A 51,146-nucleotide genomic window follows, 5' to 3' on the forward strand; every position below is an offset into this window, starting at 1 on the left:
CGCCGGCTTCCGGCGCTCCCACGCGTCGCGTCCAGCCCCGGCTCGGGCCGCCGCGGCCATGACCACGGAGGACGAGATCATCCGCATCGCCAAGAAGATGGACAAGATGGTGCAGAAGAAGAACGCGGTGAGCTGGGGCGGGACGGGAGGCGGCTCGGGGCCCGGAGTCTTCCTCCTTCCCGCCGCTCAGCGCCCAGGGCCCTCCTGCAGCCTCCGGTGTCTCTCCCAGGCCGGGCCTTCGGTGCAGAGGAGCTTCCTGCCCGGGCACCGACCTAATTCTGCTCTAAACGGCGTTTGCCGTCACTTTCCGTTCATTAAAACCCGCGATATTGGCCTCGCTTGGCAGTGGGGTGCGAAGCGATGGGGGACCCCTGTCGGGGGGGAGGGAGATGCCTGCAGAGGGGCCCTCCTTTGGGTGGGTGTTGTTGCCTTCAAGCTGGAGTTTTCTGTGGGGTGGGCCAGAGTTGCGTGGGTAAACTTCTGAAGCAGATGGAGGATGTGCACTTCTTTTCGTTTGTTTTTAACTGGAAATTAAGACTGAATATCACTTTAACTGCGTTTGTTAATTCATGGAATCAGTTCTGCCTCACAATGGGGGCAGTATATAGGTAGATAGAACTCACTTGGTAGTTGAGGTGTTGTTCTCGTGTATACCTTTGATATAGAACTTACTTGGACAACATACAACACTTCTACTATCTCTAGAAAAACATTAAAATAAGTAAAATTAGTGTGCAGCAACAGCCCAACATCTGATAATAGTTACACGTCAAATTGCCTACAAGTAAATCGTAACTCTCTTTACTACTTTTGTGTGAGGTGAGCACATTGTTATTTTGTTGTCATTTGTGATTGCTGCTCTTCCTGCAAGCTACTCTTTTAACAGGTAGATTTAAGGGGGTTTTGTATATGTTATGATGGTGCATTAGATGCTTAATATTGGTGATAGTTCACAACTGAGCGATATGGGATTTCAACTTGTGGAAGTCTTTTTTTAACTGTAGGATAACAGAAGTTCTAAATAACATCTTAAAATATTATTTGACTTTTCGTAGAAATACCAATTGCATGAATGAAATTTGTTTAATTTAGAATCCAGACAAATTCATTGCAAGTACACACAGGCCGTGCTTTGTTGGCTTTCAGAATCCTTCGTGTTTCATAATATCATATGGTTTAGTTCTGATTCAGTGTGGAGACAGGAGCCTTGGCTCATGGAAAGAATTTTTTAGAACCAGTGTTTATTCTTTTGATTATTTTTTTCCTTTTTGTCACTTCCTTCTCTTAATTTCTATTCCCCATGTTTTTCAGCAAAAATTCACTGTCTCAGTTAACTGACTTTAAAATTGAAGTAGTGGCTCTTTCCAATGAGGTTGGTTTAGTCCTGATTCAATGTGGAGACAGCCTTGGCTCATGGAAAGAATTTTTTAGAACCAGTGTTTATTCTTTTGATTATTTTTTTCCTTTTTGTCACTTCCTTCTCTTAATTTCTATTCCCCATGTTTTTCAGCAAAAATTCACTGTCTCAGTTAAGTGACTTTAAAATTGAAGTTGTGGCCCTTTCCAATGAGGTGTAGAAAGGGTGAGAAGGTGTCGACTGTGAGATATTTAAATGTCGTGGTAATGAGGATGATTAAATGCAGTCAATTCAATTTCATGAAAACTCCTGGCAATAGAAAGAAAATGGCAACTCCCAGGTAACACAGGGATGAATGCTGATGCTGGGGAGCAGCACTGCAGCAATACCAAGATGCTCCTGGTGACCGTGGTGTGTTTCTCTGATCTGGGAGGGTCAGGAGCCTGGATGTGATTCGTAGCAAGAGCTGGGGACATTTATTCACCCTCTACTGTGTGTAAACTAATTAAATTAACTTCAGAGCTCTGGGTTGGTATGTGGTGTTTTCACTGGGGTCAGTGTGGGTCTGATGTGGCTGGGCCAGGCTGGAGGGTGGTGGCTGGGTCTTCATCTTCACCCCTGTCCAGGAGCAAGGGCAGCACCACAAGCAGTTGTGCTTTTGTACTTTGGTGGAACAGAGCTTGTTCATTCTGGTTCATTGTTAGTTGGACACTGTCTCAAGAACCTTCTAAGGGTGAGGGCTTGAGCTGCCTCTGTGTCTGATAGCAGAGATCTGACAGTTTATCCAAAGCCTTGTGTGTGGAGCTTGATAAAAACCCTGTGCTGTGTGACAGAAGAGAAAGTACATCAGTATTTAACCCAGGAGATGTCTCTGTGTTTTCTTGCTAGTCTTTGTCATTTGTAGTGTTTCTTCTTCAATTGCACAATATGATCTCCTGCCTAATTCTGCCTTGCAGTTAAAATGCAGGTTTAACTTCAAATTCAACTTTAGCAAAACTAGTAAGATAATTTCTGTGAAGAGGTTCTTAGTTGCCTCAGAAAAATGTTCCTGACAACCTCTTGTATTCCTTTCTCCATTTTTACTCAACAAGAGGAGGTATTTGGTGAATTGCAGTGATTCAGTGAAACCCATTAATAAAAGGAGATCTTAGAGGTCTTTTCCAGCCTTAATGGCTCTATGATTCTTTTCTCTTTGAAGTTGTCAAGACTCAGATGGCAAGAGATGCTTCCTCTCTCCTACAAAAGGTGACTCTGTGGCCTGTAGCAAAGTGCTGTTTGGTGTCTCTTTTGGTGAGCTGAAAAGGCAGCTGGTGCAAACACCCTTCCTGAGTCAGGCTCTTGCTGATTTGTGTTGACTAAGGATTTAATTGTAGCTGTGTGGCTGTCATAACTATTTTAGCAGAGTGGTGTATGCAGTTCTTTTATTTTGAAGGACAAAATAATAATGCAGTACTGTGTTTAATATTGCGATATGTGTGTTTCTGCTGTTACTTCAAATATTGGCTGCGTGCTTGAAGTAGATATTACTCCTCCTTCAGAAGAACTGTGATTGGATTAAAACAAAGGTGGTGAAGGATTGAAAGCACAAGTCTTGTGAGAAGCAGCTGAGGGAACTGGGGTTGTTTAGCTTGGAGGCTCAGGGGTGACCTTCTCACTCTCTGCAGCTCCCTGGCTGGAGCCAGGTGAGGGTTGGTCTCTTCTCCTAAGGAACAAGCAACAGAACAAGAGGAAACAGCCTCAAGTTGCACTATGGGAGGTTTAGGTTGTATATTAGGAAAAATTTCTTCCCCAAAAAGGTTGTCAAGGCCTGGGCCAGGCTGCCCAGGGCAATGACAGAGTCCCCATCGGTAGAGGTATTTAAAAGCTATGTAGATGAGGTGCTGAGGGATGTATTTCAGTGGTGGGCTTGGCAGGGTTAGGTTAATGGCTGGACTCCATGGTCTTAAAGATCTTTTCCGACCAAAACATGGTAGTGCCTTAGAGCTTTTGTTGTACATCAGTACACTTTTCCTTCATTAAGCTGCTGTAATGAATAGGTATGAAAAATAAGGTTACACCCATGGATTTAAAAAAAAAATCAACAACAGTTGAGTAAGTTTACAGAAGAAAATGTAAAATTTCCATGTTGTAAACAGGATTATTACTTGGTAGCTCTGCTGTCTTCAGAAACATCATTTTGTATTGTATGAAGCACAGCTTTAAAATAAGTATATAGAACACCGTTCTGGTATTATGATCTGATCGATTGAGAGGAGTAATGTACTAAATTTGTATAAAGCTGAGTTCTGTTATTTCAAGTAACAAAGCAAACTGGAAGCCGATCAGCCTGGTGGAATGAGGCATTTCCTTTCATATTCTGTAAAATTATAGAAATGCCTTTAAAAGAGGACTCATAGTAATATTTGTAATGGTGGGTATGTTTGTGTGTTTGCCTTTTTTTTTTTATTTAGACAGAAAAGTCTTACGTTAGGCAGGAATAATTAGGAAATAAGGGACAATAGGAATTTGAAGTTTTACTGTGCAACTTTCACTCTGCTTTTGAGGAAAAGAAAGCATTTGACTTTTTGCTCAGGAAAGTGGTTGTGAAAAACTGTTTAGCTGTTGTGAGTTAAAATGAAATTTAAATTTCATTTTAAAGCATCTAGTTCTTGGAACACTTACTGTAACTGATTAGAGAAGAATGAAGGCTTAGAAAGGATTAGTGCTTTAGAAATTTTGGTGATTTGGTACAGAGAACACCATGAAATGTAGGTAATTTCTGTATAGACCATACCTGGGTGTTTTTCCTTGTTGCATGGTTTGTTAGTCTGTGTCAAGTTGCTGGTGTTAGAAAACATTTAGAATGGGAATAATAAAGTCATTTTGACAGGTACAAATGGAAAGGGATTTTGCAAAAGGTATTTTGACTGGACTGTGTTTCTAAGGTGAGGAGAGCGCTACTTTGCATGACAGTGTCATTGTTACACTGGAATTGCAGACTGCAACATCCTGTGTTTATTTTGAAATCACATAGTGTGTACAATTTGATAATAACTGAGTTGGTTTTGAGGTGTTACTGGATCCTGTTTTTGAAAATGGTACATTGACTTTGATCATTGGTTTTGTTTTGGCTAAGAAAATTTTCTTGCTTTGGTTTTGAAGCAGTGAAAATAAACTTATTTTACTTGGCTCCGTTTGCAGAGAAGAAACCACAGATGTCTCTGTTTGAAGAACTGCTTTAATCTACTGCTTGATTTTGCACCTGGAAACAGCATGATGTTTCTTGGTCTTGCATCACTGCTGCTAAAATTCTGTGGTTAAAACTGGAGTTTTGTATATTGTGAATGAAAGCTAAATAAGACTTTTTGCTGTGATGGCGATATCATACAACTTCAGTTTTACAAGTGAATTGGCTTTGTGTAAGGTAAAACATAATGAAATGTTTGTTCTTTAGAGGCTTTTTTGCTGTCAGATGTTTTAAAAAATCACCCAGAGGTTGCAGCAGACTTTTGAAAGCATCCAAAGCTATGCCTTTTTGGATGTGACACAGAAGTTCCACTTTCATCTTTCTCTGCCTCTTGGTGGGTTTTTTTTGCATGCTGTCTTTAGTGGTTAAATTGTAAAACCTGCAGATGCAGCAGGAGGTTACAAGAACTCCCTTGTAACAGGTCTCATATTAGAAATTGGTTCAGGAGAATTTAAAAGTAATGGCAAGCAAAATATGAACAAAATAGGATGACTTGAGAGAGAGGTAAAGAAAGGAGTCAAATTCCAAAGATCTCCAAGGTAAAAATTCTGTGGGGTTTGTTTTCAGGCTTCCAGATGTTTTTGTTGTTTGTTTGTTTGTTTTTTAAAAAAGGGCAGAAAAGCTTATCCTGTGTTGAATGGCCTCTTATGTGCAAAGGCAGTTGCCTTCTTACTGTTCGTAGCTCACAGGTTCAGAACTACATGTACTTGAATAACAGCAAAATCATCTCAACCTTCAGGAGGCTGCTGTAGTCTGACAACCTGTGTGCATAGTCAGAAGTGGATGGTGCAAAGCTTTACTTAGGTAGCTGTGTATTGAGTTTATTAATACCTAACAGTACAACCTCTGAAACGAACTCATCTGTCTAGAAAGTTGCTGCTTACACAGTATTAGTTTGTACCTTTCCTTATGGTCTTAGCAAGGGCAAAGGAAGAAAAAAACACCACATCTGGAAAATAAACAAGTACATTAGTTCAGATGTCCCAGCACTTTAGGATGGTCTCTGGCTTCTACTTTGGGACATTTGATGCTTGGCCAATCTGGTGTACACTGAATAGTGCTGTCTGCAGCCTATCTATGTATGTCATTGGATTAATATTTAAATGTAGTAGTTGAAAATGAGACTTGAAAGCAAGTCTTGCTCAACTTTTTATTTGGACCTTTGTTGGTAGACACACTCACAAAATTGTCTTTTTATATGGGGGAAACTATAGCTGTTTCTATTCAAATAGTGTAATCTGATCACAGTTTTTAAACCACTAAACTTTGCTGCCTTTACCACACTACTGCAACTATGGATAAGAATGTTGGCTGTATAAGTTTTATAGAAACATTTATATGTCTATGTTTTCATTATTAATGGAGTGTGCAGAGCTTCTCAACCTGAAGTTCTTGTGCTAAAACAGGTGAAGTTGTTCTGAACTGAAAATTTGCTGTCTCCCTCTTTTCTGATGCTGTTAAGTGAAGTACCCTTCAGGCTGTTTTCTTGAGGATGTGTGTTGGTTAAGTAGTAATTGATAGAATGCTTTAACTGGCATTTGAATTATATAGGATGTAACTTTGAGTCTTTGAGTGAATACTTCGATTTCTGAGTTAAGGCCTGTTAATATTTTGAGTTTCTGAAGCAGAACATTCCTAGAGTTGGGTAAATAGGGAACTGATGGTTTGAATCCCACCTGGGACCTTGAAGGTAGATAAGAGCATGTTGATATCATATTTAAAGTACCTGATTGCTACTAAACTGACTTTTTTTTTACCTTTTTTTTCCCCCCCCCCCTTTCTTTTGCAGTCTGGAGCTCTTGATTTATTGAAGGAGCTAAAGAATATTCCCATGACCCTTGAGTTGTTACAGGTATGATTTTCTTATTGCTATGTTGCAAATATGAACTGGGTAATAATGAAGACAGAGCCAACAAACTTGGAAGAAGGTTGCACTATTAAAGTAGATGGCAATATGAAAGTCCCTGGAAGAATTAGTGTTGTTATAGGGTAACTAGTGTTTATTTCACTGTGATTTAAGGCACTTACCTTAATTGTTTTCTTCCGGTAGCAAGCTCTTAAAGCTTATCTTGCTAAGCTGACAGTAGCAATTTTGCCCTGGACAAAGGGGAAGAACTGCTTGTAAACTTACTTTACATGTAACCTGATCTTCTTACCAACACAAATGTGATGTGTTCCCTTCCTTCTGAAGGAGAAGGCACCTGATTACAGCTGATAGCTTATTTTATTCTGTTGTTAGTTCTGGGTTTGGGTTTTAAGTGAGAAGAAGCATAGTTCATATCTTCAGGCAAGTTGTATTTAACCATTTCCTTTTTGTTTCCCCCTCAAGTAACTCTGAGTAGTGTGTTTTTAAGGAAATTATACTACAGCTGTCTTGGGCAGTATTGATAGTGTGGTACAATATTTATCACTTGCGTTCATATGTGCTCTAATTTTGCTTGTATCCACAGCTCTAACATAACATTTTATATATTATTTATTAATTCTTTCCAAAAGTAACTCAGTGAACTTTATTTGGGCATCAAGGTATCTGATGTGACCATGGTCACAGATACAGAATTAGCTACAAAGTTCAAATTTTAAGTATCAGTAGCAATGTCATTCTTGGCATGCATCTTATATATTTGCAGAGTGTACTAAGTACATTATTACTAATTCTATTTGTGCCAGAAAATAGGAATTTGAAAGTGCCATCTTTGTGCATGGCTGATGTGATGCTGCAGCCTTGTCCCCTCTGTCCAACTTCCTTAAAGAAAAAACCAAACTCCAAACAAAACCCCACACAAAACCCCAAACCCTCAAGCCCCACACAAAACAACAGCAAAATCCCTCTGTTAACTCAATTATTTTGAGTTTCTTTGTTCAGGTCTTAATAGAAGGAATTTGTGTAATGATGTTTTTTGCCTTTTGGAACACAGAATCTCTTTGCAAGTGCTCCAGAAATTGTCAGTGCTGCTATGCAAACCTCTTCTGCTTAGTGTGAAGAATGAGACTAGAAGAAGCTTTACACAGAACAGCCCAACAATTTTACCCTTGAACCATGAGAATCAGAAGAATGTACAAGTAGATAACATCCTTTCTTAATTGCAGTGAAAACCTTAGTAATGTTATCAACAGAGGAGGGCTTCTAGTCATGCTAAGTACAAACTCAACTGTCTGTTTTTTAGGGCAATCGTGAGACCCTGACTTAATTTATATAGGGTTGCATATTCTGTCCTTTTTATGTATCGTACTTGAAAGAAGTGTATTATTTTCCTATCCATATGATAGGTACCTTGTTTTAGAGTGAAATATGTGCAGTAAAAGATTGTTTTTAATCTGTATTGGCACCATATAAGTGTGTAAAGAAGATTTCTCTGTTACGGTAGGTCTAAACGAGTCGGGTGGTGTAGTATCCACTGCTGTATTTGAATATTTCTTTCACACAGGATGGCATTTAGTAATGTTTAGACTCATAATTTTTTTTTTTAAGAGTTTTATAAATATCTAAACTCTGCCTTACATTTTCTATGTTAGTCTCCCAGATGTCCAAGTCCTTCACTGCTTAAGAACAACAGCTGAAATGCAAAATAACCGCACACATCGCTCCGGTAGCAATGGTCGTTACTGTGCTGATGTCAGGAAAGGTGATCCTCATGAGAAAGTGAAGGCACTAACTTCCTTTGTGTAGCTTGAGATACCTAACGATGTTTTTGAAGTGATGAAATACAGGACACCAAGTCAAAATCATCCTTTCACACCCATTTTTAGGCAGTTTTGAAAGCTGGCTACATTGAGTAAAGTGTTGCTTGCTGGTCTGATAGTTTCATTATTCCTGTGCAATAAAAGAAGTGATGAGTTTTCCTGTAATGTGACTGTTGCTTCAGTCTGAGCTGTTGAGGCCCTCTGAATGATTTACAGGTATGTGGAATAGGAAGGTGCACATCAGTAGTCTGGGTGTGTGCTTGTGTCCTGTGTCTTTCTCATCTGATTTTTGTCACAGAAAGCTCAAGTGGTTATGGACAATAATACAACTGTGTCTCATCTAATGGGTTTTGTGTAAGCAAAATGATTCTTGCTCAGCTAGGCAGGGAGCCAGCAGCCTTCCTCACCCACGTGATTTATCTGCTGGTCAGAACTGCAAATCTGGTTAGCAGCCACTCAGCATTAAAGGCATCGTGTTCCTGGTGTGAAGTGTGGGTAGTGAGCAGCCAAACGGGGAGTGAGACAGATGGTTCTTATTGTAGCAAACAGGCTTTACTGGAAGTTACACACACATATGCAGAGCTGGGTTTTGATATATGCTCCTTTTAATGACTTCTTGCTACTTCATTAGCGAGCAAGGGAGACCTGGGAGCCTGAAGGTGGTTATTTTTCAGGGTTACTTTGGCTCTGCTTTGGTCCAGGTGCTCACCTATTCACTGTCCTCATACTCTCTTACAAGTTGGCAACACTTCTGCTTCCTTCAGTGATTACTTTTCCTCCTTACATTTTGTCATTTGGTCTGGTTTGGAGAAGATCAGCAGTTGCTGTATGCTTTGGTTTGGGTTCAGTCATAGGCTACTTAGGTTAACTGTTGCTCATACCGACTAAAGGCTGCTTCACCTGCAGCTTGAATGCTTCAGGAGTGAAAACAGCTGGCTTAGGCTGTCCCTAGGGCTCTTTACTCTCACAAACCAGATGAAAAGTGCTCTAGAATTTGCAGTGGGGAAGAATGAGATATTAAAAATGCATTTTGGGCAGGGTAAGGATAGTTTTCATTTACCTGCATACTTAGAAACTGGCACAGAGATAAAGCAATTCCACAGGATACATGGGACGAGGCAAAATCACCAGAGTTTGCACCTAAAACGGCTCTCACAGGAACAGCTCTGTAGGCTGAAAGATTGAGGAGGTTTCAAATGCTGACATCTGTTTTGTGACTGAAACACAGTTGTTTTGAGCATGGCAGTGGTCTTCTGTGATTCCAGGGGAGACCTTATAGTGGCCTTCCAGTACTGTAGGGGGGCCTACAGGAAAGATGAGGAGGGGCAAAAAATGAGTGGTGATAGGACGAGGAGTTTCAAACAGAGAGAGAGTAGATCTGAGATTGGATGTGACCGTGAATTCTTTATTATGAGTGTGATGAGACACTGGAACAGCTTGCCTGGGGAAGTTGTGGATGCTCCGTCACTGGAAATGTTCAACACCAGGTTGGATGTGGCTTTGAGCAGCTTGATCTGCTGGGAAGTGTCCTTGTCATGGCATGAGGATTGGAACTAGATGATCTTGAAGGTCTCTTCCAACACAAACCCTTCTGTGATTCTACCTGTGTCAGCTTGAAGACGCATAGATGGATAGATCTGTCCTTCCCCTCTCTTTAGGCAGAGGCCAGATGAAGCGCTCTATGAAAGCAAACAAATTAACTATGTTTATTTACTGCCTTAAGAAAACTGGAAGCTTAGACAGCTGCCATAATCTATCTCCCTTGTGTGGTAAGAAGAAGAAATTAGTTTATTCAATTAATTTTGAGTTTTACTTTAACCGAGTAAGTCTGTTAGTTGGTGTCTTTTCTTTTTGCTGATGAGAGTGGGCTGTGATTGTGGAGTTTGTAGATATATTTTTCTCATTCAGGTGTGGTGACTATTTTATGGAGTTCCAAGCACGTTATTCTTTATTTTATGACCACAATGTCGAGAGTATGTGTTTAAAATGTCAAGAGAATTGGCCAGTACTGTTAGTCTGTGTGAGCGGAGTCCATCTTGAAACACTTTAGTTACTGGTGAGTAACCATCCGTTCTCTTTAAATACATGTTTAGAGCTGATGCTCAGACATGATGTGTTTCCTTTGCTGAAATAGCTCCTGAATATTTCGGTACATTTCCAGTCACTTAGCACATCAGTGGTGCCCCAAAAAGTGTTGTGTGGGTTGTAAGGAGAAATTTACAGGAACAAATAATTTTGATTTGTAATGAGCCACAAAGATCTAAATTTTCCTTTAAAGGAGAAGGAAATTTATGAATAACTACTGCAAAGGTAAGTAGAATAATTTATATTTAGCTAGTCCCATAAATGGTAAATGCAAAAAGCCTGAGTATCTTAAGAACAATTAAAAAACTAGTTATCAATCAAAATATGAAATGATAATTAAATACTTTTATTGTTAAATGCTTCTCTTCTGAAAGTAAAGTGGAAATGTTCTATTCAGCAGAAGAACACGTTAGTCAGAAGTTGTCAAGAGTTAGGGTTGGGCTGGCCATGAGGTGGGTGCCAGATGCGCTCTATTAACCCCTTTCCGTTCCCAAAGCAGGAGAGGAAGGGAATAAGGGAGAGAGACTTATGGACTGGAGAACTAAAACAGCTTTAATGGAAATAATAACAACAGAATGACATATATATAAATATACCCAAATCCCCTGGTGGCAGTTAGGTCACTATCACCACTGATGCTGTGGAGCAGGCCCTTGGGTGAGTCCCAGACTGGACTCCGCAGCATATAGGAACTGGATTCAGGAGCTGGATTCTAGAATTGGAGTTGGGGACACATGGATTGGGATTGAAGGCAGAACAGACATGGTCCTCCTCAGACAGCAGCCATTGAAGAAGGGAATTTGACCCTGTTGATCCCTCAGCTTTATACTGAATGTGGTGTACCTGGGATGGAATTCCTTGTTCCATTTAGGGTCACCTGTCCTGTCCACTACTCCCCACCAGTGCTGTCTCTTTCTTACTTCATCCCCAACATGGTACACAGGACTTAGCAGTGACCTTGGGCTGCACAGGAGCAAGTCTAAGCAAGAGTCTTTCTGCACACCCCAATCCTTGGCAGTGACTCTAACCACAGAGCGTTATCAGTGCTAGAAGCAGACACTGTTAGTGAAAATGTGCCCTTAACTTCAGAAAGTGCAGTTACTTCTGAGACACTGAGCTGAAAAGTTAAATCACTGAACAGAGTTAGTTCTGTTCTAGCTCAAACCAGGATAGAAGTCTTCTAAAATAAAACTTTTGTTGCTGTTGGTAAATTTATGTCCTTGTCTTATGAGTCTTAGAAGGTGTGGATTGTAAACAAATCTCCTTTTCACTCTACAGATGGCAGTAATGCCAAAGGTTTAAAGCCTGCCACTATCTTGGCGTTTTCAGAGAGGCAGGGTAGTCAGACTGTTTCCCTCTAAAAGCAGAACCCTGTGTGCTTAAGATCTTAAAAAATCTCAGTGTTGCTGATATTATTAGGAAGCTAAGTCGTGGTTCCTCCCATCTGATATTGCAACTTCTTCCACAACCACTACATGGGAATTCTGAGAGTATGAAGTCACTGAAACAGCTGGCAAACTTCTGATCATGCCAAAATATAAATGCAGTCATCACTACACAGAAAAAAAAGGTTCTGAGGCTAAAAAAAGATAACTTTGTTATATATACGATTTTCACGTTGTTAGGTATTTTTAATGTTGTACTTAGTTTAGGTAAGTAGTTCTGCAGAGCTTTCTGAAATGGTTTGGGAGCAAAACTGTTCTGATTGATGTCCCTTTACCCTCGTGCCTATCCTACCCCCCGCTACAAATTTCTGTGATGGGACAAATGGTATTACTGTTGTGGTTTTGTGTTTGTTTGTTTGTTTTTTTTAATGTCCATGTTGTTAAAATGAGTTTTGTAAAGGCCTTTAGCATTTCATCCTGATACTCTTAAAAATAAACCAACAGAAGCATACAAAAAAAACCCAACAAGACACCAAAGAAAAAAAGTTAAAAAAACTGTCAAAGTACAACGTCATATATATTTACTTGTTAAATTGTCTCTATGTCATCTTTTATAGAGCATATTTTGATTTCTGTTGCAGTCTACCAGAATTGGAATGTCAGTGAATGCGATACGCAAGCAAAGCACAGATGAAGAAGTGACATCTTTAGCAAAGTCTCTAATCAAGTCTTGGAAGAAACTGTTAGGTATGGTGACACAAACTCTTTTTTCCTTGCTTCTGCATGTTTTAACTGTATGCAGTCTTGATGCAAATCCTTGACGCTGCCTTGCTTTAGATACACTTGTGTAAGTATTGAAACTTTCTGCAGTGCTGTGGTTGTTCTTTACTCTTTGGCTGTCACCAGTGCATCACTGTGAAAGTATATTCAGAGAAAAAGTTAATGCATCTTTTTTGGAGCTGGCAGGCAGTAGGAAGTCACCTTCTGTGACATGACTCATTTCTGAAGTCTTGTAGCCTGCTGTTGGGCCAGAGTAATTGTGCTACAGTACTAAGCACTAACGAACCTGTTCTTGACTATTTCCTTTGTCAAATATAACAGGTATTCTGAAGAAACTTGTGCAAAATCTCATATGAAAGTGTGGAGGCTTTGAAGTTTGCTTTTAAAGTCATTTGTGAAGGGGAGGGGGGAAACAAAACACAAACCACCACCAAACCCAGAACAGTAAAAAATTTATGTTAAAAATCCAAAATTTACACTTAGGGAAAAAGTTTACACTTAGGGAAAACAAGATTTACAACTATGAATGTTTTAGAAGGTGTAGAAAACTTATTAATTAATTACTTAATACTTTAAAAAGTAAGTTTAATTGCCCTTAAAGCAGTAAATGCAGTTAATGTAAACTTTCTGTTAGGAGCATTTTATTCCAAGGGTTTCTTATAGTATTTAATGTATTTGAAAACACTCAAATGTTAGACTGTGTCCAGGTATGTTTGTTCATCCATTCTGCTGTACTCCAATTCTTTCTATCTAATTTTAGTTAAACTAAGATTTACTGACAAAGTTCAATATTTTGAAATAGGAAAGAGTTCACATTGTCTACTGATTTCAATATTTGCCCTCATGTCTTGAGAAATCTGCTACATACCAGGAGTTAAGAGACCCCTGCCACTTGAAGTTGGCCTCACTTTTTTATCAGTAATTAAGTATTTCATTAGATACTTTATTACTCTCTTGTAAATGGTGTAGAAGTGACTTTGAGTCCATCCGACAGTGTATTTAGGTAGAAATGGATGGTTTCTCACAGCATTCCACTCTAGTATTCTAGTAAAAAAGCAACAACCTCAATAGCAGACATTTTTTTTTAACCTATTTTTAAAAACTTGGATAATACTCTTTAGGTAGGTTTTAGAAATTAAATTTAGATAATACAAGATACAATAATAAAATACTTTTTAAATAATGCTAATTACTTGTATTATAAATTAAATGCATACTTTATAAAGGATCTGACTGCTAAGTAGAGAAAACCATGTACTTATTTTCCCTTTCCCCAGAGCTCTCAACTTTTTGAGTGCCCTTGGATACTTTTTTTTTTTGGGCAGAGGGGATAAACCTTCTGGCTATTGCTGTCCTTTGAACAAAGGAATTGCTCTTTGTTTATTCAGTCAGTAAAAATAGTCTTCAGCCTCTTTTTTTAACACAATATCTTAAGTCAGTCAAGCTTCTTACTTATAGCTGACTGATCTTTAAGTGTTCAAACATTGTGAAACACAGGGAGAGTTATTCCTACCTGAGGATCAGAGGGTGTTCATGCTGTAGAAGTCTGGAATAAGAGTGTGGTGCCTGATGGTCACAGCAGGTCAGTCTGGGTTTAGGCTGCAGCTGAAATGGGTGGCCCTGCTTCCCTTCTGCACAGGTGCCTCCTTGCTACCTCCTGTGCTTCAACTGGTGCTCAGGAGCCCAGAGGTGGGAACTGACCAGGAGGAAACAACTTCTTTTGTTCATTTCTTCTGGCATAAATTGCAACTGTATCAGTGTTTTGGTCCAGCCCCTTTGCAGTTTCTGTTGCCTGAGCAGGGCTTGCAGCAGTAACATAGAGCTGGGGTAAGGTGGACCCTCCCCTTTTGATGGCTTGCTACATTCAGATTCTTCTAAGACAGTTGGGAGGCTTTTACCTAAGGCTGCTTGCATCAGGTGAAGTTGAATATGTGAGGAGCTGAACAGCAAATAGCAAATATTTGACATTAATCATAATTTAAGATTTTTTTCCCTCCAGGCAGTGGATGTGTGACTTTTGTTCATGCTCTAGAAGATATTACTCCATGTACGTTACTGTGCCAGGTCTAGTATAGCTGTGTTTGTGCACTTGTTATGTAAAATCAAATTATTCCTGAAAATATCACACGGCTTATATTCAAAACTGACGTAGTTAAATTCTCCTTAATTGTGATATAGACCTCAAAATAAGGCATAGCAGGGCAAAGGTTTCACCTCATTTTACTGCTCAGTAATTCATTAGCACTCAAAATGTCTTAACTGTGGAAGATAGGGTGTCTGAGTTTCACAAAATATGGGTGGGAATCTTACAAAGTACTCTTATTCTGTTTTGTCATTAGTTTTGACTTGCTCAGAAGAATACCAAATACCATATGTTGAGCTGCTTGAGAAATCAGTTTCGATTGTGCTGTTTATAGTGCATGTAAAATGGTATGGAGCAAGGATGGCAACAGAAGCGGACAGCTGTTAATCGTACCAAGCATTGTACTCAGAGACCTGAAGTCTTTGTGAGTGATTTTTATAAATGACATTTTGAATTGAGGCAAGAATTGTTGACTGTTTAGGCTGCATGTACTGTTTAAGTTCAATGCTATCGGAACTTAGGCTCTAGGAATGCATGGGAAGCGTGAGAAATCCAAGTAAGGTTGTCAATCACCAGATGGTTGTGGCTGGACTAGAGCCATGCCAGGTTGCCAGTGGTTTTTCTAGGGAGATGGAAGCTGCCCAGCAGAGAGCTTGTCTGAAGTGACTCACCGAGGGAACTGCAGTGAAAGATTGCTTTCAGAATTTACTGTAGGAACACTGGTGGTGGCGTGATGCTTAGCTGCTGGCTGGGGTTCATCCACAACAATGTTAAACCACACAGCTGAGTTGGCCACATTTTTACATAAGGAAGCAAATTCTGCTCTCAGAGTAAAATACTTTTCAGTTGTAACATGGAATTTGCAAATAACTGCTGTTCTGTCGAGTAGCTGAGTATGTTGAGTATATTAATAATATAAAGTGTGCTACTCAGATAAGGATTCTGTGCATACCTATTTAGGTTATGAGGAGTGTTCCTTTTATATTAAAGAAATTTAACATTCTCCATCATAAATAATTGCTTACTGAACTCTAAGAGTATACAGTAAAAAAAAATTTCCATATCTCTAAATAAGTAAACTTAACCCCAGTAAGTTTATATGCTAAACTGGAAATGCAGAATGGTCAGAAGGTAATCGTAACATGAAATGTGATCATCTATTGCCATTATTAAAAACAAAAAATGGGGCCATGAACATTTTGAAATGCCCATTTCAAAAAAGTGTGTGCCTGAGTAATTTTAAAGTGTTTCAAGTGCTTAATGCTGTCCAAGAAGATAACACCAGCTAAACTTCACAGAAGTGTTTTACTTAGATTACTTTGTTCATACGATCCTTTGTTACTTTGAACCTGGGTTTGATTCTGCTGATGCAAGCTGAGACAGTCTAGGACTATCTTACAGGTACGTTAATGCTGTCATGAGATAAAGTTGTTCAAGGACATGTAGTAACGTACTGTCTTTGCTCAAAAAAAAATTCTTACCAACAAAGCAAGTTCCTAAATTGCAGTCTAGTAGTGCTTAAGACTATTTTTTACTATTGGTAAGAATAGTACATGTCTTTATAAGATACCAAGTAGAATCAAGTGGAAAAATCATTGCAGTAGTTTCATTTCCATGCCCAGTATGAGCTGTGGAAATCACCACATAATGTACACTAATACACTGTAATGCACTGTACACTAATATATACTATAATAATATAATAGTAATATGTAATAATAGGATATAATAATATAAAAGTGCATAATATACTAATGCTTTATATACTAATAGTGCATAATGTGCACTAATGTACAGTTAGTAGATCTATAATTTATTTGGGTTATCAATGCAAGACAATAACGCGCAAATTACATCATATCGTTTAGGAGAACAAACATGTATAGCAAAGAAGTTGATGTGTCATGCTCTTTTGTCACTCATGAGAAAAAGTCTTTAAAAACAGCAGTTCATAATTTTGTTATTCATATATATTTAGATATTATTTTTCCCTGTGCTGTCAGTAGGATGAAGCTTTTCTGATTTTACCTTCCTGTCTCGCTGTGTCTTGCAGATAAATTGCTGACAAGTGTAGCTGCTTGTTCATCTCAAGAATTCTGAAAAAGAATTATTAAATATGAGGGTCATTGTTAAATTCATGATTATGCCATCTGTAACCTCTTCTCATATCTTTTTCCTTTAACTTATTTAAACTGAATACTTGAAAAACTTTCCAAGTTTTGTTGGTGATCTCTCAATCTGTAACATACGATAACCCACTAAAATAAATTTCCATGTGCTTCCAGGGTATAACTAGCCACCTTTCATTAACGTTTCTGAAGAATTCTTATTTCAAAGAGTTTATAAATTAATTCTTTTACATCTTTTAATTTTCTTTTTTTTCCCTTGTTACTAGCAAATGTCTTGCATTTACTTGTAGTATAAGGTTCTACCATGAAGCTGTTAATGGCTTCTAACATTAAGATTACTTGTGTTATCTCTGGCCATGTATTATTACACTAAGAAATTTGTTCTGGTAACAACCAACACTGTCATGTCATGTTTTACCCTGGAGAGATTATTTCACTGGAAAAGGTAGAATTATCTTTCAAATTAATTGCAAGTCCTAGATAGAAACTGCAATGCAATGGTCAGAATCTGATAGTCTTATTCCAGTGGCTAGTAGTTAATTCATGTTACTAGCTTGCTCTTCCAATTTGAAAGAAGCATTCGTATAAATTAACAGATGTTACTTAAAAAAAAGCTTTAATTTTTTTTATGACCTTCTGAAGCTGCAGTAATTTTCAGTCCTAAAATTGATGACAATTTCAGTTTGTTTCTAAAAACAAGTTTTGCCAAGGTTTAATAGCTGTATGAAGTTGAAAAAGTAATTGTGGCTCTTTAAAGCAACTTGTAATATATATTATATAAATATTATCATGTTCTATAGACTTCCTGAACATGAATCACTTGCTCATTGGCATTTTTAAATATATTTCACAGAAGGGCCGTTTTTTTCTATCTTACTTTGTTTGAATTTTTGTGTTTAGTTGTAGTTCTCATTAGCTGTCATTCTTTGTTAGTCTGGCTGTTGAATGTAAAACAAATTCATTAGTAGGGACTTGTGGTTTCTCAAGGATAGTTTATCCTTTCCCTAAAGGATAGCTGAAGTTCTATCTAGCAGGCTGTTAATTGCATTCTATTCTTTTGTCAATACTGTATTTTAATAAAATAAGAAAGCCTTATAATGTATGAATTTAAGAGTAAATACTGTTTGACACTGGATCTCCTCTTCTTGATGCTTGCCAGAATGACTTAAACACTTCAGAGAAAATTTTGAGCAAACAGAGTGTTGTTAACTCTATTTTCAGATTTTTGAAACTGCATTAAACGGAATTATCTATAAAAGCTTCTCTAAGCAATAAAAGAAATTGTAGTTTTGAAGGCATATTTGCTGAACGTGCTCCAGTTGCCTCAGCTGCTGAAATTTGACCTTTGTTTGAGACATACTTGTATAGTTTGGTCTGCAGGTGTAGAAAGAGCTGGGTTTCTACCCCTTATAACCTGCCCTCTGTATGTGAGAGAAGCAATTGGAGTATTGGGAGATGTTCTCAGGTGCCTGCCTTCTCAAAAAAAATGGTGCTAGGCTAAATGGAAGTGTTTGATAAATTAAAACTAGGTGCCAGCTATGCCTTAGCAGCATATTTGAAGCAAAATAAGCAGGAGATACCTAGGTCAGCTCTGAATTTGACAACTTGTGCGCCAGAAAAAAACACAGAAGTAAATGGGCTGCAGTAGAGCTCAGCTCTAAGGCAGCTGTGCTGCTTTGCAGAACCTGAGCTGTACCCCAAAGTACCTGTTTGATCTGTCAGTTTGTCTTAAAGCCTCTGATAAAAATTCATACAAAAATCATGTACAGTTGGCTACTTAAAAAAATGGTGAGGGTGCATAAGATTGTGCATATTTAGAATATCATGTAAGCAATTATCATGTAAGCATTTGTTGCCAGAGAGTAGTCATGTGAATATGCATGTTAAAAATGGGATTTTTCTTTTGCTTAGTATTGTGTGCTTTAGGTGTCACAGCAAAGAACTGATCCATTCAGTTTATAGCCTAGTTTGTTTGCTTCATGAAATTAGTTTCATTAGGATTTTTTTGAATGACACCTCTATCTTTTTGAAGATGATCAGTCCAAGTGCATAATCTACTGTGTTTAATTTTCCCTTTTTTTTTATTTAATGGAGAAATTTAGCAAGGATTGAATACAAAGTTGCAAACAATGGGTGGGGAATATCAGTGTGCTTTTAAGCTCTTGAAAGCTGGGGAAATACTCTGGAGAAGTATTTTTTGTGTGCTTGTCTGCTTCCTATACTATTTTGTAGGCATCTATATTTAGGTACAGCTGGAGACAGAACAGTAGATGAGTGCTTGGTCTGATTCAGTATGACTGTCTCTGTCTCCTTTGGTGATGAATTTTTAACAAAGTGATACTTGGTTTGATAAATTCCTAACTTAACTCAAAAGTTAAGGAGAGGATCAAAATCCTGTTCAGTTTAGTATCTCTTCAGTGTAGCTTTACATGCAAATTGTTCCTGTTAAAAATAAACCAGTAAAGTAATGAAAAGTAGAAAAAAAAAAATATCTAAGTGCTTGAATAAGAGACCTAAATTTGTATGATCTATACTGTAAAGTTCCCCTGAGAGATGTGGGGATGGGGCTTTTCTGGAAATAAACACTTGTAGACACTTAAACAAGGATTTAGATACATGCTTCAGTACATGTTCATGGGATTTCCCTCCATTTCTTGATCTGTTTTTAGTTATTTTTCAAGTTGGTAATACATTCTTATCCCAGTAATATAGGCTGTGGGTTTAGAAGTGTAATGGCAGCTTTATAAGGGCTTAGAGAGAGGAATTCACAAGATCTGTCAGTGAGTGATGCCAGTCTCATCAAGCTTTCTCTGTAGGCAGTGGGGAGAGTCAGCCTTTCTAGAGAGTAAATCAAAGCAGAAGCTTGATTTAGCCACTCTGAATTCCTCTTTACAATAGAAAGGTGGATGTGTTCTCACTAGACTGAAGTTAAAAGTTGTGATTGCCCTTTTAAAGAAAGGCTTTCATTTTTATTTTTTATAAAATCATCATTAAACATAGCCTGTATGGGAAAGGCAATTTCAAATAGTTTTAAACACAAAGGCAAATAATTTAAGAGTTATCACAGAAAATACTGTGTGCATGTCTGGAAAACTCCTTCAAAAGCACATGAAAATTATATTTTTTGGCAACTGTGGTAGCTTTCACACCACAGTTTCATTTGTTTCAGTCCTTTGGTAGAAATCCTGTCAATATAATTAACAAGTATAACATGCGTTTAGTAGGAACTTCCATGTTTTAAATAGAAGACAAACTCCAGAGACCTGATGCAGTAGTTTAAGAAGTTCCTGTTGACCTCATGCATCAGAGTTGGCAAAAATAAATCACAAAATTCTACATTTTCATCGTTTCTGTGCTGCCAGTTTAAGCAGATGCTGGACTTGACTTGAAGGGTCTGAGGTGTTATATTTGCCATTTGCTGGGTTGCAGAGGGTGTCAGGGAGTGGAAGGCTGCACTGCAAGAGAAGGTCAAAGCAGAGCAGGAGCTGATAGCATTTCCAGCTGGTTCAGGAGAAATCATCAAAGATATTTTACCACTACTTTAAATCAGTTACTATTTCTGGGTAAAAGTTTCTCATGTTTTGTATTTCCAGATGGACCTTCAACTGATAAAGACTCTGAAGAAAAGAAAAAGGAGCCTGCGTCTTCCTCACAAAACAGCCCTGAAGCAAGAGAAGAAAGGTGCTTAATTCTTCTTGGCTATATAAATAATCTCAGCATAAATTAACATAAAACCATTTGGCCCAAACTCGTCATATTAGAGACAGGTTCCATGTTCTTTTCTGAAATATGTAGAGTTGTAGAAGAAATGGTGTGCAAGGGAAGTAAATCTTCCTGCTGATGACATTAAAAGATGAAAGCCCCAGGTCAAGGTATGGTCAGATTAGTTATTGTTTATTCCATTTGCCAAATACTCCTTCCTCTCAGTTCCAGCACTGAGCTTTGAGCACCGGAGAGCAACTTCCAGGCAGAGCTTTGTGGTAGTTGCAAGAGTTAGAGAGTTAGAATACTGGTTTTGTCTGTTGGCTTTTATGTTTAATAAACAATCTCATTCTCTACTTTTTTTTCTAAACACAAAATGTATGTCATCACTGTAGGAGCTGAAGAACATTGGCAAAATAGTATCTGCAAGCCCTTTTCTTCTATTCATGTCTGGTTTTAACTAATCTGTTTCCAGCAGCCATTTTCAAACTGAAATTTATCCTCTAACCACTTGTCCTGATGCAACATGAAAACTTTTTGGTTTACGGTTTGCGAAGTGACGTGAATTGATTGTTTGTGACCATGGTACCACGTCAGTACAGTAGGCAGACTGACTGTTAGTATGATCTGTCTTTGCTGGTTTTTTAAAGTAAAGTTCCAGGGAGGGGGAAAAAAAAAAAAAAGATTTCATGTTGATGTAGAGAACTGAGAATTATAACGTATATGCCACATAAAGGAATGAAATACCTGCTGTGTCTCTATTATGTGAAATACCCTGGTGAATATTCTAAAGACACTTTTAAAATTGTATTGACTCTAGAGCTTTACAAAGGCAGCCTGTTGTCTTTTTTTGGCGTACCATCAAATGGATATAGCAAAAGACCTGGTTTTATCCTGGAACAAAGTTATTTGAAGAGTGGGGAAAGCAGCATTAATATTAGTTTTCTTCTCACCTTTTTTTAGCAGTTCAAGTAGCAATTCCAGCAGCAGGAAGGAGGAGGGTAGCGCTCCCTCAAATTCTTTCATCCCTTCTTTTCCCCGGGCTCCAAGCACTTCGGATTCTGTACGAGTGAAATGTAGAGAAATGCTCTCTGCAGCTCTCAGAACAGGAGGTGAGCTTTGTAGTCTATATTTTGAAGTTTAACTGTTTCCTTCCATTCTTTCCCTATTTCAGTCCTTCCCATTCTTATTTCTCTTCCAACCTGTAGGGTAGAATAAACCCTGTGTATATCCATTTGTGTGTATATACCATACCCATAGCCCAGTTCACCAACGCAGCATTGATGAGTAACCTTGACAGCATGGGAATGTATTGAAGTACTTTGGTGGTGCTGATGGTATGGGACATCTTGTGGCTGTGTTCATCTGATAACTTTCCTACAGTGGAGCTTCTTTTCAGGAAGATTATTGGCTCCTTCATGTCTCATTTGAATCTTTTTTAAATAGAAGAAGCAGCTGTTTTTTTCTGTTGTAACTCTGAGTGCCATTACTTGCCTTTCTTACACCAGCTGTCCTATCCTGTGGGGATTTTGGATTTTTGCCATTCTCGTTTGATGCAATCTTGAAGTTTGGTTGAGATACTCAAAACAAGAGAGTCTTGCACTGCTCTGTCCTCATGCCCTGTGGGCATCTGTAAATTCCTTGACTGTTTTGGGAATTTTTCTTTCTCCCCCTTGTGTACACTTGAGTGTCTTTAAAGTGAAAAATGATATGCTGAATAAGGAGGAAACTAAAAGCTGAACTTCTCAGAATGACCTCATTTTTTTCTTTTGGGTCCTTCTCTTGTACCAGAATTTACAACCCAGCTCCTCTTCCTCTGTTCTTAGCTTGGTGTAACCTGACCCAGTGTAAGCAGACTTCTAAGTCATCCATTTTTACTCTTTACTCTTTGTTCTTTCTTTAAATTCACATATTCAGATACAGGCAGTAATCAAAGCTGACTTAAGACCGTGAATTTGTCCTCCTCAGGATACGTAGTTCATAGACTTCTAAAATAATATGTGAGCAGAAAGTTTCATACAGCATCACAGTATTCATAATTCTACATAGACTTAATTTTAGCTAGTTTTTCAAGAACTCCATTTTCTGTGTTACTTTCTACAGCACATCCAAACTGATCATCCATGGGTTGAATGTCAATCTCAAAAAATAAGATTATTTTCTGATTTTATGGCCTTTTGTAAGAGACTGAAGGAGAAAGAGTGTTTGGAGTACTCATTGGAGTACACCCATGTTATAAGGAGAAGGAGGAATATAAATACTGTATCTAATTTGTCCTGAGTTATCTTAGAAAAGCAAATGTCTTGAGCAAGGGTTTTGGTCAGAAACCATAAATAATTATCTTGAGATGCTTGAGGTCAAGTGCTGCATTGTATTCAAGCTTGCTATGGTTTATTTCTTTAATTTAGATGTTTCATGACATAGCTCTGTTTTGCATTTTTTAAAAATATCTGATAGTATTGATTCTGTTATTTAATTACTATGTTTCTAATGAAATCTTGCACACATGCAAAACATACATGTGCTTGTACTGTGTGGACTGAAAGAATTAATTAAAAACAATACTAAATGTTTTATTTTTATAATAGTCTGCTCTATGCACAGATATGCTGTGGAGATGGGTGTTTGCCAAGCCTATCAGAATATTTAAAATTCTTCTGTGTAGCAGAGGTTTTTGTTACTGTTTTGTGTTGGCAACAAGATGTCAGAATTCTTCTGAAAGATCTAGAGTTTTTCTACCTCTTCATCTTCCATTGCTCTTAATTTCACTAATCTTTGCTCTTCCAACTAATAAGTTAATGAAGTTTTTAATGCCTAAGTATACAGTAAACTCAGTTTTCCTACATAAAAGGAAAATTCACTGCAGTTGTTTCATAATTTGCTGAGTTTCAGAGTTTCAAATGGGCTCTCAGGGAACACTGGTGACATTGTCAGATCGCTAATACTGCAATATTTTTTTTTTCCTCAGATGACTACATTGCTATTGGTGCTGATGAGGAAGAGCTGGGGTCTCAGATTGAAGAAGATATCCTTCGTTATACATCTGTGTGCTCTAGAACAAAAGTATTTCTAAAAGCATGGATAATATTAAAATTACATAACTTGACCTGGATATTGAACATTTTAAAATTTCATTTAAAACAACAGTAGGAAACTGTTCAACACATCAGTTGAACATCAGTGCAGAGATTTGGTGTTTATAAAGCCAGCACAGCCTAAGTGATTTGCCTTAGAACATGTAGGAATGTGTGTAGGTGAGTGTGTGTGGGTTTTTTTCAGTTCAGTATGTTTTCCTTGCAGCAGCAATATTGTATCTTACTGAAGCAGTCTAACATAAAATGCCGAGTTCTTTGATGTTATTTTAAAATCTCTTCATGTTAACAATTTTAATATTTTTCTAATGTCTTTATTTCATTTTCAACAGTTTATTTCTAAATGAACTTAGAATTTTCAAACGGGTTGTTCTGGTAGCAGTGTTTCAAGAGTTACAGAGCAGAGGTCTGGGCTGGACTTAATAGTGGAGAAGTACATTGATTTAGAAAAGTAAGCCCCCCCAAAACAAATCCTCTATAGTGTTCCATTTTACTTGTTAATATCTTGTTCCTTAAATCCAAAGTACCTATTTTTCAAGAATTAAAAAACACTGATATGAAATACAAAAACCGGGTACGAAGTAGAATAGCAAATCTCAAGGATGCGAAGAATCCGAACCTAAGGAAAAATGTGTTATGTGGGAATATTCCTCCTGACAAGTTCGCCAAAATGACAGCAGAGGTAAGTGAGGATGTAGGTCTGGAACTGTAGATCCTGGCCTGTATTTATTAGCCATAAAAATAAAGCATGTAATCTGCCTGAGCCTTTGAAATGCTGTGGCTTGTTTGTGGTTCGCACAGGCTGATTTACAGGGCTGTGTTTGGGCAGAGGGAATGAAAGTGGTGCCTCTTAATGGTTCCTAAATACCTGATGTTGTCTGTAGGTCCAAAGGCAGGTAAGCGGTCACATGTATGTTTCCTGAAACACAGTATGTTATGCTGTTTATTTAAAGCTTATCCCAAATTGGACAGAATACTTTTAAGTGATTTTGATGGAAGCTCTTAGGAAACAGGAAAAGCTCTAAGTGGTAGGGGAAAGAAGCTGGGACAATTGCCCTTTAAATCAAGTTAAATTTATGTTACTGAAAGAAGATTTTGGACACTTGGATAGAAATTCCCATTCAGATGCTTGCTGTCTTTACAAATCAAAATAAATCTAGGAAGTCAAGTGAAAAGTTAGATTTTATGGGAGAAGAACAAAACATCTGGTTTCAGTTCTCTAGCTCTGTTTGTATGTGTTGGATTCTGCTCCCCCCGATCAGGTATAAAGGAGTATCTTGGAGACTTAAACAAAGTACTTTTATAATCAAGTAATGAAAATTGTGGTTCGCTTGATTCCAAAGGAAACTCTTTTGGTTTTGTTTTTTTTTTTTTTTTCCTTTCTATAGCTTTACAGAAAGTTTAAGGCAAACAGAGGCTGATAAAGCAATGTGTAAAGAAAAACAGCTTGTATATTAAGTACAAATTTTGAGGTTTTTTGTTCTACATGTGTGTACGTACATACTCCAGTGTCTGTTCTTTGTTTAATTGATGTCTTGGGATAAAATTTTAATGGCTAAACCCCCCCCCTTAGTGTTAAGATTGCTTCTAAAGTGAAACAGCATTAGTACAAGATTTGCATTCTACATCTACATGGGATGTGGAGTGAAACTTTCTTGAAGAAAAATGGAAAAACTTGGTTTTGCTGTGCACACTTGATTATTATACATTGTGGAGATGCTGCACACTGGAACTCTTCTAAAGGAAAAAGAAGATTCGTGAGCATGAGCTCTGTGGTTAGTGTTTTGAAATTAAGTGTGTATGACGTCTGGTAACGTATGGTAAATTATGACTGCTGTATTTCCAAATATGGAAGTAGTCAAAATAGTGTAAATTTTTCCTATAATAGACTTCTCTAGGTCAATAAGATGATAATGCAAGGATCTAACCTGGGAAGAGGATCTTTTTCCTCTTTTCTAGAGAACTTAGTCCTCCTCAACCTTGCCTCTCTATTACATTTCTGAATTTTAGAAATGCATTTGTGTAGAAATGTTTCTAGATGTTCGATATTGTAACTTTTACTGACTTTTTCTTTCCACCTGCATTTAAAAAAAAGAAGAAATTTTTAAACTTTTTGTAGCTTCTGTGCTGTGAAATACCCAAACCTAAGTCTTGTAAAATTAACAATGTGTAGAATTACTTTGCCCTTCAATAGACGTGTTCTTCATGGATGCTAAGTAAAAAATAATGTGGGCTTGCACAGTGGTAATGACCTGTGTGAAACTAAAAATCTGTAATGAACTGTCTGTTCTTTGTCCATAACAGGAAATGGCAAGTGATGAGCTGAAAGAAATGCGGAAAAATCTGACCAAAGAAGCTATCAGAGAGCACCAGATGGCTAAGACAGGAGGCACCCAAACCGATCTGTTTACATGTGGCAAGTGTAAAAAGAAGAACTGTACATACACCCAGGTACATGGTTATTCAGACTCTTCATTTTCCCTTTTCGAAGCTTAAGTCTATATAAAGATTGTCAGAGAAAAGTAGTTTTCATTAAAAAATGAACTTTAACAAAATGCTAAGAAATTATGAATTCTGGGAAGATAGTTGGATCTACTTAGGTGTACTTTTGTGAAGAATGTTGTATTCATTTAGCAAAGACTTGATGTAAACCTAAGCAGAGTATATGTATAGCTTGAAATGTCAGATTCTTGGCAATGCTGAGTGTTTTCTAGTTGTCATTACATCTTATCAATACGGTTTTATGTGAAGGAGAGCTAATTCAGTGTTGTTAATGTCTGAACTTTTCTGTACAGGCGGAATAAGTAAGAAAATTATGCATATAAAATATACATAGATGCACATATGCATGTTTTTTTAATACAGATGATCTACTGTTTGACTAACTACATCTTGATTTACAGTCATTCCTACAACCCTTTCCTATTTTAATTAGGGAATACGTGCAAGAAAAAGGGCTCTAATTTGTTTAACATTGCTTCAGGGCACGTAATTTTGATCATAGGATTTATAATTTAATATTGTTTATAATTTAATATGGTGTATCAGAAGCTTTAAGTAGGAAGCTGTTTTTCAATCATGAGACTTTTAAGCCCTTGCATCAGTAGATATATCTAAAGCTGTATTGAACATGTAGTTTTACCATAGAATCTTTTCCTAGAAGTATGTGTGGAGTTTCTGGAGTGCTGAAATTGATATTTTAGTGCTACTAAATCTGTCAAAACACAACTTTATGATTGCTTTATGGTCTAGACAAAAAAAAAAAAAAAAAGTTTCAACTGATACAGAAAGTTAAGTTCTATTTTTATCCAAACATATTTCCTTAATGTTAAACTTTGATTTTTAAACCTTTACATGGAACACATACTAACAGAAGTTGAAGATATTAATTTTCCTTTTCTGCTCTGGCTCTTGCCTTTGCCAAAGGTTCAAACCCGCAGTGCTGATGAACCCATGACAACATTTGTTGTCTGTAATGAATGTGGAAACAGATGGAAGGTAAGACTGTGAGACTGGTCTGCATATTTGATAGCAGGCAGCCAGGCTCTGTGCTTCATTTTGGTTTACAGTAAATGACAGGGGAGTTTCTGTTGACATTTGGTTATTTCTTAGTATTCTTACATGGTGATAGTGCAAAATAGCTTTAAGTTAGAAAAGTATTTTTGGCTGAAGGTGTGGTGGCAGGGTGATGGCCAAGGGAGAAAGAAGTCAGGGCAGTGTCTTAGTCCTTGTGGCAGGTAGTTACAGCACTGCTTTGCCATACAAAGCAGTGGCAAGTTAGTCACTGTATTTTCCCTTTCTTCACCCAAAGATACTCGATAACTGTTTTAAATCTCTGATGTGATGAGTGGAATAAGCCTTTTTAGACCTTTTGTTATTTTCTTCTGTTTTTTTGCTACTCTGAAAAGATGGGATAAAAATAATGACTGCTGCCATATTCTTGTCAGGATAAGCATACGGCAGTGATGACTTAATTTATTTTTTAAGTTCAGGAAAAGGGAATTATAAAAGCTTCTCAGGAACACTGGTAGTCCAACGAAGGAGAGAAATACTGAAATGAAGGCCTGTGAAATTTGCAGCTTAAGATATGATAGCATACGATATGAGGTATGATAGCCTCACCCTGTTATTTTTCTGTGTGAAGAATGCTGCAGCTCTGCAGAACCACATTGCCCAGCATACATTAAGATTACTGCATTAAAAAAAAAAAATCTTCTGTGCCTCTTGTTTTTCATATCTTATTACTGAATACTGTTTGACTCTATATTCTGAGATAACTAAATAATTTATGAAGCTTAGAAATTGTTTGATGCAGTACCTGGAGAAGATCATTTGTCCTTAAAAGCTTCTATAGAATGATAGTTACAAAAACGTCCATATAAAGATGCTTGAGTGAAGGAATGGTTATGATATAAGCAAACGCTTTAACTAGTTATTTGCATATCCTAAGTATGGTGTCATATTTCTGTTTCTTTTTGCAAAGATTTAGAAATAAGCTGGATGAAGGTCTCATAAAAATTCTTTTCTTTTGACAGTTCTGCTAGAAGAAGAAATTGTCAAGACATCTGGACCAGTATGAAAGAGGATTTTGTAATTAGCTTTAAAAACTAGGCTAAGCATCTAGCTTCTTGCAAATGAGAGGTTTTCTGGGTTTTGTTTTTTTTTTTTTCTTTTAAAACGCAGCATACATGCCTGAAGTTAGCTTTTGTTTTGACACCACCATCATTTCCTTAAATGCCTTCCTATAGCTGATAGTCAGTAGGGCCAGGTTGCTCAATTGTATGGTGAATGTTAAAATATTTTTTCATTTTTTATAAGTAAGTTGACATTAAACTTTTACCAATTAAACATTTTGGTAATTGGCTTGTTTTTTTCTACCTATGTGACTAATGTACTGTATTTTTTGCGGTCTGATACATACACACGCCTCCCATGTGGATTTTACCTCTCCACATTTGTTCAGTTGTAAGAATGTGTTTCTTGCTTCTGCGTTCACTAGTTTTGCAAAGAAAAAAGGTATCCAACTTCATCTAATTACGTTAAACTCGGCTGTTAACTAAGTCACCATTTAGTTGCCTCTAGTTTGTGTGGTCTTTTTCTGAACTAGGATTAAATTTCTGGTGATGGGGTTTGGAAATTTATTAGTGGCTATGATGACCTCTTTTGCAATGGTTGGTTAAGCTTGTTTATGTAACCAGCTTTGATCAATGCAATATATTTTATTGCCCAAAGCATGTATTTTACGTTTTATCAGTAGGTGTTATTTCTAGGAATGTCTTAAAATAGTTGGTTAAATCTGATTTGAGTGTTCCATTTTGCTTAATGTGCTTGACAATCAAGTATGGTGTAGACTTTGTAAATAAGCAAAGGCATTGTGTTGTAGGCTGTCCTAGTAACAGCACCCAACCAATTCATCACAGTATAAGCTGGCTGGGGAGGCAATATTACATTCACTTCATATAAATGACACAATTTTGCTCATGAACTGAATTTTGAGATGTAGAGTTTCTGATGTGAATCACAGACCTGCAGGTGAGAATAAATTAAAGTTACAGTCCTTTGCATATGTGGTGTGATATCCATACCGCTTTGTTAGAGCCTGGTTTCTGACTGCACTTTTTGAAGCCTTTTCAAATGCGCTTTTAAGGAAAACCATGTCAACAACTTTAGAAGTGATTAAATTCTTTCATTATACCTAAGTTTATATTATTTAATTTATCGAAACCTGAAGCTGAGGAGGTCTATCCTGGCACTGCATCGAGGATTCATGAGGACATGGGAAGAGTATGTGTGATTCCTGGAGAGTGAATTCCTTGACTGTAAAGGAAACACAAGATTTACAATCCAGAGTATTTTTTGCATGATGTTGGCATTTGTGACAAAGGAGTTGGAAACAGTGTGATGACACTTGAGCTTTGCAAGACAAGAAGCATTTGGTGAATACTTTATAGAGCAAACTTCTCCAATTTGCTTGTGCAAGGAAGAAAAAGTGTTTTTTTTCTGTGGAAAGGATAAATGATTAAAATAGAAGTGAAGTTACAAACAGAAAATTGTTCAGCATTTAAAGTTTCTTACATAACTTTATATAAAAGTTTTTAACTCAATGCCCTAATATAGAAATTTTTTTCCAACTAACAATGGGGTTTTTTTAGCCTATGTATAAATATAAATTTTTGGCAGGACTGCTTCTTAAGAGTTACTTAAGACAGCAACAAACTAATGACAGCACTTTGTTTGGGGACTTTTCTAGAGGAGTAAGTCAAAACAACCGTGTTAAAACTGATTGCAAATTGGATGCCAAGTAAACCTAAATTTCCACAGCAAATATACAGGGAAGGCATGGCTTGGGTTGCATAACCTTCCTCTTTATGCCTGATTATGACACTTAGGAGAATTACCTTTTGTGGAAATAGAGTAATTGTCTTTTTGTACTTAGCAATTAGATCTGGGCTTTATTAAAAGAACTAGAACTGCAATAGTGGTTTCTGTGATGTAGGTGTATCCAAGTAGGAGTTGAAATAAAATGTTGTTTCACCTGATGTTACCTTACAGCTGGGTGACAGTTTTCACACTTTCTTACTTCTGTCCCCAAGGTGAAAAGAACAGTTTCTGTCCTGCAGTGAAAGATGAAATCCAGGAGCTAGATCCAAAAAAAGTAATAGGTACTTAAATTCTATTAGTGCTTCATTTTGATTACCCAAATCCAAAAATAAAAATGCCCCACACTGAGCTTTGGATGCATCTCTGTTAAACAGATGCTCCAGTTTTCCCAGGTGCTGGAAATTGCAAGAGGATGCAAGGTCTGGAGGAGGTATAGGAGAAGGATATAGAGGTGGGGCTGGGACCATATCTCCTTTCCCCAGCTGGCTGGATTACCTACTGAGCTTGTGGTCATGCTATGACTGACCCAGTAGGTTTGGGCATTTTATGCAGTGATACATGCCAGCAGAACTGGGCTGAATCACTCCCATCCAAGAATAGCAGGTTTATTTGTTACCTTTATGGACATTTTAATCCTCTCAACTGAAAGAAAGACTGGAACATAGTTACCCTACACCTTAATTTTTTCACTAATCTAGGAGAGAAAAAGAGTTTAGATCTTTATGGATGACACCTTCCTTCTGGAAGGTTTCTGCTGCTCAGAAGACACAGCTTCCAGATCCTTCATTAGAAGGCATTTCTCCCCATGTAGTTCTGTTAACTTGCTCAGGAGGAAGTGTGGGTTTCAAAATACCTTGTACTGAATGATTCTTTATGACTAACACTAAGCAGAAGGTAAATCCCTGCTCAATGGTCTTGGCTTTTGTGGATCCCACTTTGAAGCCCTATTGCGCTTTCCATGCATTGCAAAGGACATGCCTGGCTTTTATCCAGAGTTCAGGATTCCACTTGGGATCACATACATGAATTTAGAATTGAAACTCAAACCCATACATTTTAGGTAGAACTTAAATTTGTCATCAGGTCTTCACCCTGCAAAAAGTGGTTGTATTAGCTTTCACACACATATTTCTGAAAAAGATCATTAGTAGTCATTCATATAAATAGAATCATAGGATGGTTTGGGTTGAAAGGGACCTTGAAGATCATCTAGTTCCAACCCCTTAAATAGAATAAACCCCAGAATATACCTGAGGACTTTCCTCTAAGTACTATTTCATACAGCTGTATATTAGCTTCTCTTTCATGAGATCATCACTTATCTTGAATTGTTTTACCATTTTAAAAGGTTTGGGATTAATTTAGTTAAAACATTAGTATAGAAAATCTTTCATTAATGTCATTGAAATTATATTGATACCTTTCATATGTTCTTGAGTGCTGTATAGAGAAAGCTTGTTTAAAAAGTACTTTGTTGTCTTTCTCACCACTTTTTTCAGCTATCCTTTTTAATAAGCGCATGTTTGTGTGATGTATTTTAACCTGTATGTAACTGAGCTATGCAGGGTATATATTTTTTTTCTTCTTTATATTGTGCTAATGACTGGAATTTAAAGGTCAGTGTAAAACACAGTGTGTTGGCTGAAGGAGCCCGTGCAATTTTGATAGAGGTTTGCAGGCTGGTGAAAAGAGCAGCCATTAACAGTATGGCTGTGCTCTGGGACTTACTGATTTGTAAAGTGCAGACACTGAAGGGAGAATACCAGTGGACTGGAAAGTTGTTAGACCTTAATGATACCCTGCAGTTAGGTAAATGCCAAGACAAACCAACCAGGCTTATTTTCAAGCTAGGATAGATTGATTTTGTGATAATTTCTTACTTGATTAATTATAAGTGTCTTGTGTCAACAGGAGGATTTTTGCCTGCCATTCATGTATCACATTGTCAACAGTAACTTCTGTTCCATGTAACTCACTGTTGCCCTGAGAAAAGTTTCTGCATACTGCATGAGTATGTAGTAACAAAATGTAGTTAAAAACCTGTCTTCTGTGCTGGTGTTTTTTTTTTTTTTTTTTATTCCTCCCTTCAATTAAATACAATGTGATATTTAGAAGAGTGGGATGGTTGGTTGGGTTTTTTAAGAAATACTCTCAGGATATCTAGGGACCAGCATTCTGCCATTAGTGTAAACTTAAACCACATCATTAAAATTTTACTGAGATTTTTCAGGAAGGGTGGGTGCGTAGCAAATGTTGGCATATTGTAATGCAGAAGGAAAATTAAAACTGCCCAGAGAAACTTAATTGCTTAGAAGTTATGGCACATGGAAAATAAACTTAGAAATTAGTGTTTTCTTCTCTGGTTAACATCAGATTAGTAAAAGAACTGCCCAAACCAATATGGTTTTCTCTCCCCTCTAATTTCATTGCACCTTTTTCTTTCTTTTTCTTGCAGAATAATACCATGTATTGTTTGAGATAAAATATGAGTGTTCAGTCTGTTCTTCCAGCTTTTAATGAGGTGTCTTTGCAGGGAAGAGAGAGAACTTAAAAGAAATGGAATGACAGACTTTGAACATTTTCTGATGTGTACATCTGATCTCTCCAGCAAGCTGAATTTGACCTAGTTAAACTTACTTAGAGTTTTAGAGCACTTGTCCACCTTGAATGAGAACATGGTCAGCCTGGCTGCAAGTTTCCCATGAATGCTGCCTTACCAATATATCTGGCTTGTTTTGTTGGTATTTATTACCTGTCATGTAATACTTTATTACATAAACTGAAATCACATTGATAGTGCTTTGGGCGTGTTTATTAGAAATTCAGCTGGGACAGCCAGCATCAACACATTCAGCAGTGGTGACCACTAACTGGACCAGATATTAAGTATGGGTAGAAGGGCTTCCTCTTAACTTGGTCATCCAGTGTTGTGTTACAGATGGGAAAAGCACTTGGATTTGCCATCTCTCTTAAATTTGTTTGTTTAATTTTTTCTCATGACATACTGAATAGTGTTTTGGTTTTGGAAGGAGATGGATGGAAACTGGTCCATAGCTACTTTTAACATACATGTATCAGGTCTAGTATGGTGGTGCTGCTGAAAAATCTTATTATTTATTTAATAATGTGAATGCAGTAAGGGGAGAACATGTCTCCTGACAAGTGCGTTGAGGAGACAATTAAATTGATCTCCTAAATTCTATCTGGTTGTTCCTTTTTTTGGGAGAAAATCCCCATTTTGTGGTTTTCATAGTGCTGGAATTGGGCAAAGAATAGGTTTTAAAAGGCTACAGTAAATGTCTCTGCAATATGCTGGTCTGGTTCTTCCCTTTTAGGGTACTGGTTTTTTCTTTCTATTTCCCATGTCCTTTTTCTACCTGTATGGGTCATTTGGCTCCTTTAAATAAATGTGCAGGAAAAAATACAATTCAGTGGAAGTCTGCTATAAGCTCCAAAGTTTAATTTAGTGGAATTGTAGTAGATCTTGTAATTTAAAATAAAGAAGTTATTCTAACAACAGATCTACACATAGATTATGTGGATTCAGCTTACTTTCTTGTACTTCCTGTGATTACTGATTTTGAGATATGACCAGAAATCAAGTGTAAAGCTTTGGGGATGCTGTAAATCAATGTGGTTTATTAGTGGATAGAGCTGTTGCTTTTCTTTTGGATGGTCTGTAATAGGTCTATAGCAGAGCTGAACAGCGCTAGCTTCCTTCTTTTGTCAATTAAATGTGTGCATATCTGTAATAGAAACCTTACAAGCTCTGTCAGGTCACAGGAGAATTAATATGTACAAACCCGTGATGGTTGATCCTGCCATGCTCTCAGGAGCAAATAGGGAAGAGGTTTTACATCTGCCTACCGAAGGACAAGAAGAATATGTGAGAATTCTTGTGCTTTATTTTGGAATTTAAATGCCCAAACTCTTCTTCCTCTTAAGTAAATAATTTAACTTTATAAACATCAACAATACGAACTTAAAAATGCTTTCAGCAGACTCTAGTAGTAAAATAACAATTCTTCAGCAAAAGGTCTTTATAGGCAGCATTATTTCAACCATTAGCTTTCATAAACTTGAGATTGCCGTACTGATTGCCATTAGCACACTGTCTACACATTAAATATACCAGGACAAGTGGAGTGTATCTGTACCAGGCATGATTCCAGCAGTATGTGGGACTTTGTCTCGTGTAACCCAGATAATGACAGTACCGTTTTCACTTTGGTCACGGTTTGGATGGGGCAACTGGTTTGGTTTTCAAGAAAATTCTAACACTCCACTAGGAAAGAAAATTTAGTTTTCATGCTCTCTTGGCATTTGGACCTCAGACCTGTGTTGTCTACAAGTTAGAAAAAATACTGCATTTTTTGAAGAGCAATATTTTCTTCTCGTTCTCTTTTGGAAAGTAACACTGAATGTGATCAGACGCTGTAGTTAGCTGATTGTATCAGAGCCTTGTGGAGGTTTAAATCGTTCAGTCCGTAGGAGAACTTGCCTGAGTTCTCTTCAGGTAAATATCTGGTTAATTCTAAAGTCCCTGTGGATTGGTGTAGCTCAGAGTTCTGTTTGGTTTTAAATAAATACATGTAAGAAAAAAATCCTATGCTTCAATGGATTTTTCAGATAAGGACCGAAGCAAGTCCTTATAAATAGCAGAGTTCATAAACCGAGGGTAGGAGTCTCTGTGCATTAGAGTATAAATTTGAAGCTGTGCGTCATCAAAGGTGTGTTGGGAGGGTTCCAGCATATTTCGGTTAATAACTTCTCTCACTCTGGAGTCCAGACTCACCTGCATATTAAAACACAACGTCACATCATTAATAGTGGTGAATAGGTGGGATTTTGAAAGGTTTCTTTTATTGGCTAGAAAAGTCTTTTTTTTAACCAGTTCAGCTGGTGTGCTTCAAGAGTGTAAAAACTGCTAAAAATACCTAGGCAAAATTTTGAAATTTGGAAGTAGTAATCTTTCGGCTGTGGGTAGAGAAACGTTCTTGCTTAGGTGACCTTACTTTGAGCAAGGCTGCCTGCAATCCTGTTGTTACTGGGACCTGAGAGACTGGCAGGTTATTTCCAGACCAACTTTCTGCTCTGTAGTAGAGAGGATTTGTAATTTTTTGTGACAGTTCATTTCCTTGGGACTTAGTGCTGTTGTAAAGAAACTGACTGTGGAGTAAGCAGTATGACGCAGACGGAAACTGTAACCTGGGAAGCTGTTGCTTAATCAAATTGCTATGTTAAAAAGCAGGGTGAATTGATGTGAACCACAGGTATGGCTAGATAATGATTCCATACAACATATAAATAATGTAATTTTTTTCTTCTGCAAGGCTGTAGTCTCTGTAGGAAGATACTTGTATTACTGGAATAGATGGACTAAATTTAAACAGCATTTTTAGAAGTACATAATTGTTTCAGTACAAGCTATACTTAAGTCTGAGTTTTGCAAGGATATTGGAAGGTTTAAAATTCCAGCCTGCTTGGCAGGATTATATTCGAACTGAAGTCTGAGGTGTCTTCCAAACTTGACATATTTGCTAACAGCGAAGTGACAAGTAATTCTGAACATTTTCAGGAAGGTTTTATTCTCTATGCCCTATTTTGTCAGCTGCTCTTCTAAGCAATTTGTGCTTTGCAATTAACACTTTATTTGTGCATTTGAGAAACAGCCCCCCCCACAGTGCAAAGAAAGAAGTCTTGTCCACGTAAAATCTAACAATAAAGTGATCATCTGAATATTTGTGCCTCAAACTAAAGATTTAGTTAAGATTAGTATTAGTATAAACTTTAGATTAGTTTATACATCAGAATGCCAGGGTGGCATAGGAAAAGCTTTCTTATAGCCAGTGAAAGTTTTGACCATCTCACCTCAACCTTTCTCAAAGGCGGATAAAGGTCTGCCTTTATCCCCTAAATCTCTGCTTCTTGGCAAAGGAATGTGAGAGGGGAAAAAAGTTCTCCCCAAGTACTGTTGTTGCTTTGAACACATTAGAACTAACTGTGCAACGCAGCCTCAAAGATTGTATTGGAGAAAGGAACATACCTCTTTTGGAGAAAGGATAGAAATATAATCTTCATAAATGAGCCTTGCTTTTTCTTCAATGACACTTTTGTTGGATTCTTGTTTTAGTTCCTCACAGGCCATCCAGAAGAGCATGTTTTCCTCACTGAATTCTGTTCGTAGAAATTCACGAAAAGCATTTCTGCCAGCTGGAGTAAGCATCAACTTGTCAAATGATTGAGCCCAGGCATTGACTTCTTCAAGAGTCGGAGCAGGGCTTGAGGAGGAAGGAGAGGGCGAGAAGAGAGAAACGAATGATTACTACTCAGGCTGTTTGCAGCTGGCAGGAGGCATCTGCCGTCATGATGAAACAAAATCAGAAGGTTCATGGAGCTCTTAATTCCTCACTGGAATCTGCAAACTCTAGTATGAACATGTTTATCCCAGATGCAGATGATTTCTGGTGTTTTGATGCAGAAATTGCAGTTTATTACTCAAATTAATTGCAACAAAGTCATCCCTCTGCAACAGCCAAGCAGTTTTTCTATCCCCAGTAGTCCTTGTTGAATCATTGTTAAAAACTGAATGAAAACACATAGAAAGGACCAATGATTCAAGCCCCATAAAAGGCACCATCTTGTCTACTATTACAGGTGTTTCTACCTGCTTGAGCCATTCTGGAGACAGTTACCTGACTCTTGGGAGGATCTGAACTCCTATTTATTATTTTTTTGTAAGCCTGAGCACTGCCAGTTAGCTTCATCTCACAGTTGCTGAGTGGGATCAGGATGTACTTGAAAATTATTTCAATAAAAAAAGGGAAACTGTTTACAGTGCTGGTTTATATCTGCCACGTTATGAAAGTGGGGATGTGGCTACATGCTGCAAATAAGGTAAAGGAGTAAAGATCAGCCCTTTGGCTCCTCAGGAGGAACAAGACAGATGACAGCAGATTGAGCAGATAATTAATGTATATTTCAGGTAATTCACTTTATTTAGTATGGTTTTCTGGGTTTCTTTCATTTTAGTTGGTTAGGAAAGACCATACCTTTCCTCGCAGTTTGGAATGCCCTCTGCTTGGAGTTCATGAGATGTTCTCCTTGCTCTCTCTTCATCTTGATTTCTAACAGTAAGACTGCAAAGGTAGCAAACAAAATTTTAGTCAGTTTCAGAGAGGGCAAGGCTGGATGTACACCAGATGCTTTTCCTCTGATATTAGAAAAAAGTAAATTGGAGGACAGAAGCTCATGGTAGCCACATTACTCATAGTAATAGCCCTATAGCACGAAGAGCACATACATCATTGCTGAGTATACACATATTTCTTCTTGAGGAATGGGGATGATGTTCTAGTTCATAGGTTGCCATACTTTAGTGAGAAATGCATGTGCACACACACACACATTCTTACAATCTGTAAAGCTGCTTAAAATTTGTCCAGAAGAAAAAGTACCAGTGAATTATAAGCTGTAATTTATATGGAATGGGTTCTTCAGTTGTTATAACTTCTAGGAAAATATCAAACTTAATCTCTTCATTTGTATCTTACCTTTCTTTAAGGCAAATATAGCAGTTTTGTTGTCTTAATCCTTAAGAATCTCATTTACCTGTAGTGAGGCTTTTTGTTAAACGAGTTGATCTTTCTGCCTTCTAAACTCATGGCTTTGTCTTATTTGCAGCCTATTTCCTTTTATCCTTTCTTGTTTTCTCTAGTGCTAGTTCACAACCAGCAGAGACTTCAACTCGTGCATTGCGGAGGTAGAGAAGCTTTCCTATTGCTAAGATGGAGAGCAGATATTGCAAACATGTGGTTTTGGTTTTTTTCTGCAGTGTCTGAACCATACATTCAAACCAGTGAACTGCTTCAGTTCACCTCTTCAGGAAAAAAAAAAGTAGTTAATATTAGTTCTGTATTCTTTTGGAGTTTGTAGGTCTCAATCCTTTACTACCCTTCTTAGCAGTGATTCTGGCCTTTTTTATGTATGAAAACTGATATGTTATGTATTCCTCACAGAGAGACAGGAAGTGATAGGATTGTCAGAGTTATTTTTGGATTGAGGGGAACCAACAGGAAGGATTATGGTCTTCATAGGGTAATGTACAAAAGGGGAAAAAGACAAGAGAAATACCAAGAGTTTCTTTATGAGAACATGCCAATGCCTCAGAAAATTACTTGCAGGAGGCTCACTCCCTCCAACTGTAAACAAAAAAAAAACCTAATGCAGTGCTCCATCTTCTCAGGATCTGGAAGAGTAACAGGCTGGAAGCAAAAATTTTGGCTGTAGGAGTGAACACAAGCACTGAGCATCCAGCTGAGAGACTCATTTCCCCACTTCTTCCTTCTAAATCTACTATTAAAAGTATGCTGAATATTGGATGTTCAGCAACTCGGCTGCGTGACTCATGTAGACTTATTTTTACTCCTATTCACAATTTTTCTGCTCAAAGTACTTAAGCTATTTTGAGGAAAGGCTCTATGAATAGGGAATATAAATAGCTTAATTACGGTTTGTTTTGCATTTCTTGCTACTAGAAAACAATTGTTCTCAAAAAAAAATCAGAAATTATTTTAAAGCAAAAAGAATTTTCTCTCTTTTGGAGCCTGAACTGGTTTCAGAATGAATTTCAAATGATTCTGAAATGCAAATAGGAATTTTAAGCATCATGAAATTTGGGTGCTTTCACACACCCTACTGAGTAAATTGCTTTCTTTGAATTGGTTGACTAGTGAGGTGCACAGAAACTGAGCTTCCTGAAAAATATCAGGTAAAATGGCACAAAAAGCACTTCATCACCAATTTAAAAGATAAAATGCAAATTTTAGGTACTCTTAGTAGATAAATGTGCCTCATTTTGTCCTTTTATGGAAAGACGTGTGTTTCTATAATGCAGCTCTAGACTGAGCCACTTACAATTGCACTGGACAGCTGTTCAGATGACACAGGAGTTTTTCTGGGCTGCTTTAACATAGACACCATTCTGCAAGGTAACAAACTCTGACCCTCTACAGGCATGGTACTTAATGTCTTCTTAAAGTCTACCTTTGTTTACCCTGAAGCACCTGGTGAAAAGCTTGGTAGGATCAGAGCCAGGATACTTGGCATCTTGCAAGAAAAACTCCAAGCAGCCTCTGGTCCTTACAAAACATTGACTGTGTTAGGGAAGGCAGAATTTGGGATCTCGGTTTCTGATGAGCCAAGTACCAATAACAAAGGAGTATCAGCCTGCTCTTCCCTTACCTTCCAATGGTATTCTCCAAAGCATTTTCTACCTGTTGCTGTTGGAAAAAGATAATGGTGGAATAGATTTCTAGCCTGGGCTGTAAGGTTATTTATGACCTCTTTGTTTCACCTCAGTGCCAGGTTTGCTTGCTTTGAAATGTTTCATGTAGTGGATCATGTATTTATAAGAGGTACTCAGCTTGCTGTCAGTGTTTTAGGTGAACTCCTATGGCTGTTTAAGGATGTTTTTTCTTTATTTCAATGCAAGTTCTGGTCTCACCCATTAATTGACACTTGGCCCCAGACAGGACTTTTGAGTATGGGAAACTTTACTTCAGTTTTGAATGAAATCACTTGGATCTGGAGGAGCTAGTAAGAGAGAGAAGGTGGACACATCATTAATTTAAGGAATGGAGTGATCCCTTTTCCACTTTTGCTTTGCTTCCCTGATACATTTTCCTCCTTTATGCCTTGTATTCTGAGTTCTTCTGAATTAGGTTCTGCTTAACTCTTCATCTTCAGCAAATACATCAAATACCCAACATTATGGGTAATCTAATCTGAAGGATTAATAACTTCATATGAGTTGCAGGTGCCATGAGTTTGCAACACTAATGACAACAGATCCAGTTGCCTTTGAAACAGGAGAACAGTGCTGGGCACCTGGTTATTCATTTTCTGACCTACAAATTCTTCCACCTTCTCCTAAATCTATTTTGCACAGTCTGTGCTGCTTGTTAAATCCTAGTCCCAAATTTGAAGCTGTGACACATTCTTGTATTGCTTTAATGGAAGCCCTGGTGAAGCTCAAGGCTGAGAAGAACCAGTCCTGCACAGAACAGACCTTCCATTACACAGTATTGACAGCAAAAGTATAGCAGGGATACTGTACAGAATTTTTGAAAAAATCTGTTATTTCAATGGCAGGGAGAAAAAAAGAGTAAACTGGATTATTAGAAGGCTGTGTCTAGTACTAAAGCACAGTCATCTCTGCTAGTCTCAAATTTGCAGGATGATCCAGTGGTGTGTTTGGGTTATGTTGTCCTATAAGCTGAATATCATCCCCCTCCCCTGCTCTTCTGTTGCCCAGAGGCTTGAGTGAGAGCGTTACCATGAGCAGCTGCAGCAGCAGCACCAGCAGAAGCAGCAGGCGTTGGAGCCTCGGTTGCCCGCGCTGTGCGGCGCTTGGGAAGCCCCCGGGGTCTCCTGGCTCGCCGGCGTCTGCCGTTTGCGCATCTCCGCCCGCTCCGATCCCATGGGCTGCGAGACAGCAAGAGAAGGGGCAGTAAGAAACGTCTCTTCTTTGGTTTTTTTTTTTTTTTTTCCCCTTTTTTGTTCACTTTAGGAGTCTTGCCAAGAAGTACTGAAGGCCACAGCTCCAAAGGAACTGAAAAGCTAAAGGCTTGATTTCCATCCACCCTCCTCCTCCTCCTCCCACCCCCCCCCCCAGCTCTTAGGTGTTGAATCCTTTGGAAGATTCACTTGTTTTATTGAAGTGCTGTGCTGAAAGGCAAAGGGCTCATGAGTTCTGCACCGAAGTGGGAATACAGGGAAGAGTGGTGATGCAGAGAGCAAAGGGTGGATGTGAGGGGTCTGAGAGAGCAGCCGCTCTCAGCACAGTCGTGTGCAAGCTTGGGAGACGGAAAGGGTTTCTGGAGGTTTTGACTTCAAGGCCAGTCCTGAAGAAAGTGGTACAGAATCCCTCGCTTTGCCTTCTCCCTTTCCCCTTTTTTTTCTGTCTTGATTAGCCAACATACAGGCTCAGTGATGCTTCTGTGAAACTGAGCTCTCCTGAAAATCTGCCCTCCAGTGAGTACTGAGGATGTCCCAAAACACTGGTTGTAGTATTTGCACTGTTCCAGGAGCCTGAACTGTGCAGAGAAGTGGTGCTAATGAAATGACAACTCCCCTTGAAGTCCCTGTCCCTTTCTGACCTCTCCCAATGAACGTCAAACTTGCTCTACAGCACTTGATAATGCTCTCCCTATTGCGTTGAGCGTTGTGCCATGTCTAAGTGACAGATGTCTTTTATAGATGAAATGCCAGCTTGTACAAAGATGAGTAAGTTTTTCTTCATTTTGATTGTATTTTATTTTGGATACATAACTAGTCATCCTCCTCTGTCATGAGATTCTGTTGTGTGTAGGGTTTTTTTCAGGTTGCTTAATCTTCTTTTGAGGCTATGACAATTGTATGGGAATTAAAATTAGCTGCTACCAATTTTGAGGGGTTTTTTTGTTTGGTGTTTTGGTTTGGGTTTTTTTTGGTTTTTTTTTTGTTTGTTTGTTTGATTGATTTTTGTTTTTTTGGTTTTTTTTTTTAATTGATAATTGAATACCAGATTTGAAATGTAACCTGATGAGCGGAATACTGGAGGGTAAAAGGGTAAAAAGTTGCCTTCCTTTCTAAATGCTCAGTCAGGATAGTAATGTGAGGGAGAATGTACAGACACTGTCACAGGCTTGACAGAAGTGTCAAGAGAAGAAAGGAGATTATTTTAGCAGAGTGCAGCACTGCATTTTGCTGGATTTTGTTTTAATGCTGAATTTGTTTCTCTCTTATAGAGCTTAATAGGTTTTGGTTTTGTGAGAACCACCTACTCTCCTAAGAGAAAAATGCACAACTTGCTTAGCAGAAGATGCATGTCTTTTGCAGGAGGAATAAAATACAGAAATACAGATAGAAATTATAACCCATTTTGTAACTTTGTAGACCTAATCTAAAAAGCAATGCCTAAATGCTCAGATATAGAAAATAAGAAAAAGAACACAGCTTCTGAAACACCCGCAAACTTTCTTGTGCCAAAATATGGAAGAATAAATGTGAAATTTAGTATAAATTTCTAGATTTGGATTTCTTTCCTTCAGAGTTTCAGATTCAGAGGAATAGAGTGAAACCCTAAGTATTCATTTCCTTCCAGATACTGATGCTTTTTAAAATAGAACATCTTGATAATTAGATTAGAAAGTGATAGCACATAAAGCATTATTGGAATGATAATATAGCTGACTATGTTTCAGACTGCTTTGGACGGTAAAAATTATTATGGATTAGAGAAGTGTGACTTGGATGCAGCTATCTGTAGTTTATATAGCCTGATCCATCCACTCTTACTTTTGAGATGTTTTATGTGGATAGTTCACACATTCTTGACTCTAATCCGTATTACAATTGAACTGATGATGGTCTGAGTAGAAAAGCTGGTTCCTGGTTTTTTTTTTTTTTTCACGGAGAAAGGTAAAGGATGGTGGAGGTAGGAAGAATACTCTCTTCTTCCTTATCTCATCCCACTGTAGCTTAATTCCAGAGATCTTTCTGGATCCATTGTTAGCATTTCAGGTTTTTCTTCAGAATCATTCTTTGACATTTCTAGTGGAAGGGAAGAGTATTTAAATAGCTGTATGGCAGAAACTGCTCAGCAGCATTGTGTCTAACTTCTGGATCACATGCTTACGCTGAGTTTTCTGGTACTATAGGATTTTATGAATGTTCACCATTGCATGATTTCTCACGGTTTACAGAAAATGAAGGATTGAGCAACACAAAAATTCAAGACTTTTTTTGTTTCAGATGAAATGATGCATTTTCTTTTTTATTTGGCAGATGCATACCAACTTTCTCATTGTATAAGCAAGCAGGTTTTGGTCATTTGTGTGACAATTTTTTATTAAAAGATATTTTTAGCAGATAAAGCTTGCAGCAGAGCTGTATTAGAGTAATGGGAAATATGATAAAAAGGACTGGAATATATCTGTGGGCTTAAAGATAACCCAAGCTTTTGAATTACAGAGCTCTTTAGTGATTCTCATGCATGTATTTCCTGTGGTTGTTGACAGTCAAATTGTACATTCCATCAAGGTCTGGAGTGGACCACAAAGTAATTAGGGTGTGGTGTGTTAGCAGAAATTCAGTGGTAAGATTCAGGAAGAAATTTACTCCTCTGTGCAAGTACTATGAGTATCACATTCCAAGAAAGTCAGAGCATTGATCTAAACATCTAACGAGATGTTTAGAAAGCATGACTTAAGCAGAAAAACTGAGTTTGGGTTGTTAATCTAGAAAGGGAAACTGAGAAGCATATTGATCTTCTGATCAGTAAAAGGTTCTGATGTTCTATGGTTCTCTATTTCTTTCAGAGATGAATAATGAGCTAGCTTGGGCTAAATAAAATCTGGGTTTGATTTTATAGGATAGCAAGCTAAAGAGGTGAGCAGCAGTGCAGCTTATTACAAAGTTGTAGAAACTCCTTTGGCACAGATTGTATTAAGACCCATAAGACAAAAACATACCAGCCTGTTCCAGGATCACAGAACAAGCAGTAAGTGATCCATCCCAGCATTGTTTTTTGAGCTTCATTCTTCCCTGCTGCTTTTTTTTTTCAAATGCATTCATGTTGCAGAGAAATGCATGTACTGAGCTGGGCGAGGAAAACACTAGTTGTAGCAATCACCTGGAAGACTTGGAAGCTCAAGGAGCCCTGAAAGCTGAAGTGTGTATAAAAGTAAGTTCATTCAAAGGTGAGGGATAGTTCAGAGCTATTATTTGGTTGCAGAATAAAAGGGTGCATTCCTGAGGAAAATAAGATGTACAGCCATCCTCCTACACCTGCTGCTGTCAGGTAGATCACTCAGATCTGACAGGAGGTTGTTTTTTAGTCAAAATGGCACTGAAGTGGGAAAGAACCTTCAACTGAACTGGACAGAATTCTCTTTGCAGAGAGAGTTTATAACGTAGTCAGAAAAAAATAATAACCTAGATGAATGACGGAAGAATATGCAAGTGTTCTTCCATCAGCCAGAATATTCTGTTCCTTAGGTGTAGGCTTTGGAAATGGCAGTTGGTAAATACAGATTGTTGTCACACCAGCCTCCTAGGACAGTGACTTACTTGGTCAACTTGACGCTGAAATAAAAACTAGAGGGAGGTGTTCTTTCTAAGGTTTTCAGATTGCCATGCAATCATTATCTGGTTTAAAATGGATTCTGTACTTGTTTCATTTCCCTGGACAATCAAATATAAGTATGTCCAAACATAAGGATGTTTTCTTCAGAACATCAAGCTCTCATTGTGATGAGAGAAAATCCCACCCTGGTTTTTATATACTGTTGTAGCAGGCAGAGCCCGCCCTAGGCAGGGATGGGCGTTGGGAAGATGTGCGATGTACCGGAGAGCTCGGGCCGCCCGCGAGGGGCGCTGTGGGCGGGGATTAACACAGAGAACCCATCGCAATGACGCGATAAACGCCACGTGCTGCATCCTCCACACGGCAGCCTGAGTTTCCAGGCAGAGGTTGAGTGGCCGCGATCCCGCGTCCGACTGCTGGTGACAACAGTATACGTATGATTTTGTAGTATTAATGCAGATTACATGTAGTATGTGTCCAGTTTTCAACAGCTGAAAAACTAAATCACTATGGCAAGTGAAGACAAGGGGATTTACACCAGCTGAGGATCTGGTCTGGTACCTCTACTTATGCTGCAGAGGAGTGATTTCATATCTTGGGTTGGATTTGATACTAGGTGGTGCTAAGCAGAGGTGTTATGAATTGTCTGAAATGCCTTTCTTCAATACTTGTATAAAGGTAGGGTTTTTAAAATCCTCCTGCTTTTTCCTGAATTTACACAGATGGTTACAAACAGTTTTATCACTGAAAGTGACTTTTTTTTCATATTACTACAAGAATGCAGAGTGCAAATGTGTATCAGTGCCCATAAACTATTGCTTTCTTTTTCTGCTCTGACTGAATAGTTTTGTATTTATCTTTGAGAGAACTCTCACTATTTTGACTAGAAATTTAGGGATTGGTGGTTTTATTTTTTCTGAGGTAGTTTGTTTAGATTTTTAGATACACCTCATTAAATACTTAAAGATTCCAACCTATGAGATGCTGTTGTCCTCCTGCTCTCACTGAGGTACTTTCAAGTTCAGGAAGATCAATGTCTCACAGGTTCAAACTCAAAAAATTGCTGCTCTGTTTTTCTTTCTTTTTTTTTTTTTTTTGTCTTTTTTAGTTGGTTGGGTTTTTTTAAGTCACTTGGGTAATCACACTGAGCTCTAATGCAAGATTGTTTATGTTATGTCTTGTTTATATTATATATTGTGTATATTTTTATATTGTTTCTTCAAGGTAAGAGAGAAAGTTCCAGGGGACTTACCTCTGAGCCCCAGAGGAGGGATTCAGCAGCCTAGTTTGTGACAAGTTTATACCCTAACACACCTGGATTTCTGAAACCAGATGCTCCCTGGTCTCTTGTTCAATTCCCTTTTGCCTTTAACTCCCTTACCAGGTTGCTGTACCACAAGAGAGATTCATACCCTAAAATTTGTCTTGCTGAGGAAGAATAAACCAATCAAAAATTGCTTTTCCTTCTCTAGGTTATCCCCCTCACACCAAAATGGAAATTTCTCTGCTGTAAACTCCCTGTGCCTCCTTTATCTTCTCCGATTTCCAGACCTCTTCAGAATATGCTATGAAAACCAACTGTGTGAGAACCCTCTGTGCTGGATGCTTTCTGCACTTTGAGAACTGGGGTCTGCCTTCTCTGTCCCCATCATCTGGAGCAGCTCTGTGCCTTGTTTGAAACTGGGTCGGAAAAAAAAGCACAGGGAATTTAAAAAACTGGAGATAGACCCCTATCTTGTATATGTTTTCTAAGGAATCCAAAAGTACTTTTAGACCACTGATGGTTTGAGGTGAGATACCTTTAAGTAATTCTTAAGTCCAGCTGGCTCTTTGGGACAACTCCAGCACATGCATGATCCATCCCTAGTGATTATCTGGAGCTAAATGTGAAACATTTCCTACCTACCTCAGCTGTGTCCAGAAGACTATCCTACCTGATCATTTCTGCGTCTGCAGGATGTTTCTTCTGGCTCCTTGCAAGTGACTGGCTACTTGCAAGTCTCCTCTGACTACCTGCAATGTGTGTAGAGCTGGATCAATTTTCCAGCTTTGGAGAGTCTCTGAAAGGGCCATATTCTCCACTCCAGAAGCTAATCAGCACATTGAAACATAAAAAAAATTTGTCTAGGCCCAACAAATCCTGCCTGGTGAAATCCACAGAACTGTCTAAATTCCACACAGGGAGCACAAATTAGTCAAATACTTAATGGAGACAGCGGAGTAGGAGTTGAGCTGATCAGCTTGTCTCTGGTTAGTTCACTGTTTCAAGTCCATCTAATGTAGCATCTGTGCAGATGCCTAGGCCTGGAGTTTCTGGATCTCCCAGTTAGAGAGTGGTCCTCTATATAATAACAACAACTGTAGTCCATTATAAAATGTCCCTTAAAAGCAATGAACCAAAAATAAAGGAAAAATAATGGCACATGTTCTTGCTTCTTATCCAGCTAGATATCATCTATGATTCATATAAAAACTACATGCTCGTATTACTGAATGTTGATAAGTAATATTTTTTTAAAAAATAAAAAAAGTCCATGAATTTAAGTAAGCATCTGAAAAGTGACTTTGGACAACAGTGGAAAAACTACTGTATGCCTTCAAAATAATGCTGAGGAACTGGAGTAAGTGTGTCTGTTACAGCTTTCCCACTTGAAGGCATGCCTAGCTGACATTCAGATTATGAAACATTTCTGTATGTAACCTTATAAATACAAAGGAGTATGAAGGTCAGGAATGAAAATTATTTCCCTGGTTAAAAGCACTTCAGATGATATTTGGCTTAGTTGTAACATTTATAGTATTTGCTTATCTCTTAGTAGAAAGGTGGGCTACCGAGAAAATAGCCTTCCCAAAGGAGGAGTATGTGAAATCTGAGCCACAAATGTCAAGTTTAAAAATGAAACCCCAACCAAATAAAAAAGAAGAAACATACACAGAAGACTGTAGACAATGCTTCAGACAAACATTTCAGGCCTGACCCAAACGGATCCATTTAAAGCAAAGAAAATCACCTACTGGTGCCAACGAGCTTTAGATGAGGTTACATTAACTCTCACAATTGCTCCTCTCTCTTCAGACCCCCCCAACAATGATAACCAGCAAGAGAAGAAAAGTTCTGTCATCATCTACTAATGGCATGAGAGGCTTGCAACTGGGCTCAAGCTCCAAAGAAATCTCTGAATCTCTATTTCATTAATTCAGATATATCTGGGGCTGCAACATACTCCCACTGGAGTCTGTGGCAGTTTATTATCAACTGAAATATGAACAGGGAACTCAGTGCTTGTGCTTCTTCCTCTTCATTGACAAATTTGACGTGCAAGCTTTCTGCATCAAGCAGTGTACTATTTTAGATGGAGAAAAATTATAATCTATGTTAATGAACTCACCCACACACATGCACATGCTTTAGGCACAGTTATGGGATTGTCACTTAGTTAATAGTAAAAGCTCTGCAAAAGTTGTTTGGTTTTTTTTTTTTTTTTCTTGTGAAGTTGTTGGATATTTGGCATCTTGTAGTGGGGTCAATGAAATGGTTGAGAGTTTACAAATGCAAGACAGAGGTTGGCAGAAAGGAGGCTGGTGGTCACACAGAATAAAGCAGCTTCTTATGTCACTGCTGTGCCTGAATCTGTCAAAGACTTAAGTGCATAAAATAGCAGCAGAGTTTATGAGTTTAAGTAATTCTGGGATCCATTTATGTGTAATGTCCAGAAATTGAATGCCTTTAATTTCTTTTTCTAGAAGAGCAGCAGCTCAGAGGAGCTGGGTCCATCCAGATTAATGCATTGCTTTACATTTCAAAAGGAATGGCTGAAAGTGGATCACCCCAACACAGTAACAGGCAATGGCACCTTGATCATGTCACCCATAACTGAGGTCTTTTTCCACCAAGGGCTTAGATGTTTTCTGCTCATTTTTCATTGGTATTCAATGCTGTGCATGTGGCCACCAGATCAGCACACTGTCTGAAGAGAACTTTCTGCAGTAAAGTCTTTTTCCGAGTAAAACCTGACTTTCTTGTTAAGAAATGTAGTTGCTTGGTATTTCAATGGGATTTTTGTGGGGTTTGAGGTTTTTTTTTTGTTGTTGTTGTTGTTTTCAGAGGGATGCCCTGTATCTCCTCTGGTAGTATTATAAAGTATTTCTTTACTTGGCATTTTAGCACAAGAGATTTCACAGAAAATGTTACTCTAACCAGCTATTAGCAGGGTCACTCTGTGTCATTATTTCTCCTGGAATCTCTACAACTCCCTAAAAGGAGGCTGGAGCCAAGTGGAGGTTGGTCTTTTCTCCCAAGCAACAAGTGACAAGACAAGAGGAAATGGCCTCAAGTCATGCCAGTGGAGGTTTAGATAGGATATTAGGAAAAATTTCTTCTCCAAACGGTTGTCAAGCCTTGAAACAGGCTGCCCAGGTTGAATCCCCATCCCTGGACATGTTTAAAAGTCATGTAGATGTGCTGCTGAGGGACATGGTTTGGCAGTGGACTTGGTAGAGAGAGGTTAAAGGTTGGACTCAATGACCTTAAAGGTCTTTTCCAACCTAAACGATTCTATGATTCTGTAAGGGAAAGATATGAGACATTTTTTTACCAGTTGCATAGAAAAAGCACCAAAAGCAACCTGTTGCTCTGGTTCAGGCGTGTCTGTGGGTGCTTTGCCAGCGGAGCAGCAGGACCCAAGTATGGATATAACCTCATCCCATGCTGAGTTCCTTCACAAACCAGGTCAATGCAAGCTGCGATTAAGTTAAATCAGGGTCAAGTCCTCCCCTGTGCACAGCACAGACTGTTGGCATCCCTTCACCATGTTGTCTGTGGCAGCTGGAGCCAACTTCAGTGGATGTGTGTCAGTTCCCACTGAATGATCAGCTCTCTCAGAAGGAAAACCAAACAAAACCAAAAACAACAACAAGCCAACCCAGGCTCCTCCAGTGCCCAGTTTTAGCACTGCTTCAGCCCTGCTTTGGCTGGCTTTAATGTATTTGCTTCTAGTTACTTTTTGCAGCTTGCTTAAAAAAAAAAAAATTAAAAAAACCTTCATTCATCCCCTTATTTTACAAACTTCTTTACTATGCAAACAGTGAACCCGGTGTACGTAGCAGATTGCTCTGCACACTTCCATCGTCTCCTACCGAGAAGTTGGTTGCATTATGTTTAATTATGAATGGTCTCCAAAAAGCCCATTTTACTGTACTATGAAGTGACTCATATCACACAGAAGCGCTGACAATTCGCACCGGGTGCTGGAGTCACATGGCGCTGGATTAGTGGGTGACTCATTTCATGTTGTACTCGGTGCTGAGATCTGACTCATATTGAACTGTGCGAGGAGCTGACTGACATTGTACTGGTCTGAACACTAGTTTGAATTGGGATGACTCACCCTGGAGTGCATGGAATAGTGATTCACATGCTGTTTCCTATTGATTCTGATTGTGGTGGTTCACTTCGGATTGTGCTACGCTGGCATGTGGCTGCTCTGGCAGGGCAGGCACAGGGGTAGTTGCTTTCTGCCCAGCCAGCTCAGCTGGAGTGCCAAATGGAGCCATGTCGGCAGGGAAGAGTATTACCAAAGTCAATTTAAAACTGAAGTAAGGTCAGAGTTTGACTCAGCACATCATCATTTTGGTCATGACACTTTCTGGACTTGGGTGCTTCACCTGGCTGTGACAAATTTTGAAACATGCCTATAACCAGAAAGTTAAGAGTCATGACCCTCTAGCTAATCTAGCTATTTGTCGCCTTGCTTTTGGATAATACAAGATCTCCACGGTACCTCCAAGACCTGCTGCCTCCTTGGGATAACTTTCCTTAGTGGTGAAAAGATGGGATGAATGTTTATAAGCAACTGAGTTGCCTACACTTCAGGTTCATCAACTTGAGACCCAGAAATCTTACACTCTGAAAACTCATACCTGGTGCTTTAAGCTGAGCCCTCAGATATCCCTCCTCACTCTGAACAACTTGCATTGTTCTTCCCAAGGGATAAAGGGGTGTGTAACAGCCAGGGCCATGCTTCCATGACTAACTGTTTGAGACCCAGAGTAAAGGTATCAGTAGAGGGTACACAACAGGGGAATGAAGTAACTGTTCTCTCATCTTAGAGCATTTTGTAAGGCTTAGAATAGAATCATACAACTGTTTTGGTTGGAAGAGACCTTTAAGATCATCAAGTCCAAGCGCTAACCCAGCATTACCAAGTCACTGCTAAGCCATGTCCTTCCATGGCTTTCAAATCCCTTCAGGGATGGGGACTCCACCACTGCCCTGGGCAGCCTGTTCCAGGGCTTGATAACCATTTGACGGAAGAAAGTGCTAGTTTTACATTCAGTTGGCTTGAACACACTCTCAGTTTAGAAAGACGCTCTTAATTTTAACACAATGCTTCTAATTTTAACCTGACCGCAACGCGGAGACTCTGAGCTGATAACGATTTCGGTGCTTTGTTCAGTTGAACAAGTGGCTATGGGCTTTTGGTGCTGTGGTACAGCAGTGGTGTAACCAGCACCCCAGTACAGGGCCCCGCGGAGGGCCGGGCCTGGTGCTGACGTTCTGGTTGTGCACAAGGAGACTCCTCAGCACTACATCACACTGACAGCACTGTATGAAGTTTTGCTCTTAAGTCTTGCAACAGCAAAAACGAAAAAACAGAACAGCTGTCATCAAGTAAATCACGTTGGTATTAAATCGTTGTCATTCTTACCGGCGGGGACAAGGACAACTGTATCTCACTTTCGGCAGTTGTGTCCAGTTTTCACTACCTGCTTTTTCTTACCTACTGCCTAAGGCCTGAGCACAGCCAGCACTCTTCCTCTTCCCCCCGGGACACGGTGCTGCAGGCTGCTACTGAGGAGTCTATGAGGAAACACTCGCTTGTTGCTACTCCCGTCTCTCGACTTGGCGGAGGAGCCGAGGGCGCCGAGCACGGCCGTGCGGCGGGACCTCTGCCCGAAGGGGTGGGGCGGTGATGGACGCTGCCTCATCTTCATCCTCACCCGTGAAAAGAGGAGGAAGACCTGCCCGGGCGCAGGGCGGGAGTCGAGGTGTTCCCTGGGCTGAGGCGAGGGAGGCGGCGCTCTCCCGGTGTGAGGAAGGGGTCGTGCCCCGGCT

At 38.6% G+C, this 51,146-nt stretch overlaps 2 protein-coding genes across 2 annotated transcripts; one reads left to right on the forward strand and one right to left on the reverse strand.

The window, feature by feature from the left end:
* The first annotated feature begins 58 nt into the window (after positions 1-58).
* Positions 59-28,583, forward strand: TCEA1 (transcription elongation factor A (SII), 1). Its single transcript, XM_008944265.1, has 10 exons — positions 59-127; positions 6,373-6,435; positions 12,379-12,484; positions 20,323-20,410; positions 21,395-21,543; positions 23,400-23,456; positions 24,051-24,205; positions 25,828-25,974; positions 26,950-27,021; positions 28,059-28,583. The coding sequence occupies exons 1-10, from the start codon at positions 59-61 to the stop codon at positions 28,065-28,067; spliced, it is 915 nt and encodes a 304-aa protein (XP_008942513.1). The 3' UTR covers positions 28,068-28,583.
* A 5,679-nt stretch (positions 28,584-34,262) lies between these two features.
* RGS20 (regulator of G-protein signaling 20) lies at positions 34,263-40,386 on the reverse strand. Its single transcript, XM_008944266.1, has 4 exons — positions 40,241-40,386; positions 36,957-37,043; positions 35,951-36,185; positions 34,263-34,699 (listed from the first exon to the last, which is right to left on the reverse strand). Exons 1-4 carry the CDS (start codon positions 40,384-40,386, stop codon positions 34,511-34,513), a joined length of 657 nt encoding a protein of 218 aa, XP_008942514.1. The 3' UTR covers positions 34,263-34,510.
* Positions 40,387-51,146: the final 10,760 nt, after the last annotated feature.

The sequence above is a fragment of the Merops nubicus genome, unplaced genomic scaffold (genome assembly GCF_000691845.1).
Source record: "Merops nubicus isolate BGI_N331 unplaced genomic scaffold, ASM69184v1 scaffold8327, whole genome shotgun sequence".
Classification (NCBI taxonomy): Eukaryota; Metazoa; Chordata; class Aves; order Coraciiformes; family Meropidae; genus Merops; species Merops nubicus.

What these genes read in the sequence shown, in the direction of transcription:
- TCEA1 (XM_008944265.1), top strand. Translation starts at nt 59, where the DNA reads ATGACCACGGAGGACGAGATCATCCGCATCGCCAAGAAGATGGACAAG. An exon ending in TGACCCTTGAGTTGTTACAG is followed by an intron (nt 6,436 to 12,378) that starts GTATGATTTTCT and finishes TTTCTGTTGCAG; the next exon opens with TCTACCAGAATTGGAATGTC. An exon ending in CCTGAAGCAAGAGAAGAAAG is followed by an intron (nt 20,411 to 21,394) that starts GTGCTTAATTCT and finishes ACCTTTTTTTAG; the next exon opens with CAGTTCAAGTAGCAATTCCA.
- RGS20 (XM_008944266.1), bottom strand. Translation starts at nt 40,386, where the DNA reads ATGGGATCGGAGCGGGCGGAGATGCGCAAACGGCAGACGCCGGCGAGC. An exon ending in ATTCCAAACTGCGAGGAAAG is followed by an intron (nt 36,186 to 36,956) that starts GTATGGTCTTTC and finishes TTCCTCCTCAAG; the next exon opens with CCCTGCTCCGACTCTTGAAG. An exon ending in CTATCCTTTCTCCAAAAGAG is followed by an intron (nt 34,700 to 35,950) that starts GTATGTTCCTTT and finishes TTTAATATGCAG; the next exon opens with GTGAGTCTGGACTCCAGAGT.